Consider the following 72,089-nt stretch of genomic DNA (forward strand, 5'->3'; position numbering starts at 1 on the left):
ATTCCAACAATTGCATCAATTATTCTGTGTGTGGGTGCATGCATGCACATTTTTGTGTGATATTGCAGACCAGAATTTCATATTTTACATGAATGCTTAAATAATTAAGCGAATTAAATAACTTCTGACATATATAAATAGACATTTAGATAGCTATGTTGAGAGACCAAAATTTATAAAGGGCATGATTTGAGTTATTCAACATGACAACCATCGGAGTACCAATTTTTTGATTTTTGCTTGATACCATATTTGTTAAATTGTTGAACCTGTTCTTCAGCAGTCAGAGATTCTACTATAGCTGTGGCTCTGCAAAGCTACCTTAACATCAATCATTTAAAAAGATTTGCTTCCTTGCACCACTAACCAAGATCTGTCCACTTTGATGACAGTAGCTAGTCTTGCCGGTTCACTCCTCTAGGAAGCTTCCTCAATAATAACTTGACAAGGATATTCATTATGTTGGTATTAGAGAGAACATCTCATTGCTCATATATTATCTATTTTTAATCTCAATAATTTTGGTATTAAAAAATCATTCTTCTTGATAAGCAACACCTTTTCCTTTCTTCTTAATTTGGATCTTGCCTTAGGATGTCTTTTCATGCTAATTGGCATCTTTACGCCTTTAGGTCTACTGCCTTGGCCTCAAAAATGATCTGCAAGCCCTAGCCTACATACATATGATTCTCCTTATCGACCAAAGTGAGATCCATCAACATTTGAGAGCTTTTATAATTGGCGCTCAAGCTGAGGTTAACCCTTATATTTTTGATCTCACTTTCTCAAGAAAGGCTTTGTTGTGCATTACAAGGCCCCATTTTAGCAATTCTTTTCGAATATAGATGTGCCCCTCTTCCATTCATTTTTGGCATAAAAACAATTATTATCATGATTTCTCTACCTTGGGTTTTATATCCTTAGTAATTTCTTGTTGAGTGAGCAATTTGCTACTCTAGCTAATTCCAATGGCCGTTCTTTCCATCTACTTGCGTCATCCTTCCTTAACCTTTTAACCTTTTTTCCCTCTCCAAAGACTTGCTTTTCCCACTGCCACTATTGCACTTACAAAGCTTCCTCCACTTTTGGTTAGGGGTGACAGGGTTCGGGTTGGTTTGAGAAATAGGTATCACGAAAACTTATCAATCAAAACCTGACTCGTTTATTAAATGAGTTAGAAATCCAAAATCGAACCCAACCTATTTGTTGAATAGGTAACCTGAGCCAACCCATGTGTCTCATTCAAAAAATAGGTTGGAATGAGTCAAGCAGGTTAAACGGGTTGGATTGCAACTATTTACCTGACTCGATTATTAAATGGTTAGACAAGTCAAGACTCTAAACCTGAACCTAATCAATTTAATAAATAGGTTAAGTCGGGTCTACTGCTTACGACTTGACCTGTTTATGCCTGGTCCGAACCCTCTTGTATCGTGCTTGTTGTAGGTCGGGTCATAAATTGGCACTCTATGTCCCACTTATATTTTGCTTCTAGAGTGAACCCTTGTCTGGTTTATAGCATTGAGCCTATACACTTCTTATGAAACATTTCTCATTGGAGTTTCGTCTCTACCTTGAAGTCCATTGATACATCTTGCTGCTAGCTCTCTAGCTTATCCTTGATGACGATCCTACTCTCCACATAATCATCTAGACCATTATGGTTTTCAATTACTCATAGTTTAAATATTATTGGTTTACTTTATTAGTCTTTTTTTTTCCTTTTGGTAAAAGCTTTATCCTTGAGAATTGTTACAATAGATTGGTTAAGCAACCTAAGGGACATTTTGGATAGGGTTTTTTTACATAATACCCTCCTAAATATTGAAATTTGCGTGAATATCCTCCTAAAATTGATATTTACATGTATATCCTTATAAAATACTTGTTTGGTGTGTATACCCTTTATTTTTTTTTCTTGCATATGTACCCACACCATCTAACGCCATCAAAAAATTAGCGGTTTAAAATTAAAAATGACTGAAATATTCTTAATAGGTAGATATGCAAAAAAATATTTATAAGGGTATATATGCAAATAATACTTTGCGAGGGTATTCATGCAATTTCACATATTTAGGAGGATTTACATGCAAAAAATTTTAATTTTAATTTTTTCTATTTCAAACCTGTTTTAACAATTGGATTTGTTTAGGGAGGCCTTTTACCACATGGCCGTGGAGGTTGTTAATAAGTATGAACGGTTCAAAGTCCTTTAATGATTTTGCTTGGAGATGATTGATGTTGTTCTTCCATCCATAAGCATAGCAGTAGCAAAGAAGCTTGATCATTGTAATCTATCGTGTGCCCTAATCTTTTTCTATATTCTAATATATGCCCTCATATATGCATCTATAACAATAAATATTATAAGCTATGTTTCAATAAAATAAAATATAGAGTTTGTTATAAATGAAGAAGAATAAAATAGAATAATTTCATAATTAGTGAAAGAACTTTTATAACTCTTTTTGTTATCTAATTGTCGAATCAATCTTTTTTTTTAAGTAATATTTGTATGAAAAACATTGAGAAGTAGGCACTAGACAAATCCGAGTGTTAAAACAGGTTGAAATAGAAAAAGATAAAATTAAAATTTTTTGCATGTAAACTCTCCTAAATATGTGAAATTACATGAATACTTTCATTAAGTATTATTTGCATATATAGTATATACGCTTATAAACGTTTTTTTTTTGCATATCTATTCATTAAGGAGATTTCAGTCATTTTTAATTTTAAACCGCTAATTTTTTGACGGCGTTAGATGGTGTCGGCACACTTGCAAGAACAAAGAAAAATAAGGGTATACATGCAAATATCAATTTTAGGAGGGTATTCATGCAAATTTCAATATTTAGGAGGATATTCATGCAAAAAACCCTTTTGGATAATCTGAAGAATTTCTTTGCCAGCTTCAAATCCAATAGGATGTTGATTTGAATGATGTAGGAGGAAAATCTAAGATTTTATTTTTTTCCTTATTTAACATATGGATGTTTAGAACAGGTAGGATTTTTGTTGTAGTGAAGAAATAAGTAGAGCAAGGGCTTGGGCTGGCTTGCCTTAGGCTTAGGCTTAGCCAATTTGATTCAATGCCAACCCAAGTCTGCTTACAAAAAAAGCAACAAGCCCAACCCCTTTGGTGTTTATAGAGGACTCTCTACTGAGACCGTGGTTGATGAAGTGGGGTGGCACCACCACTCTCATGGATGACCTGCACGTATCTTGAGAAGATTGATAAAGAGCCTCCCATGGTGGGTGTCACCTCGGTGACCATTGTTCACCATGATCTCTGAGAATGGCGCATGACGATGACAAGCATTGGTGAAGAGCCTCCAATGGGTTGACATCAATGTAGTAGCTGTTGCCTACCACAATCTCTAAGAATGATGCCCCTATGGCAAGAAGGGTGGAAGAAGACCCTCCTAGGGGTTGGTGTCACCATGTCAGTTGTTGATTATCAAGATCTTTTAGAACCTTGATGGTGATGACAATGACAATGGCCACAAGGGGCGGGGTTTAGGGTGGTAGGTTGCAAGTCATGAGGGCCATATTGACAGGGAGGGTTCTCCCTTGCATTGATCACTCTCTTATTAGTGTATTAGCAGTGCCTACCCCATGTAGTGGCACTGAATGACATGAGGAGTAATTGGTAGGCTATAAATAGGGGTGCAAATGGGTCGGGTCGGGTCGGATCAAGTCATGAGTGACCCCGACCCAACCTGATTTCTTGTTCAGTTTCTATTGTTGGACCCAGATCCAATCTAATAGAAGATTGGGTCGGGTAGTGTCCATTAAAATTTCTAACCCAACGGGTCCTTCGGGTCGGGTCGGGTCGGGTCCATGTACAAGCCGATCCCAACCCAAAAAATTTGGGTCCGGCTCAGGTCTGGTTCGGGTCTTCCTCTCTTCATCCCCTATTTCACCTCTCTTTTTTCTCAAGTTACTTTTTCTCTCAAAAGGTGCCTTCAGTCTCTTAAAACCAAAAGGTACGATGGTTAGAATATTATGTCCCAGAACTTCAATGCTGAGATTTATGTTAACGTACCAAGCTCATGTTCGCCTCCTTTATAGTGCTGCAAAATACTAAAAAGTGATAGCAGGAATATAACAAAATGTTTCAACTCATTAATTTCTGTGAGAGACAGCAACAACAAGAACAACAACTACTATATAGAAATCCAAGTAGATGTGGAATTTCATGCTTGCTAGCATTAGAAAGCTCTTTTTCTATCTTGGAGGTATTAAGAAAAGCTTTCAAGAAACTTTTATACATTGATTTGCTAATGATGTTCAAAGCTAGCAGGTTAATTAATAAAATGTATGCTAGTTAGCATCTTTTATAGGCGAACAAAGATAGGTGGGTTGTGATGTGTTTTTAAATTTTGAGCAACAAATTATGATTTCACAAATTTATATGTTTGGTTTTTCAATCAGATCCAAAAGTTTTCTAATATAATGAAATTAGAGATTCCTATTCTTGTAGACCTTTCTTGTGTCTTATCTTCTTGTTAATTTCTATTCTTAATCTTTATCGATTTGACGACCAGATGCCTCATGTCACGGGTTTAGAGTGATGGTACAACACCAGTGATACCAGTACTTGTGCGTTGGTACCACCAAGGCATTTCAAGTACCAGTTCCCTGCTACCGAAGTAGACCTAAAAGCTCACCACAAAAGAATATATAGCATCCAACAATCTTAACCAACCCATCTAACTAATTCACACTTTAACTTGGGTAGTTCAAATTTGAACACATACGGTCAATCAACTTAGTGCTAACCTTCAGGGTTGAAAACCCAAAATTATCCAAAATTCAAAAGAGTCGGGTCGGATTGGGTCGGGTAAACCCAGACCTGATCCGAAAAATGGAATGAGTCCAATTTTAGAACCCGACCCGGCACCACCGGTCCTCTAGAATGGGTCGGGTCGGGTTTAAGCGGGTCGGGTCGAGTCAGGTTTAAGCGGGTCGGGTCGGGTCGGGTCATAGGTCAACCCGACCCATTTGCAGCCTTAGCTATAAATGTGTCAGGCTCGGGTCAGATCTATGTTGTACGTGCATAGAAACTCAATAAGGCTTTAAGTTTCGATTCAGGTTCGGATCTATTAAAATGCGTAAGCTCCAAACTTGCATCTATATTTCTATATTTATATATAATATAGCCATGTCTTGTAGCCAATCCTCCTTATATTTCTATATTTATATATAATATGTGATGGGAGGCAAAATGGATCATCCTATTTTCGGCATGAAGTCACCCAATTCTGGCCAAGCCGAGCTCAGAAGGCCGAGCCGACGTCAGAAGGCCGACCTCATAAGGCCGACCCCAGAAGACCGAGCCAACCTCATAAGGCCGATCCCAGAAGACCGAGCCGACCTCATAAGGCTGACCTCAGAAGACCAAGTCGACTTCGTAAGGCTGACCTCAGAAGGCCGAGCCAACCTCAAAAGGCCGAGCCGTCCCCAGAAGGCCGACCTCAGAAGGCCGATCTCGTCGTCCATATGCTGCGGCCATGCCCTACAGCAGCCTCACCGCACCATGCTTGCTTGCTGGCCATGCCACGACATATCAATCAGGAACCATGCCTTGCTGCCCCAGCCATGCCCTGCCACATCTACCAATGTCTTACCATTCATAAGAACGGTCTACGACGTGCGCCTCAAGGAAGCTCTAGCTGCGTGCCATCTAGCTTAAAGCCATCTCCTTCCATGATAAGGACGGGTCATACCTTCGCCACCTGGGCACCTCTACGGAAACTATAAATAACCCCATCAGGTAACGCCTAAAGGACTTTTGGACCAACGGAGATTCACTCTAACTTCATCATCGGAGGGCCCTCACTGGAACCTCACCAGTGAGGCTTTGTGCAGGTCCGCCAGTGCGCAGAAAACGGCTTCTTTCTCCGCTCTAGCCAGCAGCTCCCATAACTCTCCCTGCGTGGTCACCCTCGGGCCAAATTTGAACCACAATATTTGGTGCTAGAGGAAGGGCCTGAGTCGTGATCATGAGGTTAAGGGGTCACGGAGCTTCAAATGCATCGAGGAGCCGGGCACCAACATCTGACAACTCGCTCCAAAGTCCACGCCCTGCAGAACCGGCGGACTGAATTTCTCAGGTCCAGCCGGAGTAGTTCAACCTACTTGTCCAACAAGTCCAAGCGCTCACTGCGGCCGTTCAAAGCCTGCAGCAAGTAGGAGACCAGCCTGTACTCCCTCCTCATGAGCATGAGTCCTTAGGACACTGCCTGCGATGCCATTTTCCTGTAGAGCGTCGCCACCATCGAAGCTCCCACCGAGCTTGGTCCCCAAGCCAGGAGGGCCCTTTTGGTAGCGAGACTAGATCCCGCACTGAAGGAACAAAATCGTGCGGGGGCGTAGTACCTATGCGGATCCCCCAGAACGGACAATACCTCACGACGGGAGGCCGACCTTCGTTTTTCGTGAACTCAACAGTTGGTGCTTTTGTTGAGAGCCGACCTTAGAAGGTCGAGCTTAGAAGATCGAGCCGACATCAGAAGGCCGAGCTCAGAAGGATCAGAAGGCCTGGCGGAAGAAGATGCTCCTGGATGGCCATGAATCCTGCATGATGATGGCTCCTCGACCTCGGGGGCAGGGCCTCATACTCCTGGATGCACAAACGACGACGCGCCCTGGCCCGAGCTCGGAGCGCTGCCGACCGTGAGCTGAAGGGGCTCCCTCGACCGCAGAACCATTCGACGCCAATTCGACTCCATTTCATGCTAATTCGACTCCATTTCGACGCCAATTCAACGCCATTTCGACGACGTTCGACGCCATTTCGACGACGTTCGACGCCATTTCAACGACGTTCGATGACAATTCGATGCTATTTCGACACCTTCTGTGACGACGCGCCTCGATCTGAGTGGGGGTGCCCTGCTGAGCAACCACGAGCCAAAGAAGGCCGCCGAAGTCGACCTCAGAGTAGAGTTGTTTAGCTCGGCTCGGAAAGCTCGGCCTAAAGCCGTTAGTTTCAACGACACGAGAGGTACGCCCTACTCGACACATATATCTTCACAAATATTTGGCTGAATTACAGGACAATCGACAACTCGGCTACTTTCTTCGCTCGAGCCAACAAACGACTCGAACTCGGAAGTCGGAGGGCAATGATGGGAGGCAAAATGGATCGTTCTATTTTCGGCATGAAGTCACCCAATTCTAGCCAAGCCGAGCTCAGAAGGCCGACTCTAGAAGACTGAGCCAACCTCATAAGGCCGAGCCGACCTCAGAAGGCCGACCCCAGAAGATCGAGCCGACCTCAGAAGGCCGACCCTAGAAGGCCGTGCCGATCTCAGAAGGCCGACCTCAGAAAGCCGATCTTGTCGTCCACATGCTGCGGCCATGCCCTGCAGCAGCCTCACCGCACCATGCTTTGCTTGCTGGCCACGCCACGACATATCAATCAGGGACTATGCCCTACTGCCCCAGCCATGCCCTGCCACATCTACCAACACCTTACCGTTCACAAGAACGGCCTAAGCCGTGCGCCTCAAGCAAGCTCTAGTTGCGCGCCATCTGGCTAAAAGCCATCTCCTCCTATGATGAGGACGGTTCATACCTTCGCTACCTGGGCACCTCTACGGAAACTATAAATAGCCCCATCAGATAACACCTGAAGGACTTTTGGACCAATGGAGATCCACTCTAACTTCATCATCGGAGGGCTCTCACCAAAACCCCACCAGTGAGGCTTTGTGCAAGTCCGCCGGTGCGCAGGAAGCGGCTTCTTCCTCCGCTCCAGCCAGCAGCTCCCTTGACTCCCCCAGCGTGGTCACCCTTGGGCCTAATTTGAACCACAACAATATGTATACGTTATGTGTATATCTTTTCAGTTATTGATTTTTCAAATTTGAATTTAGCTATGTCCAAGTTTATCTAGTAAGAAATCAGATCCTATATATGGAATCTTACTTTAATCCAATAATATTAGAAACTTAAATTGGATCCATACTCAACTATTATAATATAACTGGGTTGAGCTATCGGGTTTTCAGGTACCATTTACACCCATTCTGATTGGGAGAGGCATGGTGGAGAGCAATCAAGATAGAGAGAGGACGAAATTATTGCGGAGGCAGCTTGGGCCATGGGCTAGGTTTGAGCTTGTCCAAATGAAGCCCAGAGCCTTTCTGGGCATAACCCTAAGTTGGCCTAGGATCAGACCTAAGTAGAGCAAAGAATGAACCAGGCAAGGTGTTGCTGGTAACTCCATTGCCACCAACGGGAATATGTTGATGAGAGAGATACTGGTGCTGTGGATGTCCATGGGCATTCAAGGTGTAAAAAGTGAGGGGTGCTGGGCTAGGAAAATTGAGGGGTCAAGGGGCAGCTAATAGTCATGTAAGGGTTTAGGTTGAAAATAAGGTTTGTTGTACTAATCGGTACCATATCATACCAAGCGTACCGTATCGGTATTGAATCAATATGCTGTTTTGTACTGTTCCGACACTCGATATGCTTTGTTGTCATGTACCGTACTGTGTACGGATACGATAATATGATGGTACTAGTATGGGATCTGATATGATACGATGAACCTTGGGTGGGAATGATGGAGGTGGAAAGTGAGGAAGGAGGTGAGTGGAAGAAAGAGGGCACTAGTGGTGCAAGTTGGCAGGTGGCGGCAGTTTTGGAGGTTTTGCATATCGAGGAGGGGAGGGTTAGGATTTCATTGGTGAGTAGGGGAGCAAAGGGGATTGGGATGGACTCATTGCTTTTGGAGTGAACACCTTCTCAAAGATGATTAGAGAGGCTTGAACGAAATGCATCATCTCCTTTAGGGTGAAATGTTCTTTCGAAAACTTTTTTTCTTAAAAAATGTTTCCATGGTATTTTAGTTTTTGGTATGATATTTAACATTGTGCCAAACCAAAGAGCAGCTGAGAAATCCAATTGGATCACAAAATCTAGCAGGATTTCATCCTATCTGGTCCAGTACAAATAAGTCCTGTGTCCTGTATTATCACGTGTATTATGGTTGCAATTTGGAAAAGAGAATTCGGCCTTTAGCAAAGATGATCACTATGTTCGCTTGCTGTGGTTAATGATATTTATGAATGTTGCTTTATTGGATGTGTGGAATATTTTTTTCTCCTACAATAAGCTTTTTGAGGAGAGACATTTGTATCCTGTTTTGAGCCTCTGATATCCTCCCCTTGGTATCCATCAATGCAATAATTCTTATACAAAACTAACTTGTAGTATGTGCCCTTTCAATTTTTTCAGTCCAGTTCAAGAAATACAGTTGTCATACATTTGTCATCTAGCCTGCCTTCTGCAAAACAACCGTCTTCTGAATTTTGAGACTTTTATCAATACAACTTTGTTTACCATCTAATGTTGTATTGCCTCATCTCCTGTGATGCAGTGACATTGTGTACTTCCTGAAAACAGGTACAGGATCTTTGGCAAACTAAGAACCAAAATATGGCTAACTTGTGTAAAGAGGCAAAAGGCCTGAAGGACATGTTTCTATCATTCAAGATCAGCCATGTTAGAAGGGTAAAAAGAATTCCGTCTCATTCAAGCAGTTTGGTATATTGTGTTCAAGTATGAGCAAAATCCTTCTTGTTTGGTACAAGGCAAATGCTTCCTTTTTCATCCCTTCATGTTACTGTACAAACTGCCATGGCACAGTAAATTGTTCAAGTGAATATGCTAAACTTTATATACTAGAATCTGGAGATTTTATATCAACAGGCTGTCTTTTCTGGAGTCTGCTCTTTGGAGCAGTTGTTGCATTCATAAATTTGAGCACGTACATGTACAGTGGAAGCCTTGCATTTTTTTTTTTTTTGAATTTTTCTTTGGTAAGATACAAAGGAAATCCTTGCTTATTGTGCTGATACAAGGATATATAGCCTCAAGATGACTCTCTCTCTCTCTCTCTCTCTCGGATTTTTTTTTTTTTTTTTGGGGTGGCTTGCACGGGGTGAGGGCACGTAGAACCCCTAGATTTTTGTTTATTTTTATGAGTCCCTTTCTTTTTGCTATTTGTAGCTGACACCTTCATTGCCACAACAATTCCCAAATGACTTCCCAATTAACTGTTTTTTTAGTACACAAGGAATATTAATAGCATATTGCTACAAATATATGATGCAGCTGTCATTTTGTTTCTTTAAACTCAGAAATGCCTTTACTTTTTAAAGTAAATGTTTATAAAATTGAACTACATATGCAAAAGAAAACCAAAATTTAATTACCATGTATTAGTAATCCACTCTGTACTGTACCAGTATCTACATAACAAGAGGATGCTAGGTCCAAAGACTCTAAACAAAAGATGTTCTCGTCATCCAATCTAGCTCTATAATTTGTCAGTGTATTCAAGGGGTAAAAGAGCAATTGCATTGTAAAATTGCAGCATTATGCTACTACTTGTTAGTGTTTGTAGTATTCCAAGAATTTTTCTTGTTTGCTGAGACTGCTGAATGGTAGAGGTATGTGGAATTTTTTGTGGTAATAGAGGCATTTGGCAGCAATTAGGATAAGGAAAGGGAGTTATATGCAATAAATAATGCATAAGAGGCTCCATGCAAAAAAAAAAACCTTTTTTCAAAGAAAAAAAACTTGTTATGGTTGCTTTTAGTAGCACGAATAATGTCAGAATTGACATATTGGTGGTAGTTCCCATGGTCTGAAGTTTTTAGTTTCTTGAGAAAACATAGTTTCATTTTTCCTTTTGGTAACTAGAGACTTTTTTATAAAAAAAACAGTTAACCATTTCATTATTGACATGCTTGTGCCTGTCATTTTATGCCTCTTGTACTGACATAGGCTTTTCTGTCTGTCACTGTTGAAGGAGTTCAATTCTGATGCCGATGCTCAAGCAAATTTAGCTGTTGATCTTCCAGGTAAGAAACCTGAGTCTATCAATTGTTTGAACCTTTGTCATTTATGTGCAACTGCATTACAATGTTGTCTGATTTTTCTGCAGTTGGCAAGGTTTGTGACGAGCCTGGCGAACTTTGTTAATTCTGATCTTCAAGGTAGTTCTCTCTCTCTCTCTCTCTCTCTCTCTCTCTCTCTCTCTCTCTCTCTCTCTTGATGACTACAATGATGCTGAAACCTGAGAATCTTCCAACATCCCAATAAGCTCAAAAGCTTAAGCTGTTGGTCAAAGGACCAGCCTAAGTTAATAAACCCATGCGGCATTATTTTTATTAGTCGATGTGGAATTGTGACAATTTATCGCATCCAACCTCATGATCCCCTCGTGAGGTTGGCTCCTACTCAGAGGGGACGAGGGATCCATGGCTTGGGTTCTCCTTGATCCTGGTATCCCATAGTGAGGGGCCTATATGACTAATAAGTGTCGTGATGCACAAGCATGACTTTGATACCACTTGTTATGGACTTGGCTCAAAAGCTTAAGCATTTGGTTGGAGGACCAGCCCAGGCTAATAAATGCATATGGTACCCTTTTTATTAGTTGATGTGAGATTATGACAATAGTGAGTTGGGGAATGAGCACAATGACTTGAGCGATATAGCACATGTACGTTATTTATTTATTACAGTTTTTATAATGCTAGGTTACCACTTTGGAATAACATGATTTCTTTGTAGCTAATTGCAGTTCCCATGTCTTGGACCAAAAAAAACTGGTATAACTACAACATAATGACTATTGTTAGGAGACATATCCTGCATTTTTTTGCCGGTATTTTGCAATGTAGTATTATGTGGTTTAGAAAAAACTTGAGTTGAATGTGTTGACATTGCCATTTCTTTAATTCTTAACAGTATCTGGTGGCCTCTAGGTGTTCATGTGTGCATGGAGGATTCAAAAAAAAAAAAAGAACTATAGAAATGCATTTTGCTGAAGATGGCTTGGGAGGAGCTGTAAAGCGCCCCTAAACTTTCCTCTTATATATTATATGAAGTGCTCTCCTCTGCTTCTTGAATGATTATGGATGTACTTATGGGACGTTGTTAGCACGGGGCATAGTTTTTCTGATGGTGATGCCATATGGACTAGCAGCTACGGTTGCATGCAGCTCCGTGAGCATTTTCTTTTGGAATTGGGAGCTTCACAACCGAAGTAGCACTGGTTGGCACGTCTCCCGTCAAGTTACTACCATTCCATTAGACAGCAATTGTATGCAGTATGTCTGATTGTTGACTGCATGACTCCCAACACTTTGTAATTTCTCTTAAGGTGGATGGTTGACACCAGGCTTTGAGCAAAATCTAATGGTCTTCTGTTTAAAGTTATTTTTGCCTTTTTTAAATTATTACTGGTGTAGTCCGGCATATGACAAGGACGAATGCTGGGTAGATAATTAGCTTCAAATTAATTTAAATATAATCTCTAAAATTATATAAGAATTCTTTTTTTCTTTTTCTTTTCACTCTGCATTCCATGTTTTAAGTAGATCAAATACAATGACCTAAATTAATATGATGATTTGAGCCCTGCCTTGGTGTGCATTTTAAAAGCAATTCATAATCCAAAACGCATCAAAGTCAGCATTGAAACAAGTATTGGGAAGATATAAAAAAAAAGCATATATATTTTTGTGGAATTCCAAATTTGCATGATAATACATGGCTGCGCCTTTTAGGTGCCTTCTGTATTATTTTCCAAATTTGTACCTTGCATATTTCCCTGATCCTTCTATATTATTTCTGTTAGCATATAGTTGAGTACACTAGCATACACAGCGTAGAAGCAGCAAAGGCCTTTAATATCGGTCAAATTTGAGAACCATCGGATGGAGTTCGATTACCTAAGGTATTATTTTTCTAATGTAAATGGTGAGGGGTGGACTGTCGCCCCAATTTTATTGACGCGGTGTTTGTAGAGGATAAGGTCATAAAACTATGCCTGCACAAGAGATCACTAGGAATTATATTACATCGAGGACTCAGGCGAGCAAAGGACTTGAAGTGCAAGATGATTGAGCAGAAACAACGTTGATAGAAGAAGTTTTGTGAAGGAAATCACTGCTGTTGTGCTTTTTCCATAGCTGACAAAGCACAAAGAAAACTGTTTGTTCCCAAACCTTTTTTTTGGAGTGTTTCTTGGTTTGATTAGCGAATGGTATATACCTTACACTATATGCACCATATAGCAGTGCATACAGATAATCACAGCAGCTCGTTTCTGACTTTTTGTAGAGATGCATCGAAACGAGCGCTTGATGATTTGCGCTCATGGAATCGAGCAGCTGTAATTGGCTGTGCATGTTGCATGCAGTGTAGGGTATAATTTTCCATGGTACACCTCGAGTTGAGGGTAACATTTCTTTTTTCCTATAAACTGGTAGTGGATTCACAACTTGGAACTCTGGGCTTGGATCGTTCTTAATTATGTAAACCACCAATAAATCACGTTATGGAAGTCTGCTTGGCAATGAATACTCACGATGATTGGATCATTGGTGCGTGTTACAGGCTTTGATAATCTGCACTTGCTACTTGAGAAACTGCCTGCCATGCATCAACGAGGGTAAATCAAACAGACCGGCGGTGCACTGGAAGACTGCCTGCTGTCTCCAGTATACTCGTTAGAACTAAAAGAAAATATCCACCCACGATATACATCTCACGTAATATATCTGTAGGAAAAGAACAACACCAACACTCGCACCAAAATACAGGGAGTTGGTGGTGGCTGACAGACACAGAAGTGAGCACAAATAGCTTCGAGCTTGGACTCTCCCCCCATGCAAGAAAACACCATATGTGCTCACTCTCTTCTGTCAGCCTTCATTCCCACACACCACAACCCACCACAAACCTTTCTATGATCTCCAAGGATATGACTTGATCGAAAAGAGGAGAGGAGGGTTGGAGGGGGAGAGAGAGAGAGAGAGAGGATTTGTGTGTGGAGTAGAAAGGCAAGGTTTGCAGAGATTATATAAGAGGAGTCAGGCAGTGTGTTGTTGCATTTCAATTGAATGGAATAAATAATTAAGCAGCTACACCCATTGGTCTCCCCTCCATATAAAATAATCATCTTCCATTTATTCCCATCCTCCCACATATACCACTTTCCAATGCGTATTGTAATTCTAAATCCGAAACTACTGCCCACCTCTCCCGTCGCCAATCATCACCCATGCATTCATTCTCCTCCTAACCCCTCCCCCGCTCTCTCATATATATCATTGTATCATGCAAGGGAGGATTGCCTTGAAAACGACCTCCACTGCGTTTGTTATGTAGATGTTGTTTCATCGGTGTGCTACTTTCTATTGAGTATCATGGCATTTTGTATGTTGAATTATTTGGAGGGAAGAGAAGGTGATAAAAAGAATTGGGGTAAGGGAACTTAAAAGAAGAGAAGGTTCTCTAACTTATGACGTGCTTAAATCTACTGTGGCGCAAAAGTGGATTAAAGGATATATCTCCTTTACATTAAATAATACTCCGGAAAGCAAAGAGGAAATTCTTTGGAAAATAAAATATACCCAAGAAGGAATAACCGTAAGAGCGAAGAACATTAATTCTTATGTAATCATGATGCTTTCTTTCTTTTTCATTTTTCATCTCTCCTTTAACCTGGAACATTCCCTCCTCCTCCTCCCTTCCGCAGCCCCGCCGGGGGTGGAAGTTTGGCCGAGGAGCAGGTATTTAGTAGTTTATGCTCTTGGTTGAAATGATGGGGAAAAGCACCTTCTTTTTCTCGACGACTCGGGGGATTTTTATACGTAAAAGTTTCCTAACTTGGCTACTAATTCTTCTGGAAAAGTGCGAGAATTTTACCCTTTTCGGAGTGGCATGCCGTAAGGAGAGTGGCTTGGTCAGAGATTCGATTCTGTGTTGGGAATTAAAAATGGTAGTCAAAGCATGCTGAAAACTAGGAAAATCTTTGATTCTCTTGTCATTATATGGGTCCATCATGGCTGCAACCTTAGGCCCTTCATTAGCTTTTTATCTATAGCTTAAATATAAATTTATAAAAAAAGACTTTTATTTATGTTAAAATACAAAGTCTTCTTTTCTTACGTTCATTTTTGTGACACTCTAAAACCAAACACGTACAACACACTGGCCATGTTTATTTGAATGTTTTCTCCGCTATGAATTTCAAAGTCAATATATTACTTCCAATAATCCAAGGGTTTTTTTGTTCCACCAGCAGGTTGGTAGATATTGTTTCGTACTTGGACACCCTTTTTTTTTTGAAAAATATATAACAATAATTAAAATTTAATTAATTTGTCAGAGTTTGTTCACATAAGCTTAGCCATAATGCATAAATAAGTAATATTATTTCTGTATAAATCTATAATTAGTTCACTTATAGATCTCCTTAGGAGTGCAAATGGGTCGGGTTAGACCGGGTCATGAATGATCCTGACCTAATTCGGTTCCTTATTCAGGTTCTAATATTAGTCCCAGATCTAACTCAGTAAAAAGATTGGGTAGGGTCGAATCAGATCCATGGCTACAATTTTTGACTCAACAGGCCACTCGGGTTGGGTCCATGTATAATCCGGTTCCAATCCAAAAAGTTTGGGTCCAGGACGGGTCCGAATCCGATCAGGTTCAAGTCCGGGTTGAGTCATGCTATAATTTATAATAAAGAAACATAATTCATTTCTTCGAGGTTAGACTTTTTATCTGAAATTTCTCTTTGCCAAGCTTAGTCTACCGTAAGCAATTCAAAGAAATCTAAAAGTTTATAATCTTTACATTTTTGTAATGATGCGGAAAAACTGGACACTAATTACACATCTCTTTATAGCCTGCAACTCATGTTTTCCATGAGACAACAGATTTTTTTCTACAACCCAAGTGCAGATATGGAAAAACTACACCCTTGTCACACATTTCTTCGTAGGGCTACAACTCATATGCAGATGCGAAAAAATTGGGACTTTTTAATATAGAGGATAGATATTAATGTAACTTTGTCTCTGCCTTCTTTCCTCAAAGCCACTTGATAATAAAGATTTTTCGGTGGTTGTCGATGTCCCAATTTAAAACAAGATATCGAAACCCTACCTTTTCTCCATGCATATTTCCCACAAGGAAGACTCTTGTAACTCTCTTTGTTTAATTCATAGGTATGCTTAATGCCCATCTTTGTATTTAATTATCAATTGCAAGGCACATATGATGCGTACAGGGGAAAATTTTGGACGGCCGTTGTGTCTCTTGGGAGGTCACGAAAGGCTTGAAAGGCCTCTCCCATCAAACTTCATTTATTTTGTCATCAACACAAGAAGTCAGCCTACACATGAAGGGCTTCAATGATGAACAAAAACCATATGGGATGCCCCAGGAAAAAAAAAAAAAAGAGCGAGAGAGGCTTCTTATTTTACCATTTTTTGTTAGTCCACATTTTAAAGCAAAAACCCAAAAGCCAAGAATTTCTCGAGTCGTCGATCTCATGATTAAGAAAAAACGAAAACAAAATCATACACAACGTCTTCGTTTTTTCTCATCAAGGCTTTCCATCCATTATTTTCTCGTCAAACTGTATCTCCTATCTATAAGATATTTCTTTTTCTTTTCAAATATTTTTCTCCTCTTTTAAATCCTTCTCTCTTTTCCAAAACTTTGCATTTAAAAGTTCATGGGATCTAAGGAATGATATGTATATATTTTCTTATGTTAGATAAAGCCAGAAAATTGTGCACTGTATACTGGTACTGATGAACACTATGCTTTAGAAACTATATATCAATTTACTTGAAGATATATATTGGCTTGCTAAATAATTTAATTTGGTTGGTATGTATCACCCGGCTATGTAGTATGCAGCGGTAAAATATATGTTTTGATATTATGTATTAATTTATATGGAGGTATATATTAGATCACTACTAAATATATACGAAAGCAGGGTCGGCCTAATCTTTAAGCGACTGAGACGGTCGCCTAAGGCCCTGGCCCAAAGAAGGCCCACCGCAGAAAAGGTCTTAAAGACAAAATGGAAAGGAAAAAAGGCTCCATGTGAATTTGCCTTAAGCCGGCGCACTGCTGGGAAGGCCTCAAAGACAAAATAGCCTTAAGCCTCCAAATACACTGGGCCGCTCCTGTACGAAAGAAGTTTTTAGTGGGCATTAGGAAGTCAACGAATATGCATCGCTTGACTATGTAGTGTGTAGTGGTGAACATTATATTTTGAAAACTATATATTAATTTGCTTGGAAATGTGTATTGGGTTGTTAGATGACTAATTTGCTAAGTATGTATCACTTGACCGTAATATATATATATATATATATATATATATATATATATATATATATATATATATATATATGTGTATGTATGTATGTATGTATGTATGTATGTATGTATATGGTACAATAGTGGCTCACACGTAAGGTTGCAAATAGGTCGGATTGACCTGTGACCCGACTCGTTTTAGAGGACCCGTGGGTACGGGTCGAGTTCTAAAATTGGACCTGTTTTATTTTTCGGGTCGGATCTGGGTTTACCGAATCTCGACCCGACTTGATCCTTTTTTTTTGGATCAATTTTGAATCGTTTATCCATCGACCCGTTCCGATCCGATCCGACCCGAACCCAATGTTTAAGGACCTAATGTTTTTGATGACAGATACCAAGAAAGTTAGAATAAAGTTGCACATGACAATAGGCATCCTCTGAGTCATGCACTATAGCAAAACAGCTTCCGGCCAATGCCAGAGCACAATTGATGGATTCTCGGCAGCAGCATTCCAAGATCCTGGTCTGAACCATTCTTGGCATTTCTATATCCAAGCAGTCAACCTGGCTGTATATCATGAGAGCACTAGGAAAAGTATCATATAAAATTTTCCCTGCAGTATAAATGAAAAACGAAAGCCTTATATTTCCGATGTTACACTTACTGCTCTGCAAATTTTTTTTTAACAAATTCTGTAACTTCGGCCCATTAGCTACCATGTCCTTTACGTCAACTGTTGTCTTTCGCTTCAACCTTCCTTATCATATCGAGTATTCCTTGCAGACAGGCCAAAAAAAAAAATCACGTAATGTTGGATAGAATGCAGAAATTAGACTCGGACCTAATCCAGATCCGAGCCGATTCGGATCCGAATTTTTTTGGTTGGATCTGAATTACACATAAACTCGATCCGACCCGAATGACCCGATGGGTAAAAAATTATAGCTGCAGATCCAACCCGACTCGATCTTCATTTAGGTTGGATCTGGATCTAAAATTAAGATCCAAACAAGAAACCGATCCGACCCAGTTACATTCCTACTTATATGTAACGGGTGTGAATGCGGCCAATAAAATCAGAAAAGAGTAACTTACTAAAAAAATAATAAGCAAATATAATATATGCAGTATGTACCATTAAGTAAATAATATATATATATATATATATATATATATATATATATATATATATATATATATATATATATATATATATATATATATATATATATATATATATATATTCACAAGAAAAAGAGGATACGGCATGTGCAATGTTTTTACTATTTTTTAATCATAAAACTGATGACTTTATTAGTAGATTTTTTTTTGATTTTTTGAATTTCTGCTTTACCTTACCAAAAAAAAAATTCTGCTCTAAAATAAATATTATAAAATATTATAAAATAGAAAGCTTATCCAATATTTTTTTCTTCCACGGCGGCCCATGCGATTTTTTATTGTTCTTGAGAGGCCCCTCGTACAAGAATCCTCCAGTGCTTCCCCTTACAAATAGGGGGCCGTTTCGAAGAAAGGGTGCCGCTGCGTTTGCCGTGACGTAACCAGTCGCCACGAGGCACACCATATCCAAGACCCGGGCTTTTAGGACGATCGTATCCAACCCCTTCCTGCCACGTGGATTCTCTGCGGATTGCGTCAACAGTTCATCTCTTCGCACCGGTGACCCTTCGCCTCTCCTCCCACGCTCTTCTCGCCTTCTTCCCCCACCCCCCCCACCTAAAACCCTAGTAATCTCTTCGTCCATCTCTCTTTCACTCTACATATATATATATAGAAGCTCTCGACACGAATCCTAGAAGCGGAGAGCCGCTCTCTTGGCTTCATTCGTGTCCGAAGAGGAGCAAGAATGGGGTGCCTCGGCGGCGCGAATTACGCGGCGCTTTCGGTCTCCTTCCACGACTGGAGGTACCGGCGGAGGTGGGTGGTGGTGGGGACGCAGCTCCTCCACCAGAGGCGGAGGCCTTCTGGGCTCGTTAGGCGTCTCCGGGTGAGGGGCGACGGAGAAGGGAGGGAGAGCTGTACGGTGACGGCGGCGACAGTGGTGGGGGAGGAGGAGTTCGCCGACGAGGAGGATTTCATAAAGGCTGGAGGCAGCGAGCTGTTCTACGTCAGAATGCAGGGAAGTAAGCCCATGGAGAGGCAGTGCAAGATCACCGACAAGGTCTTTTTCCTTCTCCTCTCGGCACTGTGGTGATTTCCTTCTTGTTTTGCACCCTTTATTTCTCGAGCTTTTCTTGGTCTTTTTTATGATTTCTTTTCTTCAAGAACTGGTTTTGGAGTTTGTATTGCTCTGCTTTCTTGAAGGGGATGCAGTTCTTGAACCCTTTTGGAGAACTTTTGTTTCATGCTGATAACGACGTCCGGATAAATGCTGACCCATTAGTTGAATGAGCCAAACCGATAAATTTCTGATAAAACCAACTATTTACCAGAAGAAATTTTGTGATAACTTTTAGCCCTTAAGTGCTGGGAATTCAAGAATTGGATCTCTTGTCAGTTTTTGATTCAGTTATTTCAGTGATCTTCTTCCCACTCTCCAAGAATTGGCCTTGGAGCCCTGTTTTCTCTCAGAGGATGCAAAGCGCAGGGCGTGAATCCTACTTATGCATAGTGCTGATAAAAATGTTTCAGTGAATGCTGACACTAGCCGTTAGAGGCGTATTCATATTTTATCTATAATTTGGACGATTTTGTTAATCATGAAGAATCTTGCGATGAACGTTCAAGAATTGGAGTTTGGATTGATCACATAATAGATAAATTGATGTTGTCTCAACATTTTCACTTAGGTGCATTCTAGGGATAACTTTGTGCATTTCCTATTAAAATTGTAGTCCATGGGCATGGTCCTGTCAATAACATCATAAGATTCAATTAGTTGTAGAAATTGGCAACTTCAGGTTGAACTTTCTTGGAGATACGTTGGTTGAATACTGCAATGGACCCCAGCCACACACTCTTATAAAATATGATCAGCAGACTTTAGTTGTCCTGTCTTTATAAAATATACTTGAAATCCATGATCCGATCATGTCAACAGTGCATGAAGCATGCCTGGAATATCTTCTGCCCTCTTCTCATGGTTTAAGATTCTGTGATCTGAGTCACTGAACCCACTGGTGATGTCCAAGAAAGGACTTGCAACACTGTCTACTTGTGGGGATGGGAAACTAAAGGATCGCATACTGTGTTCTGTTGTAAAGGGAGCATTTCCTTCTCTATATGATATTGTAGTGATGAGCATTCCTGCCCATCACACAAGAAAGGAAAACATTTGAATGCTTTTTAATTGTCTCTTAGTTATTTTTTCCCCTCTTGATTAGTACTTCCAATATTCTCTTTCTTGCATTGCGCTTTAAATTTATTATCCATTTAATTTAAGTGTGAAATCTATAATCTAATCCCATGGTAAGTTTTAACTCATTCTTCTTGCAGTTGTCACCTATATTGGCGGGAGATTCTATACTAGATTTAATAGTGATTGGTTGTGGTCCAGCTGGTCTTTCTCTGGCTGCAGAATCCGCTAAGAAAGGACTGAAAGTTGGTCTTATAGGGCCTGACCTTCCTTTTACAAATAACTATGGTGTATGGGAGGACGAGTTTAAAGGTAACTACTTGATCCATGGTGGAGTTATGTATTCACTTTGATTAAATTTCCATTTTCTGTTTGAGAGGATTAGGGACTGGTCTGGTAGCAGCTTATGCTTTGGCAAACTTTTTCCTAGAAATACTGCTAAAAGGTTTTTGCTTTTGTGATATTATTAACTTTCACAGCACAGTTGTGTTCCTGTCTGCATAATTTATGCAAGCTGAGACACAATGTTTGTTAAGATAAGTCAATCATGCTTATGACTGTAGATAAAAACACGTCAAGAATATATATAGTTTTTGTTAGAGATTGTTTAGCATTCTTGTCCGACTTTTTTTAAGTTTGTTCCCATGAACAATTAGTTCATAAAGCTAACTAATACAGATGGGATAAGGTTTTTGGTTTATGATCATGCATATCAACTAATGATGTCTATTTACATCTTTCGACCACAATTGAAATTCTCCTATATACTTCATCTTCATAAATTGAGGTGCTAACAGTTTATTCTTTTAGATCTTGGGTTACAAAGCTGTATAGAGCATGTTTGGCGGGATACAATTGTATATCTTGATAGTGATGATCCAATTTTAATTGGTCGTGCATATGGGAGAGTTAGTCGGCATTTGTTGCATGAAGAATTGTTGAGAAGGTAAGCATATGTTCCTTTGTCTTCAATTAGATAACCGTTTTGCGGAAAATAAGATCTGTATAATACCTTCAGGTGCTATGATTCTGGTGTCACATACCTCAATTCAAAAGTGGAAAAGATCATCGAAGCAAGTGATGGGTGTAGCTTAGTTGCATGTGAAAGAGATCTAATGATTCCTTGCAGGTACAGTTAAAAAAAAAAAAAGAGTAAGCATTAGCATCTTATGTTATAAATGTCTAAGTTCTAGAGGTACAGGCTTGCCATCGTTGCTTCTGGAGCAGCATCTGGAAAACTTCTCCAGTACGAGGTAGGAGGTCCTAGTATTTCTGTGCAGACAGCATATGGAATGGAAGTTGAGGTAGGAAATACCTGTGCAAATTTATTTAATATGCAAATTTATTATGCTGCCCATGCGGCAGTTAATTAGATCTTTTGCATATTTATTTTCTCTTCTCAAACTCTATAACCATTTTATTTGTCTTCCTTGAGAGTCTAGACTATGTTTTCCTTTTTCTTTAATTAGGAGATTCTGTTTAGTTATGCTTGAGAGTAAAAAGTCATGCTGTTATCCTGACACTAAAGGAACTTCTTATCTTTTATATTTTGTTTTGAATACAGATGAACCAGATTTTTAAAAGTAATCCCTTTCTTTGACATATAAATTATAGATTAGAGGCTAATAGCAGAATATGAGGAAGACTCAAAAATTAAAATTTGTGCAGGTATCCGTACCTTGCTGAATTAGGGCAATTTATTGAGGTGTTGCATGTAATTCTGGATATTATCCTAACTGATCCAACTTTCCTAATCATTTATTCTTCTAACCTTTGATCTTTAAGTGTTCGATAAATTAGTGCTTATCATATCTTTTCTGAAGTGTTAATAACGAACCATATTATGCCTCTCCTTTATTTTGGCAATGTAGCAGGAATCTACCATAAAATATACTATGCTAATATATAATATGCACTACAATAGCTTTTGAATAGTTCTCATGCCCCTTGAACACAAAACGATTTTTTCCCATTGTTTAATAATTTTTTCCACTTTATTGTACAGAACTCTAAGCCTTTTTATCTTTGCTTTTATCTGTAAGTACTTTCAGTATGATTCTTCAATTTCAGGTGGAAAACAATCCATATGATCCCAGCTTAATGGTTTTGATGGACTACAGAGATTACAAGAAAGAAAAGCAACAAATCCCTGAAGCAGAATATCCCACGTTTCTTTATGTCATGCCCATTTCATCTTCAAGAGTCTTTTTTGAGGTTTGTCTGCTATGTTGGTTAATGATTTTTTTTTGGTAAATTTTACTTTTTTTATTGTCATAGTGAAGATACTGATTGCTAACCTGATTACAGGAAACATGCCTAGCTTCAAAAGATGCCATGCCCTTTGATCTTCTTAAGAAAAAACTGATGTCTCGCTTGGAAGCTATGGGTGTTCGAGTATTGAAAGTCTATGAAGAGGTAAGCTACTTTGAGCAGCTGTATGAAGCCTCTTAAAATGGCTAGAACTGAAGTTTTATGTTATTTTCATGTTCCATTTGTTAGCCTTTCAAATAAGAATATTAGAATACTTTACAGGTTTCTGCTTAACAATTATGAAAGGAAAGAATTAAAGAAAATCTTGAAAGACAGCCTGCTTAGAAACTATTCAAAATTGAGGACATTGAAGCCAAAAAAAAAAGTTGCAGTGACCATATTAATGATCTAATGCGATAAAGGTTAACTATTAACCTTATATATTTCTCGTATTTGTATTTCCTATGCTTCTCATGTCTTTATCATGTGACTTCTAGCTATTGGTGTAACTGTTGTATATTATTCAATACCTTTTTTTGTATTGAAATATCGATATAGATACATGGAAAACAATTATTTTTTAAAAAAATTGTTTGCCTATCTCATATGGGATTTATTTACAGCATTTTTTATTTTGTCTACAACATTAGGACTTCATATGTTTTTTAAGATTTTATATTTTGATTTCTTCCAAAGGAATGGTCCTATATTCCTGTTGGTGGATCCTTGCCAAACACTGAACAAAAAAACCTTGCATTTGGTGCTGCAGCTAGCATGGTGCATCCAGCTACAGGTAAGAACACCATGGTTCTTGCTTTTCTTTTTCTCAAGTTTTTTTTTTTTCTAAAAGGACATAGATACACACTAATTGTAGATTATTTATAATAAACAGGATATTCGGTTGTGCGGTCCTTGTCAGAAGCTCCAGGTTTTGCTACTGTAATGGCAAATATTTTGAAGAAAGATATGTATTCCAGACAGAATATTCTGATTGGAAGTGCACAGAATCCCTCAATGCTAGGTAGCCCAATGTTTACATTTCACTGTAGACACTTAATGCACCTTTTTTCATAATTTTGTTCTTCAAAAGTGTTGAATAAAAATTCTCTCCTTTGATATTGTCTGAAAATTTTCTCTTTTGATATTATTGTTCTTTGATCAGAGTATCAGTTCAAAATGACAGCCCTTTTAGGGATTCTGCTAGACTTTCTTTTGTAGTTATTATTAGGATATACTATCTGTACTGTTCTAACTTCTAATGGCTTTTACAATGTCTATTGTTTAATGAAGACAATATGGTGCATCCATTATGGTTTTTAAGCTGGAACAGGATGGTATGATCGGCATTGTACCGTTCTGATATGAAACTGGCACTGGTACTGGTATCAAGAAGCCGAACCAAGCTGTATCAGTGTGTACCAGTCCTTATTAGTGCATACCAGCAGTACCGTATTGATTGTACTCGTTAGTGCCGATAGTTTTTCAACTTTTTGGAACCCATCAATTTCAGTATGTACGGTTGATACCAGCACTGTATGGGTATCATTCCACTGAAAAACAGCACAGGCTTTGTTTAGCAGTACTCAGAAACCTTGGCATACTTTGGAACATTGGGCCTTTGTTAACAATGGACAAAATCTAGGGTCTAGATGATGGGTTTGGAGGAAGTTGGAGGAAGCATGGTGTTTTCCCATTCTTGCTTCTAAACTGTCAAGTAATGCATTCATGGGGACAAGGTCAAGAAATTGTCTCAGTTAACAATATCAGAATAAAGAAATACACTCAAGAGGTTCTCAAATGACTAGCTGGGAACCCACTGAAACTATATGGCCCACCACTTACGTAACTAGTTATGGTCCCTTATAGCAGCCTACTGAATGAAGCTATTTTTGTAAATAGACTAGTTTAAATCACAATCATGCCAGAACTTGCATCAATTATTTGGTAAGATATAATACCATCCAACTTTCATCTAAGAACAGAATATTTGGAAGAGAAAAGGATATTAACTGCAGTAAAAGCTTTTTCTTTCATGAAATTGGTTTCCACTGGACATTCTCAAGGGTATTTTTGTGTGACAAATAAAGTCTTGGGATAATCGGAATTGACATAGCCTGAAGAACTGAAAATTTTTAAAAGATGAATGATTCACATTAGTCAATGTTTTGAACTACTTAATATTAGCTAGAACTAGCTTCTATGCTATGTAGAATAGAGTTTTCTGTATTCTAGGTTCCTAAATCCCCTACAATTCATGGTCAAGTAGCTTAATGTCATTGATTCTCTATAAAATATTAAGATAGAGCCTAGCAGTAATGTTCAGTGTTTTGTATTAAAGCTTGCAGAATGTGAGGTCAATCATTGTTCCATCTGCAGGTTCTATTTGCTCATAGCATTGATATTGATGTACATTAATATCTTAAAATATTATCTCAGGCTGCTTTTAAAATGATAGGAATGAATAATCTCATTACTTTGTATTCCCTAACAAGCGTTGAGGAATTTTTGTGGTCCGATTTACTGGACTTTCTTTTCTATTTGACATACGATCATTGAAAAATATTTAAGCTACTTGAGTATCTGACTGTGCTGGTGGAAGTGGAACATGCTATACCAGCAACACAAAAAAAAAAAATCTCTAAATAGGTTGTCCATGAGATATTCGATTAACTTTATGAAAAATAGAAGCCATATCTCTATGAACACCATTCAGTTAAATTAGTAGGAATCTACGATATGTTACCTCCATAATTAGATCTCAAAATTTCTTGTCTGTGGAATACTCATTGGAATTTTCATGCTTTAAATGGATGTTTAGTTTTTTATGACTACTCATAAAAATATGCAGCATTGTTTTGGAAACAGTTGAACAAATTTAATCCCTCACTCGCACTGTTACTTGGGAAGCATAGTTTGTGACTGATTTTCTTCCTATTTTATGCAATCTTCCCATTTCAGCATGGAGAACTCTTTGGCCACTAGAAAGAAAACGCCAACGGTCATTCTTTCTCTTCGGGTTAGCACTGATATTACAGTTGGATATTGAAGGCATCAGAGCCTTCTTCCAGACATTTTTCCGCTTACCTAATTGGTACATCTTCCTTTTTACTTTCAGGCTTTTGGCATTCAATTCAATTTAGATGTAAAAAGTTCTGATATTTTGCGGCGGTTGGAGTTTTAAAGATATCTAACCTCCTTTTAATAGTTTCTGTGGTCGTATTTTGTGCCCTGTATAAAGTAGGTATTCTGTCAACCTCAGCCTACTGACAGGAGTTGCATGGCAAACATAGCTGCACAATGCTACTTTTAGAGAATCCATCTATTACAAAATAGGGGGAATTTGGTTTTCCAAGTGATACCATACAGTGCATACCATGGTTTTTGATGAGAAGTACATAATACATTCAGTAGTTTCTGATAGCAGTGCTAAATAGTTTACTGCAAAGATATATATTAAGGAATATATTTAGCAACAGGCCTTGTATATTTGGCAGTGCCACAAAGGAAAGGAAACTTTGTTCATTCTGGAAAATATTTAAACTTACATTAGTTCATATCAGTACTCGATTTTGTTGGTCTTCACCTGGAGTCTCTTTGTTATGCAGGATGTGGCAAGGGTTTCTTGGCTCCACACTTTCATCAGTGGAACTCATATGGTTTGCCTTCTACATGTTTGCAGTGGCACCTAGCAGCCTGAGGATGTGCCTTGTCAGACATCTCCTTTCTGACCCTACTGGGGCAACCATGGTAAAGACATATCTTGCTCTGTAAATTGCCTCCCATACTCCCTGCTGTAGCCCCAGGGGGGAATTTTCATATAGTACATATCATCCAAGTTCTGAAACATTCTTCCTTCTTCTAATAGTGGATACGGTCCTTGTAATGCTTCCGATTTTGTGCAGCCGTCTCCAATTTCAATTTCATGTTGGTAGCATCTATACCATACCATATGCAATGAAAATGGCTTAATCAGTTGCTGGGAAAAATGGTCCCAAAGTTTTTATAGAAAATCATAATAACATCAAGTAAATGACTAGAAAAAGAGAAAAAACATACATTTTGACATCTCCTCCCAAAACTTTAAAAAGTATAAATTAGTCTGTAAGAATTATTTTATGGGTTAATCATGCCCCAAACCCTAAACTTACTAGGGTTTTGCATTTCTATGCTAAACTTTAATTTAGCGCAATCAGATCATCGAACATGCTAAATTTAACATTCCAAACCCCGGCTTTGACCTTCGTTGGAGTTGGTCATACACTAGCACATGCTGTCAAAAAGATGCCAGTGTGGATAGAATTGGTTGAAATAGGACAATCTAATACAAAAAAAAAGGGAACGTAGAGGACTTGCTGGAGGGAAAGAAGAAGGGAAGGGATGCGGAGGAAGACTTGCCGGAGGGCGGTGGCGGACCAGTTGCGGGAGCTGCGGGGGATGGCACTACCAATAACTGCATTGAAACAGTGCACCATCTTGGTTGCTTTGCGCCAAGACCTGAAGGAAGTCGACCACTCGAATCGAACAGCCTTCTGACCATCGTAAACCAGAAATTATGGAGGCCAGTCCTGCCCCAAGCCAGACGAGAACACCACCTTGCATCACCTCCTCTTCGTGTACCAGAATTATGCAGACAGCTAACCCACTTCAGGGTTTGGATCACCCAAACTCTTACTTTTTGCTGATGCCGCAATAGCAGGCTAGCAGCTTCATGGACATAGAGACTTTGGGTCAGCTGCCACATTCATATGTAGTGAGACTGGGTGCAAATGGTTCAATGAGTAATGCTTCTCGAGTTGACAGGCAAGATTTCTCTTGGAAAGTAGAGGCATCACGCACCCATGCCCCATGAATTGCATATGATTAGTCCTAGTTGATTGAATCATGTATCTTGAGTTGTAGATTGCCCAGATTTGAACCATTCAGTTTGGTAACAATTGCACAGGATGCTTGCATCTAACACTACTATCCTAAGTTGCATGTAAGCCATTGCCAGGACTGGTACGAGTAAAAATACTTCAATTTTTTGCGATATAATCTAATTTTTACAATCGATGGTTGAGCCCAAATCTGCAGGTGTGATGGCCAATAGACAGCAAACAGAATTTGCCGGACGCTGCTTTGTAATGCTATCAACGAGCGGAAGGGTTTGAGTTCTCATTAAGTGATCATAGAAAGCACAGGCAGCTAAATTTATAGGAGAATGTGAAAGATTGCAGAATAATTGTGATGAATAAGAGAAGGGATAAGCTATCAAGTAACTACCATTATGCGAAAAAGGAGTAAATATGTGCGTCTGCAATTTGAGAGCACATCTTTGTATGCTGCTTTATGACACTAGATTTACTGAACAAGAGAGAGAAATTTGCAGATGCCACATATGGCCCTGCAATACAAGTATTGATGTGTTGCTTCAACCCCTAAAATTGCCCACAAAAATAAATTAACTGCATATATGCAAGTCATGATGCCAAAGATGCTATCACTCGGAGGAACCCATTCGACTGCCAGAGAGCTTTTGACGATTTACTCTGAACCAGTCCAACACAAGTTTCCCTGGAGACAATATCCTACTGCATATATTCACCCACTAAGCATCAGCTTCTGACTTCTTGGCATGACCAAGGGCCTGCTTGAATATTCTTAGAATTGGGCTAAAAATCCTATAAAAATTGGGCTTGTTGGCCCCTCCATATTGCATTTTCAAAAAACCGGTCCAAGCCTATCTCAGAGTCTAACCTTTGTGTTACAGGAAGAAAGGAAAACTTATAGAAATCTTTTTTTCCTTGGAGATTTGGATTGTGTGATATTTTGTTGATACACTTAAATGAACAGCCCAATTTACGAATCCTATTTGATATTTAGCACAATACTATAGAAATATCCAAACAAGCTCTAAGATATACGGATATATAACATGAGGTGAAAAAAATAAAGGATCAGATATTCTAATGCCAAATTCCCTAATCCAGCAATGGAAACGGGAAATCAAAACGTCCAAGAAAATTGATAAAGAACAATTTTTTTTAAAAAAATAATACATCATTGTAGGATGAACTCATAATAAATCCTACAAACATCCTCTACCAGAAAAAAAGAAATATCCCTTTTTGTCAAACTCTGTACCAGGTTGTCGCATCAGCTCACAATCAAACATGCTCTGCCAAACTCCTTTTGTGGTTTAATTGAACAGATACACATGCTCAGCCGTGAGTACATAAACAGAGTGCGGGTGGGCCTCTCTCTCTCTCTCTCTCTCTCTCTCACACACACACACACACACACATACACACATGCACGCGAAAAAAAGGTCTAAATTCTGCAGATGAAATAGAAACTAATTGAAAGACCTCTCATAAAGAGTTTTCTGCAATGGTCATATTATGCAAAAAATAAAAGGAAGCATGGTGAACAAGGTGGAGGAGCATCAAGACTTCAAATTAACTTTCATATGCAGCATGAAACTTCAACTAAAAGGGGTATAATAAAGAGAAACAACAAGACGAGGAAATCACAGCAATTAAGGGTGAGATCAACGGAAAAAAAGTGTGGCCCCAGAAACCAGAAAATCACATAGCATCAAAGAACGACCACAAAAGAACCGAAGTCCAAGAAACACTCTTTAACTCCTACAAGCAAGCACATCCAGCAAACAACCCACTGCAATAGAAGAAAAATATGACAATTGAACAGGGAGATAAAAAGATAGCAGAGAAGGTCCTTAACCAACAAGCCATATAGCACTATACACCAGAAAAGCCAGTTTACAAAAGAAGCAAAAGCCAGTTTACAAACGAAGCAAAAGAAACAATCAGCACTTGCAAAAAATAAAATAAAAAACACAGCCAAAATGACCACCTACATTAATATTCTTTCCATTTCTAAATGAAATAGTTAAAAGAGTATCCCATGTCCTTCCAATGCAGATCTGCCACAGTTTTCCTTATTGATATTGTAAAAGAGAGAGATAGAGAGAAGCCTTTGCGCCTAAATATACGCAGAAGTCCTTGCACCTAAATATAATCAATTCTGTTGCCAAAGGCCATACAGTTGCTGAAAGGTCAGTCCAAAGAATTTTAACTCCACAGAAGACTAGAGGAAGCAACCATATGTGAAGTGAACCCAGTTAGGACTGGATCTGTTGAAGAATTATCCAGATGTAACTAGCAAATAATCAATAAATATTCGATTTTTTTTTTCCCGCAAAAACATAGCACATCAAACTATTTCCAAGATGAATGTCAGACTTTGTGTATCATCATCCTGCTCCTTCAAGCCTGTTACTATCATACATGGGTTTGGTTATAGAGCAGAACTTCAAGCCAAGAAGGCTCCATGCAGAGCTTTGCCTCGAGCAGAGCCTGGCCTTGAGGTCTTATGACCAGCTGTCAACCTGATGGCAACCCTCTTAACATACTTGTCTGCTGATCTATGGTGCTATGTAGCTTTTGCTTTGGAGCCTGGCTTTTGCTGATCTATTTGCTACATGCCAAAATTTGCCTTGGTCAACAATTTGTTTTTGCAGTCTCTGAGGCAAATTTAGTCAGGAGAGGTGCTTGCAATGAGACCTATATGGTAAGTTGACTGGTGGGAAAACCTACTTTACACTTTAAGCTTATGCACCCAACAACCTTCCGAATCACTCTTAGACTCCTGAGGCAAATTTAGGCAGGAGAGGTGTTTGCAATGAGACCTATATGGTAAGTTGACTGGTAGGAAAACCTACTTTATACTGTAAGCTTATACAACCAACAACCTTCCAAATCACTCACTTTCAAAGAGTCCTGGAGAACAAATAGGATGATAATAGTTGATATAAAGAGCTCTGTTCACCCAAAAAGCATTAAGTCAAAGGGTCAGATGATGCAATCCCATAGAAAAATGTGTAGAATCCAACTAGTTCAATGTCTTGCCATGGTTTCCAGGTTTACCCACAAGTAACACTATGCCACATCTGAAAATCAGTACTCTTTAACAACCTGCTACAGGTCATTGTTCAATCAATGACCAAAGCAACATACTGAAGTCCAATGTTTACACATCTGCAAATACATACAGAACCTAGGACACTAGACCACAACCCTGGAGAGAAGCTACATATCACCAATCAAAGTAACACTCAAATTCCACTCCATAAGGCCTAGATTTTGAAAAGGAGCATCCCCCTACCAAATATCCCTAGAGACCAAAAAGCTCATTCAAACTCAAATTGGCAATATAAGCAATAGAAGTCTACTAATATAGCAACCTTTTCCTTCATCTCCACTAAAAAATCAATCAAAATAGGAATTCTAAAAATCTTAGCACCCCATACTTCCAAAGCCTTCAAAAGCATATAAATCACATAACCCTTACCATCTAGATTGAAATCTTCAAGAGGGAGATGTTAACGGGGAAAACGGACACCTGTAGTTTTGAATTCTATCTTCCCTCAATAGATATCATATATACTTCTAACAGAGTGTTCTGTCAACTGTCAATCACTTGGCCCAAAACGTGTTTCCTAGGTCTACAAACAGAAAGTGCCAAGCCAAGCAACCCTTTTCTATCATTGTCTCATCAAGGTCTGCCAGACCGGTATCGAGACTCACACTAGCAGGCAACCGGTTCGGTATAGTACGAGTCTGTACTATATTATGTCGGAGCAAACCAAAACAAGCAGAGGGAAGGGGAGAGGGAGAAGCAGTGAGAGGAAGAGAGCAAGAGAGGGAGGGAGAAGGAGAGAGGAAGGAGAGGGAGGGGAGAAAGGAGGGGAGAGAGGCTGAGGTGTCTGAACTAACCGGAGAGAGAGACCAAGGCTAAAGCATCCAACGACATAGAGGGCTTCGTGAGGGCTCAAAGCTGCTTCAAGCCGTCCGGATCTGGTGAGAGAAAGAGGCCAAGGCTTCGTGATGGGGACAAGGACAGAGACAAAGGCTTACCTTGGGCGTCACGAGGCAGAGACAGTGAAGAGGATAGACAAGAGGGACCTCGAAGGCTCTCAAAGCTATGGTTCATTAGTGGTGGAAGAGGGGGGGGGGAGGGGAGTTTGGTCTCACCCTTGCAACCTATCCATGTACCGACTGAATCCACCATCTCAAGCCCAAGCTTATCCCAAAAAGAAGTAACAATGACAATCCTCTACACTGATTTTATCTCAAAAGAATGAAATACAAAAACAATAAATCCTTGTTATTCCAACTAATAGTATAAGCATCACAAAATCCTTGATAGCTACGTTAAAAAAAAAAAAAAACAACACAGACACTTCAAAGAGCAGTTTAAAAAGAGTATGCACTTAGTTACAAATCCTCAATCCACCACATTACCATCTTTAATCTTGGAAGGGGAAAAAGCAACAAAGGGAGAAGCATCAAGGATAAAATAGATGTCTAGTGCATGAGAATCTCATCATGCAGGGTTTGGAGAGAGTCAGATGTATGCAGCTTTACCCCTACATGCAAAGAAATTATTTCCGTATTTCAAACCCACGACACTTAGGTCATAATTGAGCAACCTTACCATTAAGCTGAGGCTCGCTCTAAAAGAAGCATCAAGGATCTTTCCTCAAAAGGATGTGTAACTTCCATGCATACTACATAGCCCCTTCTTATCCTTTAACTTTTCCGATGCGTAATGTTATTATCAAGTAATTCAATAGAGAAACTCATCAAGACCAAGCAATGGCAAAAATTGATTCAATTTTTTCTGCAAGCTGAGATTCATGGTTAAAATGTCAAAATTTCCATTTGATGTACATGGTTGATTTTATCCATCCTAGGGAATGGAAATGGACCTAATCTAGACCAAAGCCTATCTTGGCAGGCTATTTTCAAGATAGGCCCAGTCTCTAAATTTTCAAACTTCAGGTTATATCAGGACCGATAAATTACGGCCCGAATGAAATTCCAGTTGGCTTGAGCAATCCCTAGCTTGACCCAAGCTTGGCAAGGAACCCAAATGGTATTAAATGGTATATATTTATATAAATGTAATGAAATATAGTGCAGCCATCCATTTTATTTTGATGGACGATCTATATTTGCTTCCAGTCTCTCCAAGGCTTTGTTAGAATACCCTAGATTTGGCCAAGCCCTCCCTCATTGATGGCCACCCATCACCTTCTGTACAGAACATCCTCCACATGCCACCCAACCATCACCTATCCTCGACCATTGGCTTCGCTCTACCCTCGGCCCCTTGGTTCTGCTTTCAGTCCTTCCTCTCCACGCTCAACTCCTTAGCTCTGTCCTTAGCAGCTAAGCCCTTTCTCTCCACCTCAACCCTTGGTTCTACCCAAAGCCCTTCACCTCCATCCTTGGTCCAGCCCTTGACTTTGTCCTTGACCCTACCCTTGGCTCAGCCCTTGGTTTGGTCCTTGGCAAGGACACTCCCCCCAACTACACATTGATAGATGATACCTTAGCACATTGTAAGAGGGATGGATAAGATTGCTTGCACCATTGGTGGAAGCTACCATTCCCTTGCATGAAGTTGAAGCACCTTATTGAAAATGCACATTTGGCCAAAACCTCTTGATCAAAGATGTGCCTTCATCTTCCGCACCTGAGCTGCCTCATGCAGTTGGACAATGGTGGGCTTAGACGGGTATTGGTTCATGCTTGATCTAAGGCCCAAGCTAGGCTTGGGTTTGGTGCTTAGAAAAGTTTGGAGCTTAGGCCTAGCTTGAAGCTTGAACTAAAACATTTGGATGGAGCTCGATCAACACTTGGGCTCAGTGTTTATAAAAGTTTCGAGCTTATTTGAACCAAGCTTAGGGATAGGGTGGCCAAACTTGAGCCCCAACCATTTCCAGCTCCATCTACTTTATTTCTAACTAATGCAAGGTTCTCTTTTTTAAGCAATAAATCTTTTCCATGACTCCCATTATGTTTTTCTTGGTCTTTCTCTAATCTTATTTGAACCTTAGCATAGTTCAATTCCATCTCTTTAGACAAGCTTCCTCCACGTCATTCTTGCATGAAAATATGTCATCCAAATTGTTTTCATTAACTTGTCCTATTTTGGTGCAAAACCTAAGTATCATGTAGTTTACTCAACTTGTCCTTTCATACTGAGGTAAAGATGGGAACTGAACCAATGGAGGGACTTCCCCGGACAGGTCAATAGCACGCAGCTTTGTGCTAACCTGAGTAACGGGAGGCATAGGAAAGCACAAGGGACAAAAGCTAATGTAGGATTAGAAGGGCCAAAGATGGAGCTTTGTAGAGAGGGGAGTGACTTAGGTGCTTAAAGAGGCTTAAATCACAAGAATTTCAGAAATATCCAAAGATAACTTTATAAAGATCAGATCAAGTGAGTTTAATTTTTCCCAGCAAGTGGACTTAAAGCAAATAAACACATTCTAGTAATAAATAAGCAAAGACATCCGTAAACTTTATATTAGCTGAACAATTACTTGGCTTTCTCATAATTAAATCTACCGTGCCCAAAGTTGGATTGGAAGAAAGGCAAAAAGAACAGGATAAGCAACTTCAGGAATATAATAAAGAAGGCAGTCAGTAAATGCACTCATCAACACCCTGATATGAAGGTAAGCTAGGAAAGAAAAGAACTGGTAAAGTGAGTTTAATTTTTCCCAGCAAGTGGACTTAAAGCAAATAAAACACATTGTAGTAATAAATTAAGCAAAGACATCCGTAAAGTTTATATTAGCTGAACGATTACTTGGCTTTCTCATAATTAAATCTACCATGCCCAAAATTGGATTGGAAGAAAGGCAAAAAGAACAGGATAAGCAACTTCAAGAATATAATAAAGAAGGCACTCAGTAAATGCACTCATCAGCACCCTGATATGAAGGTAAGCTAGGAAAGAAAAGAACTGGTAAAGTGCCTTGGTATACAGGAAAATAGTTATGAAAGTAATACCCATCCCTTCATGCAGATTGGATAATCCACATTAAAGCATAATTGCAAATTCCTAGTAAAGTGCAGCAAGCCAAGACTAATATGCATAAAATATCAAAAATAAGACTAACAAAAAAATAGTGGTTCTAGCATTGGAGGGTTTTATCAATTAATGAGGCTGCCCCATGCAATGCATCACAAATCTAGTAGTATGGACAAACATCAACGCTTATAATTTAAATGACCACATCATAAATTCCATAAGTTATGGGAATAAAAGAAAGAAAACACACTCATGTTATAAAGCCTATTAGCAACAACATTCCCCAATTAGCTTCCCATAATGGCAAATGAAGAATTTAGTCTATATGAGAGACTCTATAAGCAGCATTGTCAAAGGCACTCCAGACACCCACCTAGGGGCTCCGGCAAGGCACAACAACCTTGAAGCACCTAACAGTCCCTAAGTGAGGTGGGTTTAGAAAGGAGACACCTAGGTGAGAACTTGGGTAAAAGCAAGAGGCATCTGCACAACTGGTTCTCCAGTTCCAGTACTATTGTTCATATCCCCTTTATGCCCTTCTTTTAGGAGTCGCATTAACTTTGCTTTGAGGGGCGCTTTGGTCTAGCCAATATAAATGAAGGGCTAATGGAGGACGCTGATTCAAAGGAGAGAGATGAGGAGAATGGTGATTATAAATCTGGCAGAGATGGAAGTGATGAGAGTTCATGTGATGAGTATTGTGATAATGCTCAAAAGCTTGAAGAAACTCTAGTATGTCTTTTATCTTGCCATGTTTTTCTTAGAATGTTTTAAAGTGGTATTTTGATGCCATAACTTTGTAGCTACTTTAGAATTAAGTTGTTTTAACTTTTTTCTGTTTGTTGTTTTAAAAACACATTATGCAATGTGTTATTTTGATCTTATGTTTTGAAGTTGTAGAACGTGATATTTCATGTTCTCAATGATTACAATTTGGGATGTTGAAACTCGAGTGATTAATTTTATGATGTTTGTTGTTTGTAGATACAGTATTTACCTACAATGCATTTATTGAATTTTTTTGTAAATAAGTGCCTTGCTTTCTATAGGCAGGCAACTTTTTGATGCATAGAACCTCAGATCATATGAGCTCCTATTGCCTAAAGGGTGACTATTGCTTTTGACAACCTAGCCTAAAAGTAGGTTAAGCAGATGCAATAACAAAGACTGCTGATGGAAGGCCTAGGTATGCAAACACACTAGCATATAAAATAGGTTACAAACATTAAGAGACAAAATAAAAAAGGAGCAGCATGCCAAGTTGTAAAATCTCTAGAGTTTGATTCTCACTTCCCATCTTCATCCAATAAAATGCATAGAGTCTCTACCCCCTCCCACTCTTAGGAAAAAGGGTAAAATGTTAAAAATCACACTAATGTAAAACCTAGAAGACTCATCAATAACAAATAGGAAGTATAGACAATGGTTATTTCATGCAGATGAATACCATGAAGGAGCAAATGAAATTGCATACCCCAGAGAAATCCAGTCAAATGAGGATAAAAAAGCAATAGATCCACAGAGGTGCATTGATGCCAAGAAGACAACACATTTGTCATTTACAATCAGCATTTTTTTTTAATCTCAGTACAACAAATAGAAAGAACGACTGACTAACAATACAGAAAGCATGACTAGACATCAGTCTCAGCAATGCGGTACCTTCTGTAGGCATCTTGGAGGCCGAGATCTGAAACAACTGCAAAATTATCAGATCAACAACAAAACCAGTTCCAGCATATTCATTGCTGCAGATGGATAATGTAATCACAAATTTCAGTTGGCCCCCAAGGTCCAGTAACCATCACAGAATGATTATATCCATTTGTGATGCATAAGAGAATGTAGAAAACTTGATTCTGCCATGAAATAAGTTGAATATCAAACAAAAAAGTCAATCTTAATAGAGCCTGCCACTGCACTCAGCTGAGCCACAATAACAATCTTTCCGCTTTATGTTGCCCTCTGAATCACGAACCTGATCTAGCATATAATTATAGTGATATGTTAGCTCTTGTAATGGAGGAATATTATCAGCAGCAAAGAACATTATGTGTGGCATTCTCTTGTCATCATGGTCATAAAGAACATTTTGTGCATAAAGGTTGGGTGAACAGCTGTGATTAATAAATCTTCCCACATTTCCATATTTAGCTGCATCAATGGTGAAACCTACATCCTCAACTGTCTCACAATTTGAACTAGACTGCAAGCCTGGTATAAGGCTAGGGAGGCCTTCCCACAGAGACTGATCATCATAGTTATGACCTATATCAAACAGGTACTCATCATTGTTCCTCCGTTCAGCTTCTGTATCCTGAAGCAGCTCTCCTACATACTCACATATAAAGCTTCCTGATGGTATGGAGTTTATAGATCTCACCCCCCAACCCCTTGATCTCGTTTTGAAAATCTCTAGTTGTATATTGATGCCGTGCTGGCTGACCCTGTTATGGCATGATGGAGGGCACCTGCAGGAGGGACCGCACTCAAAAACAAGGGGCTTTGCTTGCACGATAGCACCATTGAAGTTAAAAGGAATTTCACCTCCATTTTTAACTGCACAAGCACACTTATTAGAATCCGAGCAGCCACCTGTGCAGTCGCAACCCTTTGGAGGAGTCTTGACATACCATGAAGGGTATATGGTCTTGGTTATATACTTAAAAGGTGGTGGCTGCTCATCATCATCAATTGTATTGATTGCGCAAATAGGTATCTTTTCCTTTCCCTCAGATATATCGCGTAAGCGTAAGCCTTCCCGTACTTTGGACTTCATTGACCTTTTGACTTCTTGCAGGCCAACTACTGGCTGATTTGGCATCCTTCTTAATTGAAACTTGAAAACTAAAAAGCCATTAGGCCCTCTCTCCTGCCAATATCTCTCCACAAAATACAATCCATCATATGTAAAGGTTGAGATTATCTTTGCCCTTGCATCATAGGAATCGCTTCCCTTTGACTCTTTATAACCATAAATGACCCTCACAGGAGTCCTCGAGTCTATACTGTTTTTTAATGCCAAATTGCCGCGTTCAAGTTTCTGATCTCCTGCTTGTTTGTCTCCTCCTCCAGGGTTTCCTCCTGCACCAGAATATATCAGGACATCTGCATCTGAACTGTCCGTGTCATCAGGATAACCTCCAGAAGCCACAATACTTGTCGCCACAGGTTTACCATTTAACTTCACGGAATCAATACCACCTTGAAATGGACGGTGGATGCCAACAATTGACAGCTCCACCCTATAGTGGAATTCATCCCCAACTTCAACTCCGGGAACATTTCCTAAGATTGACTCACCAGTGTTCACCCATTCTTTGTTCTCCTTGAGAATACCAGAAGCCATCAGGTCGACCCGTTTAACCTTGCCTATCTGCTTTGACTTGGATTCCTCATTCTGCAAGAGCTTCCTGCAGACCAGTTGAAACAAACGCAGAGCTTTCTTAACTTTATGCCGAGCAGTAATGTCTTCACTACCAGTATTGTTGTTATTCCAATTAGAAGGAATTACAGGAGTAATGGTGACACTGAATTCATTAGGTATTCTATATATAGTTAGGGCCTTTTCATTTTCCTCGCTTCGAGGCACTAAATCTTCCTTCTCCTTTGGTCCTTTCAAAGCCAATTTCTTGCTCAACATTTTTTCTTCTTTCTTCACTTTTCCTCTTGGTGTGACAGAAAGGGATGCATGAGACTTTCTGCCATGCCTCCATGGACAGTTCTGAGCTGCCAACAGACATTGCACGATTAACCTATCCCCACGAGCTTCCAATGTCTCATATTCTTGACTTTGAGCACTTGTACCACAGTCTTCATTCACTTGTTTGTCTGGGAACTTTCTCTTAATATTCTTATTATCCTTCTGAAGCTTCGCAGACAACTTGTCAACTGCTTTCCCCACTGATTTCCTGTCTTCTCCAAACTGCGACCTTTCAACCAGACTAGATGGCTTTCTCTTTTGCGCTCCTGCAATCTGAAGGTTCTCATTGACTAGTTTCATGTTGCAGCCTTCTGACTTTCTCTCATATGCTGCTTCAGATAATTTTTTTTTCTCGCGATGTTCTGTCAAGATATCCTCTTTCATGCAACTCTTCAAAGCAGTTTTAGCTTGAAACTTGTCACTGGTTTCTTTAAATGTCTCCTGGTTTAGCTTATAATCATGGCCTCTTCGCTCATTATCAACTTTTTTAGTAGGTATAGCCTTATCTAAGCCTTTGACAGCCAATGAGGGATTCACCACAGGCATCTTCATCCCATCCATGCTCTTTCCCTTAGATAAAGCAGAAGCAGGCTTATCATGGGCTTCACTGCTAGTTTCTTGATTGCTTTGTTGAATCTTCTTGGTATCATTCCTTTTCACCATGCCATCAACAGCCTCATCAGTATATGCATCCATGTTTGGAACTTCGACTGCTAATGGCTGCTTCACCACATGCTGCTTCTCCCTGTCCAAGATATTGCCCTTAGCAGGTGCAGCTTGACCATCATCGATAATTTCTTGATCATCCTCTTGGATCTTCTCCGAATCGTTTCTTTTCACCAAGCTATCAACGACTTCATCAGCAGACACAACCTTTGCTGGATCTTCCATCATCAGCTGCTGATTCACCAAACATTTCCTCTTTTCATCCACACTCTTGTTTTTGCAAGGATCTGTGGGCACAATGTCTAAGGCCTCTTCTTTGCTCATCAGAGGAGCATTTCCACCACAACCAACAGGAAAATCCCGCACTGCAGAGATCATTCTCCTTTTTGGAGGAGGATATGTCCTTGAATGAACAATTCCAACTGGTTCAGGAAAAATTTTTGCTCCCATCTCTTCCTTCTTGGTTTCATCTCCAAGATATTCCAAACCTTTCAATGAATTCACATCTTTAGGTTCCAAAATTTCCGCCATGCTGGTCAATTCTGCCGCCTCTTGCTTCAAAATCATCAATGATCCGACTTTATCCCCCCGCTCCAAAGGAGCCGCCTCCTCCTCCCCAACCGCCGGCAACTCGACGGCGTCATCAGGCCGAGGCCTCTTATTGGAATTTGATACCCCAATGCGGTCCAATTCAACAGAAGCCTCCAACTCCGTGATGGGTTTCGGATTCGCCACAGTAGCAAGGGGGCCGCATCCTTTGGGCCATTGCCGGATGGCGGACACCTTCCGCTGCTTATATTTGACGGGAACGGCGGGGGCCGCAACCTCCAACATGTCGCCGCCCGTCCTTTCTTCAATTCTTGGCCAAGAAGTTAGCCAAGAACCCTAAATCAAGAGAATAATCAAAGAAGAACATTGAAATCCTATCGGGAAGAAAAACCCTAATTCAATTGGAACGGAGAGGGAGGGAGAGGCTGACCTATTGATTGGGGAAAATGGAGAGCTTCGGAGGCCGAGGAAATTGCCGGCGGCGAGGTATAGGCGATCGGCGCCGGGACGGAAGGGGAGGCGAGAGAGAAAGAGAGGTGGGGTAAATGGAAATCGATGGCCGGATTAGGGTTTTGTTGTGGGGTACATCGGATTTTTATATGGGCTGGAAACCGACAAGCGGAATCTGCGCACTGTCCTGAATAAAGGGGTAATGACTTCAGCAAGATTTGACACTTGGATCTAAATCCAACGGCCGGTAACAAACAAATTAAAAGGAAATTATTTAAATTAATATTTACATATAAAATGCAGTAAAAATCACAAGAAAATTTTTGGCCAACATGGGTATTCCTAAACCGATACCGCTACCATGCTTCTTAAATCTTAATAGCGACTTAAACCCGATGGTTTAAACCAAAAAAAATCATAGTACGTGTTGAAAACAAGTATACAAAACATTAGCCTTCGCGCTATCACCAAGCATGCATATGGAGCGAGCAAATACGGGGGAGCATTAGAGGTGCGGATTTCTTTTGAAATGCAGAAGATTACCGAGAATTGGGTTCTTGATAATTTTTGGTATAATTTTAGGTCCCCCTCTTTCTCTATTATCATTAAAAGCCATATATATTCGATAAATATTATTAAAATTACCTTCATTTTTTGACTCTTTTATTCATCTTCTTCTGTATCAGCCTAACACACTCGTTATTGACGCTGCTCATCTTAATACTTATCCCATGTTAGGCAGGCAACAAAACTAAATAGCCAAGATGTCATGGAGCAATTTAATTATGGAGACTTTATGAAACTAGCAATCCTGAAGGCACATCCTTTATTTCCATTCTGCATAAACCTCTATCCCCTTTCCTCTCTTTTTCTCTATCTCTAATAATAAAAGTATTTGATTATTTGGCCAAGATGTCATGGTTCATTTGACCGACCTAGATTATTTGGCCCAAGCAAAAAAGAAAAAAAGAAAGAAAGAAATCGACACATGCCGTGGATTTGCCTGGAGAGAAGGACTCCCGATGGGAGTCTTCTTTCTCTCCGAAATCACAAGACGGAATCTAACTCTAGGTTGGATTTTGGTCGCCCTACGCCTACTTAAAAGCCTTCCCGACTCCTCTCTCATACTCACTGGAGAACCGGCCTCGATTGGAGTTCATCGTCGGCGTTTTTCTCAATTATTCTCTTTGAGCATCGATTGCCTTTGCACTGCCATAGCGAATCACTGCCAGAAAACTAATAAGGACCCTACCACCTTTGAGTTACTCATCTCTTCTTTCTTTCGAACCTTTTGAAATCTCGATTCCGATTGGTGATCGTCAGAATTTGGAGGCAAAGGGTGACACCATATTTTTCTCTATTTTTGAGAATCGACCCTATTTTTTTCTGATTCTGGCTGCCTGCGTCATCGACGCTTGTCGCCAGAGGCTTTCCTTATTCCCTCGCAGTGGCTGCAAGTTGTGGTCGGAGCTTCGGCCACTGTGATGCGTTGGATCCATGGTTTAAAGAGTCGGAACCCCTATTTTGATGTGTTTTGTCACCGCTAGCCACCAGTCGCCACCGGCCACCAACCACCTATTGGCCAATCATGGATCTCCTGACTCCAGGAACCACCGTATTCACCTTTTCTCTTTTCCTCTTTCTTGGCTAGAGAGAGCTATATTTTCTCTCTCTCTCTCTCCCTCCCCCTTTCTCTCTCTCTCCTATTTCTTTTTCTATCTAGACTTTCTCTCTTTCCCCGTCTTTTACTAAATAGAGGATGGAATTGTTCCCATCCATCATTCCATATTTCACCAAACATATAGAAGGATGGATGGAAGACTCATATATCCTCTCTCTCATACATCCTTCCTCTTCTAACCATGTTTTCTTCGGTCATCTTTCGTACCAAATAGAGAATTAGGGCTGCCAATATATGGGTAGTTCTAATGCATTACTTAGCTTCAAAAGTCTTATTGTGAAAGAATCTAATGAGTACGTGGTGCATATGGTCTTTCTTTAAAGAAAATACTTTTCTTATTTGATAAGATATTGGAAGAGCCTTCAGCAATCTTATGCCCTATTTTGGCATCATGTCATGTACATCCATATTTTGGCACGTAGATCATATCACGAAACAGGAGGATCAAAATCCTAAATTCTCAAATGGGATTCTGCATCTATTATTGCTGGAAAACAAAATCCTAAATGGCTATAAAAAAATTATGATTAGATAGATCATCATGCTAGTTCCCAAAATACTGATAAAAAACAACGTCCTTCCTTGAAGAAAACGGTTCTCAATTCATTGTACACATATTACATGCATACATACATACATGCATACATACATATATACATATATGCATGCATGCATGCATGCATGCTATTAGATTTTAAAAATATATTGAATAGACTCAAAAATATATTGAATAAACTCACCAGAATTCTTGAGATCGATGGTTGAGATGCTGTCTTAGCCGGACCTATGCCTGTGAACCGACTTCGCCACCATCATCTATAGAAGCAAATTCTCCAACTCGGCGACCGCCCCCACCTCCACCTTGATCATCTCATCACGGTGGAATGCACCATCATCATCGGTCGTTAATCGTCATCCCACACAGACATGCTGGCAGCATGTTGGGCTCCTGAAATGATGCCGTGTGTCGAGAAAGTTGTCCTGAGCGAATTTTAGAAGGTGTTCAGGAGATGGCCTACCCAGCCATCATGAAGTCCTAAAGGCTTTCAGGCTTGAGGATAGGGGACCCTCCTCGTTCTTGATGTCTAGAAGGGGTGGCAGGCAAGCAGATCTGGTTGCACACGTGTAAAACTGCAAATGGATCGGATTGACTCGTGACCCGACTTAATTAGACCCGACTCGACCCATTTTAGAGGATCTGTGGGTTCGGGTCGAATTTTAAAATTGGACCTATTATGTTTTTCAGGTTGGATCTGGGTCAACCCAATTTTGACCCGACCAATTTTTTGGGATCAATTTTGGATTGTTTATCCAACGACCCGATCTGACCCGACCCAAACTCAGATTACCTGTTTAGGCCCATAGTCCGACAGGCCGCAGTCGCAGCCCGCAAGAAACTCGGATTATCTGTTTGTGAGGAGTTTTCAGGCCCATAACCCATTCACTGCTTGATTAAGCTTTCACATGGGAACGTCTCTATTGCCTTGCCCAGAGCTTCTGGATGTAACTTCTGGCATGAATACCGTGCACTTTATATATTTAACAAGGGGACGTCTCTTTATTGCCTTGCCTAGAGCTGGTCTAGAGAAGAGAAGAAGCATTACTTGGAGGAGACCGAAAAATCATTCAAATATTTGGGACAGTTACTCCATTTAATATTGTCTTAACAAGCTCAAATTCCTATTTATCTTATCAATTGTAAATACTCTTTCGGCAGAAGACTTGCATGGGGAAGGACTTATTTCTTTGTTCCTTTTCATTCGCTCCTGTAATCCAGGGTACTTGTCCCATGCAGATGTTATTGAATAAATTTGTTAAACGCGGTACAAAAAAAATGCTAGTCGATATGGAAGGTAAAATTACTTACATGTAGATTAAGATGATTATCTTCAATGATATAGCTGAATGGCTTGTTGTTTTGGTTGCTGCAAAAAGATAGGTGCTGTCGATCTCTATATCGAAATTTGCTTTATGATTTGCTCTTGAGATTACTTTTGCCTGCTTGATGCAATTGATTCTGGTCTGAGTTAAATTGATACTAAAGCATTAAGAAGCAAATTGTAGTTTGGTGGGGCGCATCGGTCGACTGCTGCCCACACCAAGCCTATCCATGCCTTGGCCGCTGACCTTGGCGTCCTTCTTGGATTTAGATGATTTCTCGACCGAACTTAGGCAATGCCGATGGATTTGCTGATTGAAACTTCTTGTACTTCTTGTCCACAGATCGGGATTACTGGCTGTAGCTTACCCCAAGGCTTGCACAAGAAGATCGATACCATTGGAATCCTTGTCCAAGGATTGGGATTACTGGCTGCAGCTTACCCCGATGATTGCACAAGTTGAATCAACTTACAAGCTAAGAACAATGAGAGGAAAGATTGTTGATTCGATTTCAAGAAAACTAGAACAAGAACAATCTAGTGGGACATTGATTTATCCCAACACTAGCCCAATCTAGCGGGGATTGGTTTATCCCAAACTAGCCCAATCTAGCGGAGATTGGTTTATCCCACACTAGCCAAGCCTTAGACAAACCTAAGGCCGAAATACATAGGCACAAGGCCTCTCAAGCCAATAGGCCGACACACTCTTAGGTGGAAATACAAATGCCAAAAGATGTCCTCACTAACCCTATCCTATCTCTTATATAGACCTAATACAAAAGCAATTCGAAATTCAAATTCAAACATTCAATGGAAAGGATATAAATTCAAATGATGTAGCCTTGAATCATGCCCTCACGAAGAGTCCTCGTTGGATGACACTTGGCCCCTCTAGAGTGCTCCATTTGGTGCACATCAAGGCTGCAATTTTGGGCACCCATGATTATCACTTTTAAATGGAGTGGTCCATGCGCATGGTTGATGACGTGACTTACTCGCATGGCGGTCATATAAATTTGAATGGCGGCCATTTGAATTTGAATAGCAGCCATTTAAATTTGAATGACAGCCATGATTCTCATCCTTGAATAGAGTGGTCCATGCGCGTGGTTGATGACGTGGCTTCTGCGCATGGCGGCCATTTGAATTTGAATGGCACCCATGATTGTCACCCCTGAATAGAGTGGTCCATGCACTTGTGGCACTTGTGTGCGTGGCAAGCATTTGAATTTGAATGACACATGTGCAGAGTTTAGTATTCAGGCGTGCGTACGGGCTGGCCTATCGATGCCGGCGGGCGTGTTAGGGCCATGCTCTCTGAGGCTGCCCTTGATTCGGCTGAGCTTAGGCTAGCCTTTAAGAAACTCAACTGCCCGAAATATGTCCCTCCGCCGAAGATGTACTCATCCAAGCCTTCGTGCATGTGGCGAATCTTGCTTGGCTTGGGGCCGCCACGGTGAAATTTGATGGAGTCCTCATCATTCCCCCTTTCTTGAAAAATATCCTTGTCCTCAAGGATATGGTTGAGGTACCGCTGGGCCATGATAATCTTCGGCATGTTGCCCCAATAGATTATCCCTTGTCGAGTCATCATCCTTTTCCCATAGGAAAGATGCTTTACTTGGATGTAGGAGTGAAGTTGTTTGGGATGTCCATATTTTTTGCTGTTGAAAAGTGCCCAAATATGTCCCTGCTAAAGTTAGGAATAATAGGCATATGGACATACAACATGTAGAAGATCAGTCCTTCTTGTATTCTGAATGGTGCAACCCCATCAATAGTTGTTTCAATTCTTTTGCAGATTTCTTGTGCCCGGACATCAAGGATGATTGCCTCTTGGTCATAGTCACAAGCCTGTAAGTTGCTGTTGCTAAGTGTTGCACCAACATGATCTTCCATCTCTTTGATGATCTCCTGTTTCAAGTCCCTTGCATTAGCCACCCCTAGTCGCAGGGCTTTTTCATGGCTTATTGTTGCAGGTTTTGTTGTATCATCCTCCTCTTTGCTGCAATCATCTGGTACATTTTCTTGGCCGGTGGCTTGATGCTCTTCTCGGGAGAATTCCTCAATCTCCATGGGTTGCTGGTTGCAAATGTGTCCAGCACCTTCTATGCTACTCGATGTCGCTTGCGGGTGCAAAGTTTTGGTGTCCTTGCTATTGCAGCTTGAGAAGTCAAGTGTGGGTGTCCTTGGCCCCTCACCTGAAGCCGTGGATCCCTAACAATACTCTCTTTAGATTTAGCAACTCGTCCTTCATGTCTACCCACAAATGGACTTCTATCTTCTCTCCTATCCATGTAGTCTCTCTGGCCTTCAAACCTTTGAGCATGGAAGGGCTCCTCTTTGAACTCTGATTCCTCATCATAGTAACCTCTATCTCTCCTCCTCCTCTCCATGTCACTATAGGAAATGTGAGTTTTTCCGACTCTATTTTTCCGATGCTAGGGGGAAGTGTCGAGACAGTTTGGCTCAGCGCCAACCTTTGCCGATGTTTCTGCCTAAAGTCGGAAAAGCTCGAGAAACGACGACACTTTAAAATGTCGTTAAAAAATTTAGAAACGATGACGCTTAAAAGCACCGTTAAAAAGCATAAAATCCTCCAAACCGCTCACCCGGCCCCCTCTCCTCATCCTCTCTCGGTCGATGCCCTAGCTGCACGCCGACATCAAACTGATCTCACCTCCGTCTTAAGCCTCGATCGGCGATCGAAGATTCTGCTTCTCCGCTGCCGTCGATCTCGCCCTCGTCTAAGGTAAGCCTCCTCTCTTCCTCTTTGTTTTCTTCTTGTTTTTAATGCTCGCCCGACCCCCTCTCCTCCTCTCTCCTCTCCAGCACCGAGCGACCATGCGTCCGCAACCTACTCTCCTCCTCCCTCCTCTGCGACGCCGACCGGGAGAGCTCTAGAGGTATTATGTTCTTCCCCTTTTTCGATTCCCATCTTCTCTCCTTCCTTAGTCGAGGCGTTGAAGCGAGCTTAGCAACCCAAAGCGAAGAGTAGGGTTTGGGCTACGAATATCTGCTTCGAAAGGGGGATGTGAAAAAAAGAGTAGGGTTTGGGGTACCAGTAAGGAAAGAGGGGGGCTTGGGAATTGGGTTGGTCCCATTGCTGATCCTACATCTTACTTTTTGTCTGCGATGATCCCTTGATTTCATCCGTATCAGGGTGATGCTTCCCATGAAGTGCATGTCCCAGCATCCAAAGCTGGAAGGCACTGCTTATCAAGATGCCCTTCCTTACAATGCTGAACCGATCACTTGAAAACTAAGTACCTTTCCCCTAGCTTTCCTTGTCTTCATGTCTTGGATTCGAAAACCTTTATGGGTGTAAGTTGTGATTCCGTATGGTTTTAGTTTAGTCTGTGCAAGAAGATGTCTTTGCTTTGTTTGTCGAAAAACTGGCATTTGAAACCTCACCATTCCCACATGCCACATATCTCTTCTGCGTCTCTTTGTTCTATTGGAACCTTCGAAAGCAAATGATCCAATGCGAGATGTTTCGAAACTTTGGGTACCTACATCAAATTCATCATTCTTAGAATGCAATCATTTTTTTTAGAATAGAGTACTATCATCCTTCACTTTGTAAGTCACATGGGTAACTTCCTTATTTTTTTCATTTATTCGAAGAATTAAATGGCAAAGGTAGCCACATCCCAAGTTACCTGTAGTTTTAAGGAGGAACAGCTCATTTGGGCACTTAATAAACAAGTACATTGCAAAGAATAATGAATGCTAAAGCTTCAAAACTCTCTGAAATATTTCATCGCTTTGCTTTCAATCAGGCATCTTTTCCTTTTGTTTTCTTCAGGAAAAATAAAATATTTATATTTCTAGGTATAATTCATGAGTAGCAAAAGCTTTTTTATTCTTATTCTTTGTTCTGGCAAAAGATCAAAACATCCAAGAAAAGATCAAAGGAAAACTCAATTATTGATTTTACACTTGTATGTCCTGTCAATTGTAAAGTCACAATGCTTGGTAGTTAATAGCTCTTGTAAAATTGTCATGGTTCCTCATCACAAGCTCTTGTTTATAGATTTTTAAGCTATGGGTTGGGATTATAGGAATGCATTGGAATGAGGTAGATGCTTTCATAGCATTTCCAATTCAAGGTCGACATTTCCTAGATATTAGACAGACTAACTCACTTCAGACTTATGGTGGAAGTAGTTGCTCTTTTAGAGTCATGCTTGAGACACCTTATTAGATGCTTTCTGTATGCTAGCTTCAATTGTCAAATCCATCATCTGAACAAAAGCTTCCACCATGAGTTATGTGACATAAAGCAAGTTTTTCTATATGCTAACTTCCACCATGAGTTATGTGTTCCACTATGGCTTAGTCTCCCTTTCTTTTTAATTTTTTTTAATAATTGTTTGAAAAGATTATTTAAAATGGCCTATGAGATCATTGATGCCTCTATGTTCTCATGCCGATGATTTTTCAGAATGACCTATCCTCGGTGTTTGTAAAGGTTGATGATTCATGAGGCCTCAGGCTAAGGATTGGATTTAGTATAGCACCCTTTCACTTTAATATGACTACTTTTAGTGACACATGCAACAATAATGCAATGGATCAATATCCCTTTTTTATACCATGAGTTCATATTGGTGATTCATACCCTAATTATGTTTATTATTATTTTTATATTAGTTGCAGTTCAATTAGTATTTTAATAGAATGGATAAAAGTTGGATAAATAAGTCGAAATTCAGTGCTGAATATTTGAATGGAGTTCAGAATTTCGTTAAATTTGCTTCTGAAAAATCTGAAATGAATGAGAATATTTTTTGTCCATGTCAAAATGTATAAATTATTTTGCTATGGCTCCAAAAATTATTGAAGAACATTTGGTAAGGAATAGTTTTCTGAAGGATTATGCAGAATGGATATTTCATGGAGAGTCTAAATTGTCATCTTCATTTAACCAACCCTTAATTATGGAACAAACTGCTAGTATTGGATCTAGTAACATGGACAGAATCTGTTATAGAAGATGATATGAGGGGCCTACTCAGAGATGCTCTTAAACATAATATTAGAAATTTAACAGATTTTCGTGGAGAGCAAGAAGGAGCTCCAATAGGTGATAAGCATACTATTACTGAATCTATACATGTTGAGGAATCTATAGACTCTGAAGATAACACAACTCGGTATCATAACTTGCTGAAAGATTGTGATAAAGAACTATATCCAGATTGTAAGAATTTTATGAAGATTTTTTTTTATGGTGCATTTATTCCATTTGAAATATTTGAATGGATGATCTGGCAAGTCTTTTACTATGCTTCTTCAATTATTAAAAGATGTATTTCTAAAAGGTATTATTTGAAAGTTGATCCTAGGTTCTTCGGTGTTTAGCATGCTGATTTTTTTTTTTTTGAAAACCATGGCTGAACCTGATCGGGTTGCCTACGTACCCCTTCATAAGGGAGATCAAGCCATACGTAGTTCTTTTTAAGTTTCAAAAATGCAGCGAAAAAATCGAATCAAACAATTTAATTCATGCATGCTTACAAGATCAAATCTAGAAATCAGCACCTTAAGAACACATAGGATTATGCCAGAATCGTTTAAACAATTATGCTAAAACTTTCATGCATGATTAACTATCAGATCTGAAACTTAAGACTCTATTCCGATTAATCTCTGAATATCCATCGAATGGATTCTGGAGATAACTCCGTGAGGAGCCCCAAAGGAGGGTAAAACCTCGGGGATCAGACCTAGACCCTGACTCCAAAATAAAATATTGATGTGGGATTAATACCTTTTATGATAAAAGAAACTTGTGGATCTGATCCATGACTTCACAGCCACGCACACGAATGGCCTCTATGAGAAGTACATGCGAAGCCCTAGGTAGATCGTCTTCCGCGGGAGTGCTAGCTCGCGCAGGAACGTTGCAATGGCTGAAGCTTTCTCCTTCTAAATACTCAACCTTTGATTGTTCTTCAAGGAGATGGAGGATGGACATGAGGAAGAAGGAGAAGAAGGGATAGAGGCCCTCAGAGAATTTTTTCAGAATTTTTTGAAACCTCTAAATATGGTACATCTTGAACCCAAGGCATGGGGGTCTTTTATAGCCAAAAGACCACCCCACGCCTCACACCTAATTTAGCCAACTAATTTGGCTGATAAAATTTCCAAAAAATTTTGGTGGTTTGGCAGCTAAGAGGAGATAAACATATCCAAATTTTATGCATTTTGAATCCCTAAAAGATAGGAATTCATGCATCCAAAGTTCAGCAGTAGACCACCCTATTTCATGCACCATGCAATTCCTACAAATTAGAAAATTCATCTAAATCTTTCTAGAAAGATTTAAGGCCACCATTTTTATAGAAAATATATCTCCACGCCTTCTCTCTTCTTACGCCAATTTTTGGCCAAAAATAAAGAGGATAGGCATAGAAAATATTGGGGATAAATTAAGGTGTCATTCTTCTCCAAGAAGATAAGGATGGGTTCCTAAAATTTAGGGATTCTTCTCCTTATTCAATTCTGATTATTTGGACTCATAATCCTCATCAAATAAGGTCTTCTAATTGATTTTGATCAAGCCCAATCCAATTGGATCAAGTCCCATCAATTGGGTCAAGCTCAATCTACTTGGGTTAAACCCAATCCAATTAGGTCAAACCTTGATGCATCCCAAATTGAATCCTATTCAATTTGGCTCAACCTAAGCCCAATTACTCAATCAAATTGAGTTCATTAGCAATCTAATTGCTAATTAGTCCTCCAATAATTTAATAATTATTTTAATGCAACTTTTGCTTTGGATAATTTGTCAATCGAATTGACCAAATTACCCCTGAATGATTCTTAATCATCAATCAGCCATTTGATCAACCTAGAAACTTCTATGCGTGTGACCTCATAGGTTCGAACCTAAGTCGGTAGTATAGGAATGTCTTCCTATACTAATCTATGTGACCATCTAGCAATGGTACCCGACGTCCGGATAGGCCGAATATATGCGAAGCAAATATTCTGGAACCCTGGACTATGGTTACTGTATAATTCAATCCCTTTGACTCCTAATGCTAGGATGACTTAGAGCTCACTGTCAATCCTATAATTAGTACATCCATTATGTGATTAACTTTAGATATCCCATGACTCCTCACTGGGATTACCCTGGCCAAGATTTTGCTAAATTAATCACAAGACATTATCTCCTATTTCCAGGAGAGGTCAATTCCATCTCGACTCACAACTGACTACGCAAGTACTTGACTGCACCCAGTGACCTTCCATCACTGAATTAGAAATTCAGGTAGTCCGGTACCAAAGTACAGTGAGTTGCTTGCTAGTCACAGGTTGCGATCTTAGGTCAGAGGGCCAAATTTATACCCATATCCACTCGGAACATCTCTTGACAGTAGAGCATTCCGGAGTTGGTCACGTTCGGTGAAATGTACTCCTACACTTCACCTGTGTGGCATAGCAGTGTTTCCACACTCCTTGGTTAAGAGGACAACCAACGTATATGTCACACAACAACCTAATCTCGATAATGTTGTCGTCCTAGTAACAACATATCATTTGGTCGTGAACAAGTTTAAAGACTTAAAGATAAATCCTCCTTTATCATAACATAAGTCCTAAGGACTTCATCATATAAGAGTTCATTTGAAGATGAAATGATGAATAATGCCAAATAACACTTTATTAATTTATCAATTCATTTACAAAATTCAATCATCAATATGCTGACGATTGACATTTAGGATACAATTTCCAGCAACTTCCACTTAGCCTAATGCCAATCGGCACAGTATCTAATACCCATCTTCAACTTGTGTTCGTCGAACTCTTTGATGTCGAGGACTTTGGTAAATGGGTCAGTCATATTTTCTTTTGTATCAATTTTCTGTAGAATCTGCCACTGTGTGCTGCTTGGAACTCTTCCAGCAGATAGCACCACCCTTAAGAGTAAAGATATAACCCGATACGCTCTTGCTATGATCTCAATCTAACTGGAAACTGGAATCAATATAACCCTCAAGTTTCAAGTCAAAATCACCATAGACAAGCCACTGGTCCTTAGTATTTCTCAAATACTTAAGGATAGTTTTTACAACCTTTCAGTGGTTGCTACCTAGATTAGACTGGTGTCTGCTCACTACTCCTAGTGAGTATGCCATGTCTGGTCTAGTACATGTCATGGCATACATTATAGATCTCACTGCCGAAGCATATGGAATTCTATCCATACTCTCTCTTTCTGAGGGGTTGTCGAACAATCCCTCTTTGAGAGGTTAATTCCATGGCCCATCGGAAGATAGCCTTTCTTGGAATTAATCATACTGAACCTCTTCAGTATAGTATCAACGTATGTAGATTGAGATAATCCAAGCAATCTTCTAGATCTATCCCTATAGATCTTCATCCCTAGGATGTAAGATGCTTCTCTCAAATTCTTCATGGCAAATTGAGATGATAGCCAAACCTTTATTCCTTGTAATGTAGGAATGTCATTTCCGATTAAAAAAATGTCATCCACATACCAAATAAGGAATAACTGAATCATTTGCCCATTTATAAATGCAAGGTTCCTCTTCATTCTTAATGAAGCCATACAATTTGATCACCTTATCAAATCGTATGTTCCAACTTCGTGAAGCTTGCTTTAATCCATAAATGGATTTTTGAAGCTTGCACACCTTAAACTCATCTGTAGATGTAAAACCTTCAGGTTGTATCATATGTACATCCTCTTCTAAATCTTTATTTAGAAAAGCGGTCTTTACATCCATTTGCCAGATTTCATAATCTAAGTGTGCTGCTATCGCAAGTATAATCCGAATGGATTTGAGCATTGCCACTGGAGAAAACGTCTCATCATAGTCAATACCATAATGCTGACGATATCCTTTGGCAACCAGACGGGCTTTATAGGTCTCTATCTTTCTGTCTGCACCCCGTTTCCTTTTGAATATCCACTTACACCCTATGGGTTTAATCCCTTCGGGTGGGTCAACTAATGTCCATACATCATTGACCTTCATGGATTCCATTTCGGATTGCATGGCTCCAAACCATTTATCAGAGTCATACCTCTGCATCGCATCCATATAGGTGATTGGATCCTCATCGTTTTCATCAAGTTCGACAGGATCCCCTTTCCGGACCAAGAAACCGTAGTATCTGTCTGGCTGACGTGGTACTCTACCTGATCGCCTTAATGGTGCATCTAAGATTGGTTCTAGATCTGATCTAATCAAATCCGACTCAATTGGTTCAGTGGATGATGTCGGGTCTTCTACATGTTGAACTTTCCTAAGCTCAACATTAGAGCTTTTAGTTTCTTCACTAAGGAATTCTTTCTCTAAGAAAACAGCTCTATTGCTTACGAACAACTTTTGTTTTTCAGCAAAGTAGAAGTAATATCTTTTAGTTTCTTTAGGATAACCAACAAAGAAATATTTGTCAGACTTGGGTTCAAGTTTGTCTGTCTTCAAACGTTTGACGTACGCTGGATACCCCCAAACCCTAAGGTGAGAGAGCATCGGCTTACGTCCAGTCCACATCTCATGTGGTATTTTATTTACAGACTTATTTGGAACCTTATTTAGAATATAGCCGGCTGACTCAAGAGCATATCCCCAAAAGGATATGGGCAGATCAGCAAACCCCATCATAGATCGAACCATATCTAACAGAGTTCGATTTCTCCTTTCTGATACACCGTTATACTGTGGTGTACCAGGAGGAGTCCATTGAGAGAGAATCCCATTTTCTCCTAGATATGTCAAAAACTCACTGGTGAGGTATTCACCTTCTCGATCTGATCGAAGAGTTTTAATACTCTTTCCAGTTTGTTTTTCTACTTCATTAAGATATAATTTGAACATTTCAAATGATTCAGATTTATATCTCATTAAATAGATATAACCATACCTAGAAAGGTCGTCTATAAACGTAATGAAATATGAATACCCACCTCTAGCATTTGTGCTCATTGGCCCACATACATCAGAATGTACAAGGGTCAATAAGTCACTGGCTCGTTCATCTTTTCTGGTAAAAGGTGATTTGGTCATTTTACCAAGAAAGCATGATTCACAGGTTCTCAATGATTCACAATCATTAACATCGAGGATTCCCTTTTTACTTAACCTGTTCATCCTGTTCTTGTTAATATGACCTAGCCTATGATGCCAAAGGTAGACATCCGTGACATTATCTATTCCAGGATGCTTACTTGACGTGTACATTACATTAACAGGTTGTGATAACAAGTAGATGCCATTGCTCAATCGTCCATTCATTACAGTAACACCATTCATAATGATATCACAAGAACATTTTTTTTATTAAAATTTCATAACCGTTCATGGCCAAAAGGCCTACGGAAATTACATTCAATAAGAACGTAAGACAATAGCGACAATCACTCAAGACAACTACATGAGAACTGAAAACAAGTTTGAGATTTCCTAAAGCTAGAAGTGGAACAGATCTTCCATCTCCAATATTCAGGAATCTCTCACTGTTTTTAAATCTCTCATTGACCTAAAGTCCTTGCAACGAATTGCATATATTAAAATTACTTTCAGTATCTAATACCCAGGTCGAATTATCACATATAGAGAAATTACAAGGTGTTATCATATAAATACCTTAATCAGCAACTGATTGCCCTTTTCTCTTGCTTGGCCTATTCGGATCAAGTGAGGCAAGGTACTGAGGATAATTTCTCTTCTAATGCCCCTACTTCTTACAATAGAAGCATTCTGCCAGATTGTGGTCAGCCTTAATCTTTTTTGTCTGACTTGGCTTAGCATGTTGCACCTTTTTCTTTTGATTCTTATTTTTCTTCTTTCTTTTCTTAAAGGTACCACGACCCCTGGACGAACCTCCCACTAAATTCACCGACCCTTTTAGGAGTTGGTGATCATTCTCAAAGTTTGTAGTAAACCCAACAATTGGTGATAATTTACTACCAGTTTCGTCATACGAAAGTTGGCGAGAAAAGGGCAGTACGAATCAAGAAGAGAATTCAGTATAGCATCCTTCCCCAATTGATCATGTAGGAGAGATCCGAAAGTGCCTAGGCGCTCGATTAACTCAATCATGTACAATACATGATCGGTCACCGAAGCCCTATCCTTCATACGTGCGCTGAAAATAGCACAACTAGTCTTGTGCTTTTCAACATCATCAGGAATACCGAAAGATTCATTCAACACTTGAATGATGTCTTTCTGCTGCGCATTCTCAAAATACCTACTAAACTCATCATTCATTACAGCGAGCATAATGCAACGGACAGTGATATGATCACTGAGCCACTTCTGATAAGTGTCTCTGACTGTACCCCGTGCATTAGCAGCGGGCTGCTCAGGTGCCGGATCTGTTATCACATAGAGGATCCATTCATGCTCTAGCACAATTTTCAGTTTCCTATACCAATTATTGAAGTTGGGACCAGTCAACTTGTCATTATCCAATAATGAGTGAAGTGAGAAATTAGTGGCCATTTCTGTATAAAAGAAAATTTGGCTATTAGTATATGAATTGACTAAACACATTAGACTTGGACTTTAGTCTAAAGGTACTCCCATTATTTTATACAAATTGGTAGCCTCTACCTCCAATTCGAAAAATTACTCTTAATTCTTTAGTGGGCACTAGAACCCAATAGATCGCATATAGGCCCGAGTGTGGCTCGGCCAACCCATATGCACCTATTGGTAGGTTCTAAACTAGTTGCTTCACCAAGCAACTTCTAGTGATAATTTTGTCCTAGGTTCTTCGGCAGGCGTGTGGCGCCTCCACCAAATACCCTAGTCAGGTCCAACCATTAAATGATAGGGTTAAGTCTAATCAACTAATAGACGACCAAGCCCAAGTGTGGCTCGGCTCACCTGACCGCCTATTGAAGGTACACTTAACTCATTATATATTGAATGACAATTCCAATGCTTGAAAAGTACCAGGCGTGTGGCGCCTCCAATAATTATTAAAACATTGGACCCATTATCACCCAACTTAATGGGAGGCTATGACCTAGTTATCCCCATAACCATTTTATTTTAAGGACCTAATAATTTTAGAGGATTTCTTAATTAGGATAGATAAGAAGATCCGGTTAGTCTAATTTCTTTCACTGACTTCACCAAATCAGATTAGACTCAAACCGGTTAAGGAGGCACCTAAATCAGTCAAACTTATTTTTCTTATAGGCATGGGCTAACTCGAATCATTAAGTGATACAATCAAAATGTGATTGACCATGTCGGCCAGATAAGTGAGATCGGTGGAAGGGATATGCCATTAACTCGACAAAGACGAATCAGTGCGAGTAGCTCCCAATTAAAAACCACCGGTCAAAACTGCCAAACTTACCTTAGACATCGACTAGTTAATCATTTTCGATTTGATTACTCAAATGACTCGGGCTACACCTCCAAGCCTAAATCAAGTTCCATCTTGGTCTAATCAAAGACATGGACTTGATCCATCTACAACTATTGTAAATTGACCTAGAATTTTCTTGACTTAATCTAGTTACTACTTAATTAGATTTGATCAATTAATTCTATTTGTCTATGTATGATTCTAACCTTAGGTCTAACCAAATCCTAGGAACATGATTTAAGCTAACCCATATGCCCAAAGAATTATGCAATGTCAATTAATTGAGTTACAATTCTATTTCATAATACTTAATTCTCAATTAAGTTTAGACTTATGAAAGTTTTGATCATTGCATATTTCTTTTTAATTACATATTAATTACAATCTTTCAGTTCTTAAAACATATTTTCATATCTGAGTTTTTGTAATTAATCACATGTAATCAGATTTAATCCATATTTAAGTCATTATGTTTTATGTTTATGCATCACATATACATAACAACATGAATGAATACAAACAACATACATCTTATGTATTTATTTATTTTCAGATCTGATTTGTTCATTAAAATCAGAGATCATATGAATCATAAACTTTATTTAGATCTAATCTAAACAATATTATGATTTCAGATTTATTTATGTTACAAATCTTAACACAAACATGCATCATATGCATTCAAAATTTCAGATCTAGTTAATCATGCATAATCAGCAATTAAATCAATCATAAAAAATACTTTAGATCTAATCTAAGTATGCTCATGATTTCAGATTAATTGCAAAAATTAAAACATAAAAGTTTAAACATGAACCTGGCTCTGATACCACTAAAAGTTGATCCTAGGTTCTTCGGTGTTTAGCATGCTGAAATTTTTTATTTTTGAAAACCATGGCTGAACCTGATCGGTTGCCTACGTACCCCTTCATAAGGGGGATCAAGCCATACGTAGTTCTTTTTAAGTTTCAAAAATGCAGCGAAAAAACCGAATCAAACAATTTAATTCATGCATACTTACAAGATCAAATCTAGAAATCAGCACCTTAAGAACACATAGGATTATGCCAGAATCGTTTAAACAATTATACTAAAACTTTCATGCATGATTAACTATCAGATCTGAAACTTAAGAACTCTATTCCGATTAATCTCCGAACATCCATCGAATGGATTCTGGAGATAACTCCGTGAGGAGCCTCAAAGAAGGGTAAAACCTCGGGAAATCAGACCTAGACCTTGACTCCAAAATAAAATATTGATGTGGGATTAATACCTTTTATAATAGAAGAAACTTGTGGATCTGATCCTTGACTTCACAGCCACGCACACGAATGGCCTCTATGAGAAGTACACGCGAAGCCCTAGGTAGATCGTCTTCCGTGGGAGTGCTAGCTCGCGCAGGAACGTTGCAATGGCTGAAGCTTTCTCCTTCTAAACACTCAATCTTTGATTGTTCTTCAAGGAGATGGAGGATGGATGTGAGAAAGAAGGAGAAGAAGGGATGGAGGCCCTCAGAAAATTTTTTCAGAATTTTTTGAAACCTCTAAATATGGTATATCTTGAACCCAAGGCATGGGGGTCTTTTATAGCCAAAAGACCACCCCATGCCTCACACCTAATTTAGCCAACTAATTTGGCTGATAAAATTTTCAAAAAATTCTGGTGGTTTGGAAGCTAAGAGGAGATAAACATATCCAAATTTTGTGCATTTAAGTTTCCTAAAAGATAGAAATTTATGCATCCAAAATTCATCCGCAGACCACCCTATTTCATGCACCATGCAATCCCTACAAATTAGGAAATTCATCTAAATCTTTCTAGAAAGATTTAAGACACCATTTTTATAGAAAATATAGCCCCATGCCTCCTCTCTTCTCACGCCAATTTTTGGCCAAAAATAAAGAGGATAGGCATAGAAAATATTGGGGATAAATTAAGGTGTCATTCTTCTCTAAGAAGATAAGGATGGGCTCCTAAAATTTAGGAATTCTTCTCCTTATCCAATTCTGATTATTTGGACTCATAATCCTCATCAAATAAGGTCTTCTAATTGATTTGGATCAAGCCCAATCTAATTGGATCAAATTCCATCAATTGGGTCAAGCTCAATCTACTTGGGTTGAACCCAATCCAATTAGGTCAAACCCTGATGCAGCCCAAATTGAATCCTATTCAATTTGGCTCAACCTAAGCCCAATTACTCAATCAAATTGAGTTCATTAGCAATCTAATTGCTAATTAGTCCTCCAATAATTCTATAATTATTTTAATGCAACTTTTGCTTTGGATAATTTGTCAATCGAATTGACCAAATTACCCCTGAATGATTTTTAATCATCAATCAGCCATTTGATCAACCTAGAAACTTCTATGCATGTGACCTCATAGGTTCGAACCTAAGTCGGTAGTATAGGAACGTCTTTTATACTAATCGATGTGACCATCTAGTAATGGTACCCGACGTCCGGATAGGCCGAATATATGCGAAGCAAATATTCTGAAACCCTGGACTATGGTTACTGTATAATTCAATCCCTTTGACTCCTAATGCTAGGATGACTTAGAGCTCACTGTCAACCCTATAATTAGTACCTCCATTATGTGATTAACTTTAGATATCCTGTGACTCCTCACTGGGATTACCCTGGCCAAGGTTTTGCTAAATTAATCACAAGACATTATCTCCTATTTTCAGGAGGGGTCAATTCCATCTCGACTCACAACTGACTACGCAAGTACTTGACTGCACCCAGTGACCTTCCGTCACTAAATTAGAAATTCAGGTAGTCCGGTACCAAAGTACAGTGAGTTGCTTGCTAGTCACAGGTTGCGATTTCAGGTCAGAGGGCCAAACTTATACCCATATCCACTCGGAACATCTCTTGATAGTAGAGCATTCCGGAGTTGGTCACTTTCGGTGAAATGTACTCCTACACTTCACCTGTGTGGCATACCAGTGTTTCCACACTCCTTGGTTAAGAGGATAACCAACGTATATTTCACACAACAACCTAATCTCGATAATGTTGTCATCCTAGTAACAACATATCATTTGGTCGCAAACAAGTTTAAAGACTCAAAGATAAATCCTCTTTTATCATAACATAAGTCCTAAGGACTTCATCATATAAGAGTTCATTGAAGATGAAATGATGAATAATGCCAAATAACACTTTATTAATTTGTCAATTCATTTACAAAATTCAATCATCAATATGCTGACGATTGACATTTAGGATACAATTTCCAACATTATTTTGCTGTCATCTTCTTATGAAGCTAAAAAACTAGTAAAAAACTTGAATCTTGGATATGAAAAGATACACAGTTGTCCAAATAACTATATTTTATACCGTGGTAAAAATATTAACGAAGATTCGTGTCGAACATATGGATCTTCATGATGGAAAAAATAAAATGAAGACGAGCATGATTTGTCGAATGAAGTGGATGCTGCATAGTCTAAAAAAATTCCAGCTAAAGTTTTGAGGTTATTTTCTCTCATATCTAGATTAAAAGGGATGAATGCATCATCAAAGACGGCTTCCTTAATAAGATGGCATGATGAAGGCCGTACAAGGGATGAAATGTTAAGACATCCAGCAGATAGTTTAGCATGAAAAGCATTTGATGATAGGCATCATGAATTTGCTTCTGATGTTCGCAGTGTTAGGTTGGATTTGGCTACTGATGGATTTAATCCATTTCGAACAATGAGTTCTACATATAGCACTTGGCCAGTTGTTTTGGTTCTATATAATTTGCCTCCATGAATATGTATGAAACAATCTTCACTCATTCTGTCAATGGTTATTTCCGGTGATAAGAGCCTAGGTAATGATATAGATATTTTTTTGCAGCCTCTAATAGATGAATTGAAAAAGTTATGGCAGGGGATTGATGCATTTGATGCTTTTACTGGCCAAACATTCAAATTGCGTGTAGCTCTTATTTGGACAATCAATGATTTTTTGCATATGTTAATTTATTCGGTTGGAGCACTAAGGGGCGTATTGCATGCCCTTCTTGTGGAGATTCAACTCATTCATATTGGTTAAAACACGGAGAAAAGTTCTACTATATAGGTCATCGTCGATGCTTAGAAGCAAACCATCTATTTCGACATCAGAATAATTAGTTTGATGGTACCATAGAGTTGCGATCTGCCTTTTAATGTTGTGCCAATTGATGAACTGAATTATGCTAGTTAGGTTAGGATGGATATTGAATGAGACAATATAGTTTTTTAATGGTAATAAGAATATTACTTTTATACATTAAATTATTTTGCAATTCTTAAATTATTTCTATAATTTTAATATTTAACTAATATTGATTTTTTTTTGTGCATACTAGGTTATAACATGCCGCGAGGAAAACATTTCAAAGATATTGAGTTTCAGCACACATCCGTGGGATCCACTTCTGATCGTTCCCAATAGCCCGATGAGCCTCATACTCAGCTCGAGTCCCAGTCTGAGCATGCGCCACCTACAGATTGTCCAAACATGGATGACGTGGACATCCAGGGTGATTTGATTTACAATTTATATATTAATGTCTCTTACAATCTAATTATTTTAAATTATTTGCCTTTAATGGACTTCTTATTTTATAGATGGACTGAGGAGAGTGAGGAGAACACGAGGGCTAACTCGAGCACAGAACGTGTGGACCCTACATGAGGATGAGAAGATCGTCGTCCATTGCAACGAACTAGGGTAGCCCATCAAGAAGGCTGCAGACATTTTATCCACTTTTTTTGGATCGGTTGCGCAGAAGGGACAGTTATATTCGCTCAACTATACGAAATGGAATGAAATGCTTCTGATGAGAGCACAAAAGTGCAATCGTCATACCATCTTAATTAGTATTATAGCTAATCATTAATAAATAAAATTAACTAATTAATGTTGTATTTGTGTTTGAGTGCAAGTAATCCAAGAAACCCAATAATATTGGGTTTGAGACCAATGCCCGGCAGCCCGAGCTCAAGTCAAGCCAGCATCTTCCAGGGCTTGCACATCCTGACTTCATCCCGCGATACATCACAACATCGCGAACATCTTCATGTCCACATCCAATGACCCAGATCAGCGTCATCCATGCCTTCCTTCCTTGCACCCAACGCGGCTCCAGCCCCTCAACCGCGATCACAGCAGCATCCCAGCACATTCCATCTTCACCCCGTGCGAAAAGAATAAAAGAAGTAGGAAGCTTCCAGCGGCTGTCCATCTCCTGTTCCACCGCGTGCCAGATCCTGCACCGCTTCCTCCGCGATACCTCCCATGATTTAGTCCGTGATCCCATCGATCCCGCATCCGTGAAGGAAACTCCAGCACCCCAGTGATTTCCGTGGCATCCGTCCCAGATCCCAGGCACCCGTTTCAAACACATCTTCAGTGTCCCCACCGCATGCCAGCCGTCAGGCCCATCTCCACGCTCCCATACTTCCATGATCCAAAGAAGGAAAACCATGAATCACCGACTCCCTCCTCTGCAAACCGCCCAGCGACCCTGTGATCCAGCCGTAATCCAAGCTCATCCATTGATCCGTGAATCACCACCCTCCACCGGATCCACGTTCTTCCCAGTTCCGTGGATTAGTGATCCGACGCGTCTCCCCACCTTCCGCTTCCATGCCAGCATCCCGTCCGCATGCACCTCCCAAATCACCGAAAGAAGGAAATAAGAAGCATCCCCAAGCACCACGTCCGTGAATGGCATCATCCCGTCGATCCCGCAGCATCCCCAGCCTCCCGTGCCCGATTTCAGCACCTGTCCACGGATCCGCTCCTCCCAGCCTTCAGCGTCTCCAAGGGCTATAAGAAGGGAGGTGGAGGCCAAGGAGAATAGAGAGGAGAGAGGAGGGGAGCTCGGTGTTGAGCCAAAGAAACAGGGGAAGAGGCGGACGAGAGAGGAGAGGGGAGGCATTGCTCTGTTTTCAACTTCATTGAAAACAGAGCATTGCAATTTTTTTTTTCAGTTTTTTTGGTTTGAGTTTAGTTTTTTATTTAGGAGAGCAATGTATTTTTTTTTTGTTTTAGTTGTACTTTAGTTGAAAGTTTTTATTGAGAAGTATATTTTGAGTTTGAAAGCATATTGTCTTATTTTTAGTTTTGTTTTAGGTTTTGTTTTGAGTTTTAATTTTTGAGAGTTTATTTGGGTAGAAAGTTATATTTATTCTGCAATTTTAATTTCTGTTCTGCAATCCATTAAATCCTCTTTCATGCAATCTATATTCCAGTCTACAATTTTTCTAACACTGTTTTCATCCATTTTAATTTATGTCAAAGCTTTGCTTTAATTAGTTAAATACATAAATGCTCTTTGAATCTGACTACCTGTCTTGTAGTTAATTTCAATTAGAAAATATTCTCTGGTATCCCAGAGAATCATTCAACATCTCCAATGTAAGGTTTTTCTTTCGTTATTCAAAAATCGATTTCGAATCCAAGTGAATGTTTTAATTTTTATGCAACTCCAATCGCCTCCCTGTGGATCGACCTCTTACGACCACTATTCTTCGAGTAGAACAGGTAAGAGTTAAATTAATTTAAACTTTGTTTGTCGGTTCTAACAACGATCTGTTTAGCGTATTTTTAAGTAAACAGGAATCGCACAACAGCTTCCTTCGTATAAGGTTGAGCTTCTTAGAGTTATTGAGGTAAAGAATTGAATTTGCTTACTATCTTCAATTATTTTTTGATTTAACATTGATATAATATTTTTGACTTTAGTGTAGAAAAAGTTTGTCCTTCCTGCAAAGAGCCATGATTGGGTGCTGAAGTCTGACAACCACAAATGGAAAGAATATAAAGCAAAGCTAAAGGCGGACTGGAAGCACGAGGGCATGACTGAAGAGGAGGTGGTCCGTGTTTGTCCTCCAGATGTAATATCTCATCAGTGGAGGGAGCTTGTCCACTACTGGTTTTTCGAGAGAGCTCAGACTGTGTATATTTTTTCAATACCTTAGATTGTATTTATTATTATTATAGATTAGAAATTTATACATTGTATAAATTACATTGTTTATTATTTTTTGGAAAGATATATTCCAACATTGGTAGAGCTGCTTGAGCATCGCAGGACTATTCCTCTCACTTCAAGCTCCATGAGTTATGCGAGGGTAGAGCTAAATTCGTAAGTTTTTTTGAAACTCTTTAAATTTATCTTAAATTGTTCTATCATATAGCATGGCATACTTTTGAAATATACTTTTTGTTATAGATGGATGATAATGGGAGGGAGCCTGGTAAGGTAGAGTTTTATAAGATGACTCACACCCACCGAGATGGCAACTTTGTTCAGAAAGAGTCAAGAGATATAGTTATATGTATTCATCTTTGACTTGTGCAACGATTTTTTTTATTCTATTATTGGCATACATTAATTTAACCTTTTTTTTTTAGAGATATAGGACAGGGCAACAAATCTTATTTCAGAGCACATCAGAGAGTCATCATCATCCGACGTGACCAGTCATATTGAAGCTCAAGTGCTCGCTGAATTGATGGAACCAGAGCATTATGGCCGAGTGTGAAAGAGTAGATGCCCTACAAGCCAATCGCAATATGTATTGCGAAGAATTTTTCTTTTGATTTGTCCAAATCATGTACATGATATTTAATTATGAATAAAGGCATTGTGTTTCATCATACGCTATTTATTATATTTGTGATGAACCCCTTAGATTAGGGGCAATGATTTTAGGGCTATGATGAGATCATACTAGTGAGACCTAAAATTCTAAAATTCTAATCTTAAATATTTTCAGTCGTTGGTATATTGAGTCGGGGATCAATATTACCAGCAAAACTGGTACATCTTATGTATGCTCGATGCAGAGGGTGATTGATCTCACAATCACTTATGTGGAGACACTAATACAAAGATATGGGTGCTCATTAGAGGAATGAGTTCACTGAATTGACCTACAAAGAGAAATCTTATAAAGTTTTACTTACATGTCAAAAAATGATTCTCTTAGTAGAAGTTGTGCAACTGATCCTTTGATCTGAGATCGCCATGGTATCTTGTGCACATGAACCCATGTTTTGGTTCACACTCATTCATAACTTTAAGTTGTGTGCGAGGTCTTTTGGATATGGTGAATTGTGTACGAAGATTATGAGTAGGTCAATAAGGAATTAATCACTTCTAGTAAGAGAAGTTTGCTGATGCGGGATGAATGCGAGGGATTTAAACATAAGAATTATCAGTAAGTTATGTTGATTAACTAGCCTAATAGCAGCAGGAAATTCAGTCACATATGGGATAAGAAAACATTAACATGAGCATAGTAATTTCAAGACTAGTTACCCGCATGTACTAATTCATTTAGGACTTAGAAGAATGGACCGTTGTGGTTGAGAAACCACTTGATTAGGACACTTCCTTCAATAAATCAGACCTAGAGTTGAGGTTTACCAAACATTGAACTTCTGGATTTTTTTTGGAGGAGGATCCTTGATCTCACTCTTGAAGGTTGATGATTGGATGACCAAGCTTCATCTTCCGTTGCAACAGGGCCCTTTTGCTATTGGTTTGGAAGGATAATTGACCCAATGACATGGAGTACTTTAAGGACCTGCAAAGAAACAGGGATTAGAACTTTGGCGTGAGAGGGGAATGGAAATCACAAAAGAAAAAGGAGGCGAGAGGAGGTAGGGCAATGGTGGATGTGGTTGTAGCTTTAGGGCCTCACGCCCAACTTGGAACAAGGGCCTCACGCCCAACCTTCTCTCAAGGTGACGAAGCAAGATTGCTAAGGAAGAAAGAAGCACTTTTTATTCATTCATCAATTCAAATTACAAGATATCATGAGGAGGTATTTATAGACTTTCCTCATGATTTGAAATTTAAACACATAATGAATGGCGCTCCACATTTGAAGGCTTGGTTTAGAGAAAAGGAAAGAAAGTTGGCCGACTTTAAGGGGGAGGATTTGAAAAGTTGTTGGCTCCCATTTGAAATTTTCTTGCATTTAAATTGTGGCCGACCTCTTGGACTTTGAATTTGGGTGACGTGTCAACTTGTATGAGGTGGCATGGTGATTGGTTCTTCTGATGAGGTGGCATGACGTTGCATTGGTTTCTTTAATGAGATGATGTGGTCGGCTCCTTATGCTTGACTTCATCCTGGTTGGCGTGCTTCCATTGGTTGGAGTGGTGGTGAGGTGGCCAGCTGATGTTGATGTGGATGCCGAGGTGGTGCTCCAAGGGTGTGCAAAGGTGGTGGTAGAAACATGCAACATGTCCTGACTTGGCTTGCTTTCTGACTTATTGAGGCTTGCTTTCTGACTTATTGAATTTATTTACAGGACTCGATCAAAGCCACAGTGACCTTGAGTTAATTGATTGGAGTCTTTTTTGGATTCTGGTGCCCGCACCAATTCTCCCGGGGTGGGAAGAATTCGACTCTGTCGAACAGGGGTTGGTTTGGCTGTGGTACTTTTCTAGGAGATCTGGGTTGAGTCTCTGTAGGTCCTCTCGAGTAATCCATGAATCATCAGATTTTGGTCGACCCTCCCAGTGAACCAAATAGCGTTGGTACCCTTTGTTCCGGGTGGTGATAGCTTGATCATCCAAAACATGTTCAACCCTATCTCTCGATTCTGGAAATGTGGCTGGAGGGCACTCAGGTGTGGGTTCACTCTCAATGGGAGCATGATCAAAAGGCTCACTAGGTATCAATGTTGGTCCCTTATACTCTATAAGGTCTGAGATGTTGAAGGTCGAGCTAATACCAAAATCAAGGGGTAAGTCAACCACATAAGCGTTAGGTTCAATTTTCTTTAATATCCTAAATGGACCTGCACTGCGGGCATGCAATTTTTTCATAGTTTCCGGGGGAAACCTTTCAGGTTTTAGTCTAATCATTACATAGTCTCCTTCAATGAATTCCTTAGCCCGTTTGTGACGATTAGCTGCTTGCGCATAAGCTTTGTTACTCATGTCAATTTTCTTACTGATTTCATTATGTAAATCCTTGACATGTTGTGCATATGATTCTGCTGTCTCTGAGACTCGTGCATGTGAGGGTAATGGAATAAGATCTACAGGTTTCCTAGGTTTATATCCATGGACAATCTCAAAGGGACTCTTTCCTGTGGATCTATTGACTGAGCTGTTATAAGCGAATTCAGCGCGTGATAATAGGAGATCCCAGTTTCCTAGGTTGTCACCGACAAGGCATCTCAATAAGTTCCCTAGACTCCGATTAACGACTTCGGTCTGACCATCAGTTTGAGGGTGGTAGGCAGTGGAGAATTTGAGTTTGGTTTCTAGCATATGCCAAAGGGTCTTCCAGAAATAGCTAGTAAACTTAACGTCTCTATCTGATACGATGGTCTTGGGTAAACCATATAGCCTAACCACTTCATTTAGAAAAAGTTTAGCTATTTTTGAGGCATCATAAGTCTGGGAACAAGGTATGAAATGTGCCATTTTGGAGAATCGGTCTACCACGACATATACTGAATCATGTTTTCTCAGGGTTTTGGGTAATCCTAACACAAAGTCCATGCTAATATCTTGCCAAGGGCATTCGGGGACTGGTAGGGGAGTGTATAGACCGGTGTTTTGTCGTTGTTGCTTTGCTGTGGTGCAGGTTCGACATCGGGCTACTATTTGGGCAACGTTTTTCTTTAGACCTGGCCAAAAGAACTGGTCTTCAACTTCTAAGATGGTTTTGTTCCTACCAAAATGACCAGCTAGGCCTCCTGCGTGGATTTCCCAAACTAGAAAGTCTTGGGTGGAGGTACGGGGAATGCACAACTTATTTCCTTTGAAGAGGAATCTGTCGTGAATGGTAAAATCGGAAAATTGGCTCGAGGGTCCTTGACGGATTGATTGGTAGGTTTCCTTAAAGTCGGGGCAATGTTCATACTCCTCCTTGAGCCTTTCAAAACCTATGACTTCGGTACTAACAGAAGTGAGGAGCATAGATCGTCTACTAAGGGCGTCGGCAACACGATTTTCTTTTCCAGCCTTATATTTCAGGACGAAGGTATAGGCCTGGATGTACTCTACCCATTTCGCATGTCTAGGGTTCAACTTTTTCTGAGAGTTGAGGAAACGTAGGGCTTCATGATCAGAGTATAGGACAAACTCTAGTGGCAGAAGGTAGTGTCTCCAGTACCTTAGGGCTTGGACCACTGCATACAACTCTCTATCGTAGGTAGAATACCTTAGCTTGGCGTCGTTTAATTTCTCACTAAAGAATGCTACTGGGTGGTTTTCCTGACTTAGAACGCCTCCAATCCCGACTCCTGATGCATCACAGGCAACCTCGAAAACTTTGGAAAAGTCGGGTAATCTCAATATAGGTGCTTGTGTCATCTTGTCCTTAATCTCTCTAAAGGCCTTTTCAGCTGCCTTGGTCCACTCAAAATTTCCTCTCTTAAGGCAATCAGTAATGGGGGCGACAATTGTGCTGAATCCTCTAATGAATCTCCTGTAGAATGTGGCTAGACCATGAAAGCTACGAACGTCATGAATGTTTTTGGGTACTGGCCACTCGATTATGGATTTGACTTTTTCGGGATCCACAGATACTCCTTCAGTGGTCACGACAAATCCTAAAAAGATAGTCCTATGTGTCATGAATTCACATTTCTTTCGATTAGCATAGAGGCTATCTTGTCTAAGTGATTGACAAACTTGTCTAAGGTGATTTAAGTGGTCATCTTTTGTTTTGCTATATATGAGAATGTCATCGAAATAGACCACTACAAACTTTCCAATGAATGTCCTTAAAACTTGGGTCATGATCCTCATAAAGGTACTAGGTGCGTTGGATAAACCGAAAGGCATCACTACCCATTCAAATAAGCCGTCCTTAGTCTTAAAGGCGGTTTTCCATTCACCCCCCGGCCTAATTCTTACTTGATGATAGCCACTCTTAAGATCGATTTTGGAGAATACCGTGGCTCTGGCCATCATATCTAACATGTCGTCTAGACGGGGAATAGGTAAACGGTATTTGACGGTAATCTTATTGATGGCACGACTATCTACACACATTCTCCAAGTGCCATCTTTCTTAGGGGTCAGAAGGGCAGGTACTGCACAAGGACTTAAACTCTCCCTAATGAACCCTTTCCTAAGTAACTTGCCAACTTGCTTTTGCAATTCTTGGTGCTCTGAAGGATTCATCCTATAATGAGGTAGATTGGGCAAGGTGGCTCCTGGAACTAGGTCTATGGCATGCTGAATGTCCCTTAAAGGTGGTAGGTTGTCAGGAAGATCTTTAGGAAATACATCTTTGAACTCCTCTAAGATTTCAACCACTTCTTGAGGGTGTGCTACTGGGGTTTGGTCCAGGGTCTCCTTAACAGCCAACATCCAAATGGGTGAACCTTCATTGATCTCTTGCTCTAATTCCTTAGCATTGATTAGGTTCAATCCAGGTTTCTTTTCCTTCAGACTACTACTAGCTCCCCTCTTAATGTTGTCCTTAGGTGGGGTAGGGTGAACTACAATTTTCTTTCCATTATGATTGAAGGAACATGAATTTGATCGTCCAAACAGGGTAGCATCATGATCGTATAGCCATGGTCTGCCTAGGATAATGCTACTTACTCCCATAGGAAGGACATCACACCATACCTTCTCCTGATAGGATTGGAATTGTATCTGGACTTGGCATCTAAGTTTAATGGGTATTGAGGTCGAATTTATCCAAGATACCTTATAGGGATTGGGATGGGGTACGGTAGGCAACCCTAAACTCTTGATGGTGTTGGTTGATATGGCATTGACACAGCTTCCACTATCTAAGATGATTTTGCAGGCTTTTTCTCCTATTTTGATAAAGGTTTGTAGGATGTTGGTCCTACGCCAATCTTCTTGTTCTTTAGCCTGGGTCAATATACATCTCACAACTCCTAGAAATTCAGACGTCTCAATGATTTCTTCCTCTTCTTCATATTCATCTACCAAATTGGTCTCTGCTTCGTAGACTTCTTCTCCATAATTCTCTAGGGTCTCAGGATCTTCTTCTTCTACTTCTCCTATGTGTAACGCTCTAGTGGGGCATTGGCTTGCATAATGTCCTATTTTATGACACCTAAAACAAGGGACATTGTTTTCCTTTCTACCTTCAGGGGCTTTTCCTTTGTCGTCCCTACGAGCCTGGGGAGTGATAGGATTGGGTCTGTGTGATGGGTTTGAACTTGGGTTTGGCCTGCTTCCAGGGTTGCTAATCCTATTGGGTTCAGGTCGTCGAAAAATGGGTCCCCTCTGGAATCGTTCGCAGTCTCTGGCAATCTGGTAGGCTTGGTCTAAATCATGAATTTCCCTTAAGAACAATTCCCTTTGAATGTCCTCCTTAAGACCAGCTCTAAACCTAGATAGGGTTACAGCTTCTGACTCGACTATGTTGCACCTCATAGTGAACTCATCAAATTTGGCAATGTACTCAGATACAGTTTTCCCTCCTTGATTTAAGCTTTGCCATTGATCTAGTAACCTCTGTTCGTAGGATAATGGGATGTATTTCTCTCTTAGCTTAATTTTCATCTGTCTCCATGTATTGATAGGTAGTTCTTCTCTTTGCCTAGTGATCCTCTCAATATTTCTCCAGTATAACCTTGCATGTCGTGTCAACCTAAGCTTGGCAAATTTGAATTTTCTTTCTTCCGACATTTCATACCACTCAAAATATTGATCCATGTCATTTTCCCAATCAATGTATACCTTAGGGTCTAGACTTCCTTCGAAGGAGGGTGCATCAAGTCTGATACTCCTAAGGGCTCGTTCATCCTGGTCTATATGATCCTGATGTGGTTGTCGCTGATTATGTTCAGGAGTGAAAAGGTGGCGATGGGGTTGGGGTGTCAATTCAGGTTCCACGTGGGTCTGTTGATTTTCCTCTAGGGTTCCTAGCCTCTCCTCAACTTGATCAAACCTATTGTTCAATTGTTTGAACTGCTCAGTCATAGTTCTTAGGATGGTCTCAAGATTGGGGTCCATGGCTTCAATGGGTTGTGTATGTGATGGGTTGTAGGGTGATCCTGATCTAGTTGTCATACAAGGCTCAAGACAAAACAAAATGACTAGCCTATGCTAGGGTTTGCTAAATCTAAATCAAAGACTTATCTAATCAAAATTGGTTCACCACTTGCCCAGGCCAGTTGGACCAAGAGTTCGTGTAACCGCCATTAACCATACTTAGCTGACACCAACCGCTTAACGGGGCTGGGCAGATAAGATGGTAGCCACGACCCTGATCGGAACTTTTCTAGACAGCAAGGAATTAGCCAAATTCAATTAGCCTAAAGACTCGTTGTGGTTTCTAAGTTAAGTTGGCTAGTTGAGTTTTAAATTAGGCTTGGGTTCTAGATTTATGAGGGCGGTTGTTTTGGGCTAAGGAAAGGTGATGAAATCCTTTCCTTATGTTGCAATTAGAGTGCCCTTAATATGATTTATGATGGATGCAACTATTTTAAATGTCCACACAAGTTGAGATTTAAAATTTCAAATTTCAAATTTTGAATTTAAACTTTTGAATATTGAATTTTAGATTTGAATTTTAATTTTCAGCTTTTGAATTTTTAATTTCAAATTTCAAGTTTAAATTTCAAATTTAAATTTTGAATCTCAGATTTTTTTTGGTTTCAATTTAAGTTCCCACTTTTAATTTCGAATTTTGAATTTCAAATTTGGATTTCAGATCTGATGTTTCAAAATTTCAAGTTTTGAAATTCGAATGCAAAAGTCATATTGGAAATTTCAGATTTGGAAATTTCAGATCTGGAAATTTCAGATTTTGAGCCCAAACATAGAATTTCAAATTTAATTTTGAAATTGTTAACTTCAAATCCTAAATTTGTGGAGATCAGATCTCAACTTTAATAACTGAAATTTAGAATTAAAATTCAAAATATTCAGATTTAATTCATAAATTTAATAAGGCATGCAAACTAGGATTTTGGCATCAATGGATTTCAGGAAAGTGCAGAAATTTCAGCAAATACAGAATTTCAGCATAATCAATGTGTGTGTCCTAATTAACCTTGCTCTGATACCAAAAATGATGCGGGATGAATGCGAGGGATTTAAACATAAGGATTATCAGTAAGTTATGTTGATTAACTAGCCTAATAGCAGCAGGAAATTCAGTCACATATGGGATAAGAAAACATTAACATGAGCATAGTAATTTCAAGACTAGTTACCCGCATGTACTAATTCATTTAGGACTTAGAAGAATGGACCGTTGTGGTTGAGAAACCACTTGATTAGGACACTTCCTTCAATAAATCAGACCTAGAGTTGAGGTTTACCAAACATTGAACTTCTGGATTTTTTTTGGAGGAGGATCCTTGATCTCACTCTTGAAGGTTGATGATTGGATGACCAAGTTTCATCTTCCGTTGCAACAGGGCCCTTTTGCTATTGGTTTGGAAGGATAATTGACCCAATGACATGGAGTACTTTAAGGACCTGCAAAGAAACAGGGATTAGAACTTTGGCGTGAGAGGGGAATGGAAATCACAAAAGAAAAAGGAGGCGAGAGGAGGTAGGGCAATGGTGGATGTGGTTGTAGCTTTAGGGCCTCACGCCCAACTTGGAACAAGGGCCTCACGCCCAACCTTCTCTCAAGGTGACGAAGCAAGATTGCTAAGGAAGAAAGAAGCACTTTTTATTCATTCATCAATTCAAATTACAAGATATCATGAGGAGGTATTTATAGACTTTCCTCATGATTTGAAATTTAAACACATAATGAATGGCGCTCCACATTTGAAGGCTTGGTTGCTAGAGAAAAGGAAAGAAAGTTGGCCGACTTTAAGGGGGAGGATTTGAAAAGTTGTTGGCTCCCATTTGAAATTTTCTTGCATTTAAATTGTGGCCGACCTCTTGGACTTTGAATTTGGGTGACGTGTCAACTTGTATGAGGTGGCATGGTGATTGGTTCTTCTGATGAGGTGGCATGACGTTGCATTGGTTTCTTTGATGAGATGATGTGGTCGGCTCCTTATGCTTGACTTCATCCTGGTTGGCGTGCTTCCATTGGTTGGAGTGGTGGTGAGGTGGCCAGCTGATGTTGATGTGGATGCCGAGGTGGTGCTCCAAGGGTGTGCAAAGGTGGTGGTAGAAACATGCAACATGTCCTGGCTTGGCTTGCTTTCTAACTTATTGAGGCTT

At 39.7% G+C, this 72,089-nt stretch overlaps 3 protein-coding genes across 5 annotated transcripts in view; 2 read left to right on the plus strand and 1 right to left on the minus strand.

Moving 5' to 3' along the window:
• The window catches only part of LOC103723714, a 22,430-nt gene extending 10,067 nt beyond the window's left edge, over nt 1-12,363 (plus strand). For 2 of the 3 annotated variants that reach the window (XM_039125270.1, XM_039125268.1), the window contains exons 5-8: nt 9,424-9,531; nt 10,835-10,886; nt 10,970-11,021; nt 11,779-12,363. In XM_039125270.1, coding sequence (XP_038981198.1) covers nt 9,424-9,531; nt 10,835-10,886; nt 10,970-11,007 — 198 coding nt within the window. In that variant the 3' untranslated portion in view covers nt 11,008-11,021; nt 11,779-12,363. The remainder of the gene's footprint in view (nt 1-9,423; nt 9,532-10,834; nt 10,887-10,969; nt 11,022-11,778) is intronic. The other variant, XM_039125269.1, reaches the window with a different exon arrangement.
• A 6,391-nt stretch (nt 12,364-18,754) lies between these two features.
• Nucleotides 18,755-26,654, plus strand: LOC103723715 (lycopene epsilon cyclase, chloroplastic). Its single transcript, XM_008814731.4, has 11 exons — nt 18,755-19,349; nt 20,624-20,795; nt 21,294-21,429; nt 21,502-21,612; nt 21,685-21,787; nt 22,554-22,697; nt 22,791-22,898; nt 23,430-23,526; nt 23,626-23,754; nt 25,692-25,824; nt 26,339-26,654. The coding sequence occupies exons 1-11, from the start codon at nt 19,035-19,037 to the stop codon at nt 26,502-26,504; spliced, it is 1,614 nt and encodes a 537-aa protein (XP_008812953.2). The 5' UTR covers nt 18,755-19,034; the 3' UTR covers nt 26,505-26,654.
• Nucleotides 26,655-36,066: 9,412 nt separating this feature from the next.
• LOC103723719 lies at nt 36,067-40,096 on the minus strand. The gene is made up of 2 exons (XM_008814733.4): nt 39,971-40,096; nt 36,067-39,876 (listed from the first exon to the last, which is right to left on the minus strand). The coding sequence occupies exon 2, from the start codon at nt 39,823-39,825 to the stop codon at nt 36,523-36,525; it is 3,303 nt and encodes a 1,100-aa protein (XP_008812955.2). The 5' UTR covers nt 39,826-39,876; nt 39,971-40,096; the 3' UTR covers nt 36,067-36,522.
• Nucleotides 40,097-72,089: the final 31,993 nt, after the last annotated feature.

The sequence above is a fragment of the Phoenix dactylifera genome, chromosome 4 (assembly GCF_009389715.1).
Source record: "Phoenix dactylifera cultivar Barhee BC4 chromosome 4, palm_55x_up_171113_PBpolish2nd_filt_p, whole genome shotgun sequence".
In the NCBI taxonomy this organism is placed as follows: Eukaryota; Viridiplantae; Streptophyta; class Magnoliopsida; order Arecales; family Arecaceae; genus Phoenix; species Phoenix dactylifera.

Excerpts from the sequence above, each read along its gene's own strand:
- LOC103723715 (XM_008814731.4), top strand. The coding sequence starts at position 19,035 with ATGGGGTGCCTCGGCGGCGCGAATTACGCGGCGCTTTCGGTCTCCTTC. Across the intron at positions 21,430-21,501 it reads CATGAAGAATTGTTGAGAAG|GTGCTATGATTCTGGTGTCA; the intron begins GTAAGCATATGT and ends TAATACCTTCAG. Across the intron at positions 21,788-22,553 it reads CATATGGAATGGAAGTTGAG|GTGGAAAACAATCCATATGA; the intron begins GTAGGAAATACC and ends CTTCAATTTCAG.
- LOC103723719 (XM_008814733.4), bottom strand. The coding sequence starts at position 39,825 with ATGTTGGAGGTTGCGGCCCCCGCCGTTCCCGTCAAATATAAGCAGCGG.